Consider the following 71,719-nt stretch of genomic DNA (forward strand, 5'->3'; position numbering starts at 1 on the left):
TCATCAAATGAAAGTGACAAACATTAACTTCCATATGATTCTGACTTATTCGCATATAATCTTTTGCCTTTAATATAATGTTACAGGTTAAATTCATCGCGTGGATTTCTGCAAGAAACCAGGAGTGTGACTGCAGTTCAACTTCCGCAATTATTTAACATCATGACAAGCCTTCTTACGTATTTTCTGTTATTTCCATGGAAATTAGTCATCCTTGTGAGTCGATGTCTGTAGTGACTGCCAATCAATTGTAAAAGTCGATTAAACCACCATATCTAACTGTGCCATTCTAGACATGCCATCTCCTTGCAAACCAAATCCTTTACACACCTGTTGTATGTCTGCTTTTGCAACCAAATTACATTCAAAAGACAGCCTTAACTGTGGTACATATAGTTCCAGACATTTAAGTGCAAACCTGAAACAAAATAACAAAATAACTGATTAAGCTGATTTCCCAGTGTTGAGACAGTAAAATGCCTCAACAGCAAGTGACTTTCTGGATTATTTTATCTTCTAGAATGCAAAAACACAAATCTTATCAAATATTTTCAGCTTAGTTCCTAGTGCAAGTATCTTAGTTCAGTAGAAATAAGACAAAACTAACTTACAAGTAACTTTTAAGCAAAATATAGGAGCTTGTGTATGCAAGTAATTCCTAAATATCGATAAAAAAATTACTACTTCCACTGGAAGATTATTTCACTTGTAATAAGAAAAATATCTAATTATAAGTAAATATACGTTTTAATGAATATGAAGTGATTGTTTCATAAACAAGCTCCTATATGTTCTTTAAAAGTTGTTAGTTTTGTCTTATTTCAAGTGTACTGTGATATTTGCACTAGAAAAGACCAAAAATACTTTGCGTTTTTGCAGTGTACCTCTTAAGAAACATCTTAAATTCAGTTAAAAAAGAAAAAAAAATGCAGATTCTCAGACAATAACAACATTACATAACACTACAAAACAACACAGATTTGTACTAGAAACCTGACCAAAAATACTTTGTAACATTTTGTGTTTTTGCAGTGTAGAAAAGTCTAAAATAATCTGAAAGCAAAAAAACAATCTGCTGGTAGTGTATCTGGAAACGATTGTAGAGGCTTACAGATGAAATATGAGCACTAAAATCTTTCACGTATCAGATAAACATTGAACTTTAAATCTTTTAACAGCGATATAAACACAAGCTGAATTCCTGAAATGCTTACATGACAAGCTGGTGATAAAAAACATGAGATATTAAGTTCAACACCCCAGGTAAACAGAATGTTATGAATGGTTTGGTGGTACAAAATGACTCCAATCGACACAAACAAATAAAAAAAATCATTTTCCAAAGTCAAATCAGCCAATTTCCCCCCCCATTTGCCAGGATTGGTACTTACAACTTGGCATGGAGTGATGTGTTGGGAAGGATGTGCGGCCACGGCCACACAGCTGGCCCACAGCGGGAAGAGCAGCTGGAAGGCGGCCATGGTCCTGCAGCAAAGAGAGCCCAGATCACACAAATCAGACACTCAGGAAGCATGCTGTAGGTGATACGGCTGAAAAAAAAAAAAAGGGGAAGGAAGCGGGCCTTGCGTAGATCGTGACATGCTGACCTTTGACAGTGCTATTTTTGCGCCTAAAAAACAGAAGGGGCTTTTCTCCTTTGTAGAAACACCGCGGCACTTCTCTTGCATTGCATTTCTGTGGTACTATGGAGAATGACGAAGCAATCAACGGGTTTCCATTGGTTCTCAGCATTTAGCTGAGGCTTATTGTTTTGAAACAAGCTATGAAGACTGTTTTGTCAGACTATGATGAGTCACGATTTCTGAACAAAACAAAACAACGTGTGACAGTGCAGAGCAGACAGACAATGTGGGAGTAATTAGCACTGAAGTCATGGTAAGTACCCATGGTAATGATACGCTGATAAGCACATGGAAATGTCAGTGAAACAAACGCCTTGTTGTGCTGAAAAAGAAGAACACAATTTCCTTGATTCACAGTAAGTTAAATTCATGTAAACCGGCAAGCCTAAAAGGAAGAGGAGCACAGAAACAGATTTTATTTAAAGCGAGAATAAAGCCACAGATCTTAAAGCTGGGCGGGTGGTTTTTAATGGAGAGGGGGTTCACAGTTTATGAATCTGATAAAGACCAAAAGTGTCTTCATCTCAAGCTGAGATTTTTCTTAAACCTTCTCAACAAGAGCAATCAGAAGAAATAAAGCACATTTAGAGCTTAAAGTCTTTGAATGAAACAACTTTTACTGCAACCGTGAATTCAGATCAATACACATCTACTTTATTTAAACTGCACACTGCAGACACACTAAATATTATGTAAACTTGAAATAAGACAAAACATATTCAATATGAAAGGAGCTAGTACCTTTCATGTTGATGGAAAGGTACTAGTTCTACTGGCAGGTTATTTTATTTAGAACACAAGACAAATGTCTTGTCCTGTTTCAAATGTACTAACATATTTGCCCTAGAAACTGGACAGAAATACTTAGTAAGATTGTGTTTTTGCAGGTTATTTTTTGCAAGTGCATGTTGTCTTGGCTCTCCAATTTTTCAAAGAGAGAAGGAAAAATAAACTAATTTTAAAATTTTAAATATTTGTTTTGCAGCAATTATTAGGAAAATAAATAATCACGCAAAGTTTCCTTTTGATTAAAACATAATTCTTAATGGGGTTTTTTTCCCTTTAAATCCAAATGTGCATTTCTCAAAAATGTTCAGTGTTAGTTTGTGTTGCTGTAATAAATATACAATAAACAAGAACAAACAAGGTGGATAGAGGCTGAAAAAGATTGGAGACTGGGTCAGAGGTTCACCTTCCAGTATGAAGACATATGACAATTAAGTGGATTTGTTTAAAGCATGTTCAAGTGTTAGAATGGCCTACTCAAAGTCTAGACCTGAAATCAACTGAGAGTCCCTGGCAAGATGTGAAAATTGATGTTTGCAGATGTTGTCCATCCAGTCTGACTCAGCTGAGGTAACTTTGCAAAGAAAACTAAACAAAGATTTGAAGACGTCTTTGTGTTGGTTCATCATATTTTCTGTTAAAACAAAGTCAGATTTTCAATCTGAAGACATAAAACTCCATCACAGAGCTAATTAAAAATCAATGTCTTTTAAAAGCAGGTTATTGTTTGAAAAACTCTCATATGAAGCCCTTGGTGGAAGATTTTGATAAAAGCAGAGGGCTGCAAGTCATTTTAGTAATTGATTATTCTAATGATGAGAAGATTAATCAGATTCACAATTCCTGTATTTTGAACATTTTTCATTTAACCATTTAAGCCTTTTTTGTACAGTGTTAAAAATACATAAAATTTTAAATAAATAATAATTCAATTCTTTTTTAAATAGGAAAATAAAAAATTTACTGTCTAAAATGCAATAACATAGCATTCCTTTAGAAGCAAAAGACTATACTTTTAAGCTGAGGCCTTATATATTTATGAACCAGGTGAAGCTAAATCTATGCCACTTGAGGAGTTCTAGGAATAAAACATATTTCCAGACAAATAAACTTTTGTAATCTTAAATGTAAAATGTTGTTCTTTCAGTATTTTTTTTTTGAGTCAGTAAACTCCAATTAACCATTAATCAATTACTAAATTATTCTTCAGACCCAACCTGTAATGTTCAGGGTGACATCAGAGGCCAGTCTGGAAATGATATGAAACCTCCAAATTAAGTTTTCTGAGATTGTAAACTCCAGATAGCAATTAATCAATTGCTAAATTAGCTTGTGGCTATTTCAAAAATCGATTCATCACGATTAATCGTTTCAGCGTGGGGGAAGAAAAAAAAAAATCAACATTTAACTATATTTTTTATTTTTGGCATCTGACGGAGTTTCTTGAAAAATCCAAGCGTTTCTCGCTCAAACTCTGAGTCTTGGTGCCCTGTGTGCCACTTTCTTAAAAACAAACATCCCACATTACCAGTTTTCTCTCTCTCCATTTACCTCAGCGGATGACTAATCTTCTTCTTTTCAGTGGCTCCTGACCACGCTGGTTTTACATCCTTACGCACCCACTCGCAGCTCGCTGCCGGCACCGCACACCAACGGCTCTCAGCTGACTGCTGCCTCTGCATCGGGGCGACCGCGTCTGCCGACCCGACCGGCCATCGTGTCCCTCTGAGAGCCGTGCCGCCCAGTTCCGCCCTCTCGCCACCCAGGAGGAAAACTGCCAAATAAGGGGCTGGGGAAGTCCAGGAACAAACCCCCTAAACTCCCACTTTTCCAGTTTCCCAGTGAGAAAAAACTATTCTCGAACCTCTGCAGTTGGAATTCGGGCATTTTAGCTGAAACTGAACCTTCCCAACCTTCTATGTATTTGCATTCTTTTAAAAAAAGGCGTCCTTATTTGGGGATGTTTTGGTGTCTCCACACAGAGAGAGATCGACTCCCTTTCAGGCCTGTGGGAGTCAGAGGGAGCCGTCATGTGGCTTTTTCTCTGCCAAAACCACACTATAAACAAACTATAAATGATCACTGTAATACTAATGGGTTACAGTACATAAAAAGAGTCTCAAAGGAGTGAAGGCATGTCTCATCCTGATGGGAAAATGTGATTAAAACTCCCATCATTCCCAGGAAAATCATTAAAATGTTTCTCCTAAAGCCTGAAGCAGCAGAAAGATGTTAAAATAAAAGTATCTTTTATCCCAAGTCAAACCTTTTCTGAGCATGTGGAGCTCTGAAACCAGACTTAGAAAAAGGCAGGAAACCCGGAGCTGCTGCCTCGGTGAAGCGGTTTGTGAATTTGTTTAGGATGCCTTTCAGGAGAGGTTTTAATCCAACATTCCAATGTGAAAAAAAACCAAGAGAAAAATCTGTGTGAGAACATTGAGGAAGGATGGAAGGATGGATGGATGGATGGATGGATGGATGGATGGATGGATGGATGGATGGATGGATGGATGGATGGATGGATGGATGGAGTGAAGCAGACAAACAGACATTCAGGTTGCTCCCATCCAATCACAGGTGCTTCATCATTTGAACTGCCTTGCTGCTGAGATGTGCAGTTCAAATAACATTTACTGAGAGATGTACTGACTGAGGTCCACCATGTTCACTCCTTCTAACCACACCAGCCCCATTCAGCTCAGCTGAACCCAGAGGAATCATCTGCTCTGGAAAAGCCCCTCTGCTTCCACCAGCAGCTTTAATCTAATTTGACATTCTTTAGTTTTTGTTTTGCTTTTACAGTTGGGCCGCCTGGACTTTAAGTCGTCTTTTACATTTCAATGACAAGCTCTCATTAAGGCTCTTATAGTTAACTAAAACTAACGAAATAACCAAAACTGAAATTGAGAAAACATTTCCGTTAACTGAAATAAATAAGAACTGAAATTAACGGGGAAAGTCTACAACTAACTGGAACTATAATGTGTGTTTATTGTGCGTTTGAAATGATAGATATAATGTCCTTAATTTGTGTGTTTATGAATCAATTTATTAACTTTTCAAACTGATGTGAAATGTATTTTTTCCCCACACCATCAGTTTTCATCAGCTGTTGGCAAATTACAGCGCTCCATAATCCTCCAGGCGGCATTTACGCTAATTCACAAAAATGGCAACAGCAACAGTTGGAATAAAATAGCAGAGTCAGCTGGTTGATCAATAATAACTGAATACATTTTTTCTGTTGAATATTCATTACCCATATATACATAATCACAAAACTTTGACCTTTATGAACTTAAAAATTTCCCGAAGTATGAAAAACAAACTACTACTGCAACTCATAAAAACTAAACTATAACTAAATATTTAACCAATAATAACACTAAAAACTAATTAAAACTAACTGAATTAGACAAACAGCAAGTCGAAATGAAATAAAATGAACTATAATAAAAAATCTAAAACTATTATAAGCCTGGCTCTCATGCTGTCACTTTATCAACAAGCAGCTTCTTCAGCGGTGACATCACGTGTCTGAGCCTACATGACTGTCAGCAATCTTCCTCATGATTGGCTAATATATTAATCAGTTATTCTTATTAACAATTGAAAAATATGCTGAGACTGTATTCAAGTTCCTCTTTTAGCTACTTTAAATAACATTTAAAATATGAACTAATATTGTGGTGCGGTCAAACCCCTCAACGCTGCATCAAGCTGAACTAAAAAAAGATCCATGGATGTGCTGACAATAAAACACAATGACTTAAAAAAATAAACTCAAAGTTAACATTTAATGCAACAAACCGAAACTGATTATTAAAAGTCTTTTCCTGATTGAAAAGTCAAAAGAAATATTCAAAATTTATTCTGATTGGTCTGCAGCTGTGATGTTCAGTGGTGCCCTGAAGGGGCCATGGCACGCTCTATAAAACAAACAAACAAAGACACTTATATACATTCAGAGTTGGGTAGTAACCAGTTAGATTTCCTCGAGTAAATTCTTGGGGGAAAAAAATTGACTTTTAGGAGTTTTTTTTTACTTGAGTAATTTCATTAGGAAGTATCCCTACTTTTACTTGAGTAAAATGTAAGAGTACATTTTACTCTTACATAAAGAGTAAAATGCATAACTTTGAATAACTTTATGGTTATTCAAAGTTATGCATACTTTGAATAACTTCACTGACTTACGAACAAACTTGTTTTAACCAAGAATTCACCAGAAATACAGAGAAAAAGCATCACTGCTGTGCTGACATTTCTGCTTCAGTTAAAAACCTCAGAATCCTGCTGCATCACTACGAGTTATTAATATTGGCCAGGTTTTAGTGATTGAAGCGACATGCTAAAAAAAAAAGCCTAACATTGGCCGATAGCAATGTTAAATGTTGATATATCATGCATCCTTGTGACAGTTTAAGTTATTCCATTATGGACTGCAGCAGATGAAACATTAAATAAACAAATATTTTTATGATTTTATGTAATAAATTAAAGTTAGATTCATTTAAACATTTAATAACTTTATTGTGTAAGAAATTATACATTTTTATTTACTGAATGTATTTATTGCAGATTTATTTTAATTCATCACACATTTAAAAATATATATTTGGGATGTCACCTTGGTTGGAGTCAGTGACTCCGCCTTTTCGGCGCGTCGCTAGACGCTCTGGCGGTTAAATGGTGCGGAGCCGTGCTGAAACATTTCTGAAACAAACTCATTCGCCGAGTAGACACCAGATACACTTCAAGTTTGGATATTTACCAGTTGCTTTCCGTCACAGTAACATTTCTAAAGTATAATGTCGTAATTTAATCAAGAAGAAATGAGGGGGAAAAAAGTATTTTTTCCCCGTTAGTGTCGGTGCAGGAAGTACTCGGGTTACATCCCACTCCCAACAAACACAACTTGAAAAAAAGTCTAAATAAAGCAACAAGAAGCTTCTTACCTGAACATGTTGTCTGCTGGCTCTCGCACAGTAACAGCTGGTTTGGTTTCATATTCACCCCCCTTTTCTCCATCACCGTTTATCTCCTTGCATCATATTACACCTGTACGTAAGGGGATTTATCCATCCCACCGGGAATCCCGGAGTTTTTTTTTGTTTGTTTGTTTCCTTTTCGCTTCAGGTGCAGCAGCTGTTCGCAGCGACAACTCGAATACAAGTTTAAGGTATTCCTTCATTTTCTGTATTTCCTAACATAAACACAAAGAGCTGAGGAGAAAGTTCGTAGCACATTTTATCAGTAACTTGAGGAGCAAACGAGGACGATGTGTTGCTCTCACCTTTTGGAGTCTTCTGCCACCTGCTGGTGATGTCCACGCACTGGAGCCTACTGCGCATTTTTAAAAGCACATATTCCAAACCCATTTAATAAATTATTTAAGTTACTTTAAATTAACCACAATATATAAACTAATTACACACAAACTGATGTTTTAAAGTCTTTATTTCTGAACAAATGCAGTGATTGGACCAACAAATAACTTCAAGTCAGTGGGACTAAAGTTTGTTAATACAATTTGTTCCCAATCAATTCATTGTAGAATTTAAAGGGATTTTTTTTTAAATCCGCATGTCAAAGTGAAGGTCCGTGGGCCAAATTCGGTCCGCCATAAGCATTTCTGTGGCGCTCTGGACTCTAAAAGGCTACAGAAATCAAACCCTCAAGATAACATTTGTGTGCTTATATTTTATTTGATCCATCAAATCAAAGTTAATTTTTGTAGACTGCCAAATTATATCAACGTGAAAACATGTTTATTATTTCATTTGTAGAGTCAGCAATTTATTAACATTTCAACAGTTTGTTAATGAGTACTTTTCTGAATAATTTCTGCCACTACTAGCCCGTTGGGTACATTCATGATCTTGATTTGACCAAAACTGAAAATGACTTTGGCACTCCTTTAATCCATCATTCACTGTTTCTGGCGCCCCCTGATGGAGAACGTCCACCTGCTTGTAAAACCATTTATTTCTTTAATCATTGTGGGAAAATGTTCCAAATAAGGACAGATTCAACTTTTCTATCTTTAACTGATTATTAAAAAACTTGTTACTGCATCTGATTGGATGTTAGGGCCCCGCCAATATGGCTTAAAATTAACAGAAAAAAAATTGTCTTAATGAGAAAAAAACTTGAATAGTGTTATAATCTGATATGACTAGCTCAGTCCATGTAGTTCTTCCTTCAAAATACACTGGTTTGGAGTTGACCTGTTTGCCAATGCCAAATACATACAAGCTGTAAAAAAAATGTTTGTCAAACAAGATGGCCGCCCTGGGCGACATCTCTCTAAACTATGGAAACCCAAGGAGTGCATTGGTGGGGAAAAAAACCCCTGTAGGTTTCAAAAATGAAACCTTCAAAAACCAAAAATCCAATTAATGGATAAAATTGATTTATATTTTAACTCAAAATGATCTTTAATAATTCAACTTAGAATGTGAAGCATTGAAAACACTCAACACTAGCTGCATTTCTATTAACACTGCGCAACTTGACATTTAGAAAATAAATTTGCTTAATGAGAAACATGCCGATTTTCTTAAAAAACAAAACACTCCATTAAAAAGTTTTGGAGATAGAATGAGGTGGTTTTTCTTGGCTGTATCAAAATTAGTTGACTTCACAAAGGTGCAATGAAAACACTTTTTTCCCCGCATCATACAAGTCACATCAACAACAACCGGATTTTGCCACAGGTGCAAACACTGAGAAGACAACAGGAAGTAGTTACAGGGATAGTCGGCACGGTCACAGGATTATGGAGAGGCATATTTTTTCATGTCTTATGTGAACAAACTTATTCACATGTGATTTTTATTGTGTTTATTTAATGGAAACGCAGCAATTGGGATGTAGCTATTTTGGACATTAGCAGAATGTTGACAAAGTTTTGCGCACGTTTGAAATGGAAACAGCTAGTGTTCAGGGTTTAACAAGAACCAAGGCAATGGATCAGAGAGCAAAAATAATGAGCAGAAACTTTGTTTTATTGACCGGGAGTAGGTTTTATATAAAATTTGAACAGTGGATACAGAGGCGATATTATGTGTATAAAAAAATACATACAATAAAAGGAAAATAAATGAATCTTATTTTCTATTTTTGAGCAGATGTTCAAGTTAGCTGATGAAATGTAAAAGGCACTAAATGTACAACATTCCAGTTTTAAAGACATTAAACAGAGGCCATGGTTATTTTGAGGAAAAAAACAAAACAAAACAATCACAGGGCATTCGTTGTCTTTGTTATGCAAGACATAGTGCAGATTTCACACAACATACCAAACAATTCGTAAATAACACACAACTATCTAACCATCGAAAAACACTGAGCACGCTCTGTAAGACTCGACGTGACTGAACCGTTCAGCCCTGCGTAAAACCCGAAACCCTGCCGGCCGTACACAAGCTCAGCCGGATCGGGAGTCTTTCATAATTTATAGTTTACATCACAATTTTTACAACATCACTAAACACTGCGACAAGTCACGATTAGAAGCCAAGTGACCAGCAGTAAAGGGTTTTGTCAGTATTTTTTTTACATGTTTGTTCCTTTTCCTGTCGGGTTAGTCGGTGACATGCATGGTGCCGAGCGGCAACGGAAAACAAAACAAGAACCGAACACTTCATGTTGGGTTCAGGACGACAAGACGGGTCAAGTGGAAGACAACACAGTGCCTGCATCGTTTGGAGTTAAAATGGACAAAATAAGGATTTCTTTTGTAATTTAGTCGTAAAGGATAGTAAGATGACAAAGGAGAGAAAATAAAATAAAATAAAAAAGAAATTACACAGCCCTTTTTTGGATCTCCACTATTCAGGCGTATATTACAGAAGAAACACCAACTAAAGTTCAAACATATCTAGGAAAGTTGGACTGAGTCACTCAATTTGCATTTGATACCTTTTATGGCTTTTATAAAGTCACAGTTCTGTTCTGGGGTTTTATTTTTTTAAGATTTTAGGACGGAATGTTCAGCTTAGTTTCAACCCTGAGAAAAATTCATTTTTTTTTTTTTTAATGTAAAAATTAAAGTTTTTTTCTCCGTTTTCACCCAATACATCTTTCACTGCTAAAGGTCTGATCTATTTTTGTTAAATTTCCCTGGAGTGCATGGCCCAAAATAAATTGTATTATATCTCTGGCACGTAAGGTTAATTTGAATTGTTTTGGTATCAAAAGTAAGACTCCAGAGAAAACTTAAGGGGTCTAAAAATCTACACTCATATTACTGAATAAAAGTAAATGAGTATGGCACACAGCGGTAATTTTGCCACAAAAAAAAGTACTTTGTGATGATAATATCCTGTTCAAAGTATGCAGTTGCAATCCAAAACATTTAGAAAACCACAGTATACAACCTGACCACTTAATGCACCAAACTCCAGTAAATAAAAACAGCTAAGCTTAGAAATTTTGGGGAAATATTAGTTGATAAAACTCAAGGTGAACTTTCCAAATGAGCAATTTTGGAACAATTTAGCACCGCCTGTGCCATTTGAAATCTCTCAGGTTATCTCCACACCACTTATATATCATCATGGTTTGTCATTCTCTCTAATAACTGCAATGAAACCAATAGTAAAAGAATACTTCTACAAGTATTCTGAGCTCAGCGGGTCAAAGCATTCAGTACTCCGGTCAGACATTGTAAACTACGGAGGGAAATTTCTGGAGTAGACTGGATGATTTGGATGATTGGCACGTCCATTGAACCGTCAATTATTCACAACGTCATTCACCAGTCAAAGTGAGAGAGGTGGATCTGCCACTGAAAAAGGTGAAACCAGTCAGAAATCACACAGAAATAAAAAACTACAGGAGCCGAGTGGAAATATTTACTCCACCATAAATTATTACCATAAAACAGCAAAGGTAAGACGCTATTTATGTTTTTGGCTTTGTGAAATAAGCATTATTTTCCTTTTCTTCAACTCGTGGTTCAGTGAGTATTAATGCTGTTGGACAGAGGAAAGTTTGAGGTTTAATTTTAAAGTCTGCTTGTGTGGACAGGAGTGTTCTTGCTAGGAGTTTTTAAAGTTTTTTTTTTCCATTTGACTGCTTTTTGTTGAGGTAGAAAATGTTGTTTCCATCATTTAGATGAGCCTGTATTGGTTAATATAAAGCACGTAGTTGGACTGTTCTTATTAATGCTGCTGATATGCTATTCTGGTTAGAGGACTAAAATGTTTACTAAACGAAGAAATCTTTAATTCTGACCATTATGAACCATTCACACCAATACTTTATGCAGGCACTGTGTACGTTTTAGTGTCTGGTTACAAAGAATTAAGACTTTAAGCGAAAACAACAAAGAAATCAGCATCTTTCTGGACCTCTTCAGCAAACCATCGTCCTTCCTCTGGAAAGACACCCACAGGCACACCACACTGGAATGACTTACAGTAAACGGCACGACATTTTCAACTGTTAAAAAAACAAACACACTTATGGGAACTTACTGCATTCGAGATCATGAGCTGATGGCTTGCAGACTGGTTGCACAACAAAAAGTCAACATAGTTAAAGCAAATTTGGCTTTAAAATGCTTTAAGACAACAGGAAATAAAAATAATTTGGAATGCATTTAAAGCTCAACACTATCTGTAAAATAAAACCGTTCATATTTGGCCCGTTAATGAGGAAAAACATGATACAGACAAAAAAAACAAAAAAAAAGACATTTGGGAAAAAAGAATGCTTGTTGTTAGTAAATTGCATGCAAACCGTGTATTTAGAAGTTGTTTTGTTATGCAAAATGACATCTCCCTGTTTTTATAAAAAGAGAAAAAGTCACCTCGGCGCAACATTTATTAACATGCCTAGTTTATTTAAAAAGCAAATAATTTAACATGACGCTGAATAACCAAAACTCCCCCAATAATTCAAATTAAATTAAACCCAAAATTCTTGATTTTCTTTAAGCTGCTGAGATGAAAATCCAAAAGGGGAGTTTACGTATTATTTTTTAATTATTTTTTTTTCAACGGGTACCACGACAACATGCCAGAACTTCACAGAAAGCTGAAGCATTCACAGCAACACGACGTCAGGCGGCTTCTTCTGCGCAAAAACTAGCTGAGTGAGCAGTACCAACTTCACTTCACTTCGTAGATGTTACTAGAACTGCATGCAATGTTCCTGTGGGCCAATATCTAACTTTACATTACTATACGCCTCTACAACACAAGATCACAATGGAGATGCCCATGATGGAGATCAACTGCGGCTTCTGCAGACTGTTGCACCCGAAAGGCTACTTTAGATTTATTTTACCAAGCTGTACTTTCACTACACTGAATCAAAATTGTCATCCAAATGTCATTGAGCACAAAATAACAACTACAAACAACAGAGGTATTTTGCTTCAAGTTTGACTAAATTTCGAGTCCCTACTGAAGCTCAAAATTATCCTGTGCAGCCAAATGCTTAAAAATATGTTTTTGTTTTTAGCTATCACATCTTATGAACTGTTGCTAAGTGTTTAAAATAGTATTCATAGTGTTTAAATTCCTGAAACTGTACTGCAAGCCAGAATTGAAAAATTTTGCAGATGTGTTAATCTTTTGGATAAAAACATAAAAACTTAATTTAGTGCAAGTGGCCATACGTTTGGACGGATCTTTTTCTTGCACCGTTTGGTTCTGTTTGTAAGGTGCACAGATGGAAATGCTCTACCTAACGACTGCATTCACTTCAGCCCTGTTTAGTCTGCTTTAACAAAACTGCAGTCGGTTCGTCTAGAAAGTTTGATTCGTTTTGGGAGGAGTTAATCAACCTCTGAAGCGGTCTGGATGTTTATGTGAATGCAAATTGGACCAAAGACTGCTCCAGAAGCAGGAAGCGGACTACAGCACAGGGCATTCTGGGTAAATAAAACCAAATTAAATTGCACAAGTCTAACGGTAGCAGGCAAAGCCATAAGAGAAATCCTACAACCGCTAAAATCTGATGCAACTACATTTTTGTTTACATTTTGTTAAGAAGGAAGTTGTTTTTAGTGTCTTCTTCAGAGGTTTTTGTGACATTTCCTTCAATGGTTCTTGGTGCAGCGCCACCACAGGCGAGGAGGGAAACAGGTTTTTCAAAGACTGGTTTATTTGAGACAGTGCATTGTTGTTAAAGAGAACTGCAGCAGCTGAAAATATAGCAAAAGCTGCAATTTTGGTTCCTAACTGAACTGAGTCTACTGGACTATCAGGTATGGAAAAAAACGCTAAGCCACCGTCAGATAAAGAAAACTGACATAAAATAATTGAAAAGCAGCTTCATTTTTACCATCTCATCTTTCTAAAGTCTACATTTTTTCTCTGTAGTTTAGACTCCTCTCACATTTCATCACCAGAGAAAGCACAGATGGTGTTGTGTATTTACAGCGCACCTTTAACTTCTGTACCTTTGCCTTTTTTTTTGCGTTTTTTTTTAAGTTTGACATTGCCTGCATTTCATCAGGGTAAACATTGTCGACTCAAAGCACCATGATGTCAGGATCTTAAATGAGGAGCAGAACCTGACTTTTAGGAAACAATCTGAGCTCGTTTGGCTGAATCCCATCATCCTCACCTCCCTGATGTCCCAGCATGTAATTCAAACAGTATGTAAAACATAACTGGGGCACTCTTTTAATGGGTTAATACAGCACAAAGATTTTAATGAATTACAGAAATAATCTAAACATCTACCTTGTAATTCAATCCATACTTTTTTTTTGTGGAAGATTTTCATCTATTTTGGGTGAGACTGACTGAGTGACCTCGGATTTATTGGTAAACATGTTCTTACAGTAAATTATCAGTATAAAATACTCAATTTGTAGTTGAAGTGGGTATGAAACGTCTCCAAGGTAAGCAAGCTGACATCTAGCTGGTATGGAACATCTTAAATGCCAAACATCAGGTATGACGTGATCAAAACGACAAATCAAAAAGCAGCTAAATATGATTTCCTGTGTCTGAAATCAGGTAAAAACATATTTTATTTAATTGTAATAAATCACAAGGAGTTTCCTGTTTCCTTAGGGTGTATTTTACGCATTTATCATTGGAGGTTGAGTGTTAAACTTAATGGGATTCAGCCCTACTCTGTCAGCCGACATACAACTCTTTAACTTAAAAAAATGCATATAATTTTGTATGAAACAAAAATATTGTACTCCATGAAATTGAGATAAATAAGAGTCAAACTGATTTTCCATACAGCATGTTCAGGAGTTTTAGTTATGTAGTAAGCAATGCCGTTTTCTTTCACTGAAACTGATTGTTCATTTGATGAAACAGAAATCTCTGCATGACTTTAGCCTTCACTTGTTAAGACATGGAAGTCAGTAAATTTTAGCTGACTTGGTGCAACAGCCTGCAGATCTGTAATATGCTGGGCATGTCTGAGGCGACTAGGTGGTTAAGGGGGGGCACAACAATTTAAGGGTTAAAATAAAATAATTTACACTTGGAATGATGTCAATGAAGGCATTATTTTTACTTTGATCCCTGTGTTGGAGAAATTTTTAAAGGCTGATATGATGTAGTATCAACTGGAGTGTTTTCGTAGCTTTTTTTTTTTCCTTTAAGTCAACAACTAATACATTAGTTTATCATATAACATGCTTTCATAGGACAAAATATGGAGAAAGAAGAGAGTAGAGAGAGAAACTGCACCAGTTCTGTCCCTGTTAAAACCTTTCCCACCCTTCCCAAGAGCAGCTAAATGAGAGGTCTCATACTTTACTATGTTTTCTTTTGTTTTTTTTTTTTCTTTTCTTTTCTTTTAGTTTTTTTGTTTTGGTCCCCATCTTCAGTTTTTACGGATGTCAGCGTAGACCACGGGCTCCATCTTATGGAACGAGTTTTTACTGCCTGAGTGATCCAACTGGACGTATATCACCGGGCCCTGAAGCACAAAACAAAACGCACACAACAGAGGAAAACCGGTGAGTAGAAATCAAAACATTCACATAATCAGAAGCAAATTAACAAACAGGTATGGGGCTAAATTGGGACCAGAAAGTTTGTCATACAAAAAAAAAAAAAACTTTCTTAGCTAAAAAATTATTTTAACCGAAACAAAAGAAAAGTTTGAAACAAAGAAAAAAAATATTTAACCTAAAAAAAGATGTGAAACTAAAAATATCTTGAAAACGGGAACGTTTGATTTTTTTTCCCAACCTTTTTTTCCCAGTTTGAAAATATGTTTAAAATATATATTTAAAAATTTATATTTCATTGATTACTACAACAGTGCATTCAAAGGTCTACCTAAAAAAAAAATCAATCCTGCGGCTGCAGTTGAACTGGAACGCTGCCGGTCATGTTCTCACTAAAACCAAGAAGATGGGGCACTTCATCCCAGTTCTAACGTCCTTACACTGGCTCCCTGTAGCTCAGACAATAGACTTTAAAATAAATCTGTTAGTTTATAAATCACTGAACAGCACAGTACCAAAATAACTTAAAACCTGTTATTGTATCAACCTAAATCGGTCATTTCAAGAACCAACCTGACGAAGCGGCACACCAGAACCAATCGTAAATCTGGGTCTTCACTTCTGACAGACCTGACAACATGCCTAAATTTACAGAAACATCATTAAAATGGACTAGAACCTTTGAAAGAGTGGCACCCGGTGGATTTCTTCGTCCTGGAGCTCCTACCTGCAGCGGACCCGAGGGGCTGGTCGACCTGGTGCCCTCCCGGCTGGACTCCGCCTTCTTTAGCGGCCGCGGAGCTTCAGAGCTCGCGCCTTCCAGGGACGTACATCTAGTTTAGGGTTACGATTTGCAGTGGTGTCGAGCAACCAGCAGTGCACAGTCAAAGTAACATAAACACACATGACGGGACACAAGACAAAAATAAAAGCAATGAGTGATGGGCACATGAAACAAAGCAGCTGTGAGAAGGTCAGAGCTGAACTAATGGGATTTGGATGGTATTATGGCCCCCCCAAATTAAATTGGGGGGCCACGCTGCACTATATTATGCGACTTGCTGCAGCTTAACATTTAATTTATTCCTTGTTAGTTCTAGGCAAATTTATGGCAGATATTATGCATGTTCTGAAAAAATAAGTTATGTCTAAGTAAACATTACATTCGATAGCAGTTACAGAAAGTAATGTTTAAATTCTGGGAAACCAAAATTCAGAAAATGTAATAGTTCTGGAAAGTAAAAGTTCTAAGAGTAACCTGTAGGATCTAGAACCTACAGGTTCTAGATCCTACAAAATAGGATCTACAAAATAATGTAGGTTCTACAAAATAATGTGAAAGTTCTACATGATAACCTGTAATTCTAGAAAATAATTTAAAAGTTCCATAAAGTAACCTGTAAGTTATATAAAGTAATGCCAAAGTTCTAGAAGGCAACCAAGAAGTTCTATAAAGTAACCCAAAAGTTTTAAGAGTAACCTATGGGTTTTAGAAAATAACTGCCAAGTTCTAGAAAGTAATGTGCATGTTTATTAAAGAAACATAAATGTTCTAGAAAGTATGTTTTTTTTGTGTTATCAAAATTTTATACATGTTAGTCCTCAATCTAAAAGTGACTTCTTTGATTGAAAGAAAATTAACTTTCTATGTATCATTTCTAAAATGTTACAATGAAAACAAGGCTTAATAACCTGAGGATGCAGCGAAATGTCTCAAGTCTGAGACATTTTCTTCACTTTTTTTTAAATCATGAGAACAAATTTCTTGAGCTTAAATTTTGTGAATACAATAGATAGTTTATATGACAAAAGATAGGTTGCTAAGGTATCTCCATCAGGGCAGGACCTTCTGCTAACATTTTCTAAGTAAACATGAGTAGATAGAGATGTAATAGTCACATAATCCACACAGGCAGTGATTAAGCATGTTTCTGTGAATGAAAGATGCATAAACATTTATACTCTGACTCCATCAAATTTGGTTCTGATCCACTCTTAGCCTTTGATTTCTGTTATTTTGTAAATGCTCCTTGGCTCAAGACAACACAAACCTTGAATGTATGAAGACTAAATATGGAGGCACGCAAGATATTAGTGGTGAGCAATATGGACTTATTTATCACTTTAAGTCAATATTTTGCGGTACTATTGTGATAACGATAAAAGTGATAAAGACTAGTTATGACATTATTTTTAGGTATCTATATGGCAACGACTGTGTGTCACAGAACGTATAGCCCCACAAACACAAATACTGCTCTTAAAAAACATTCCCATTTGTAATCCACTTCTTTAGGACATCAGTAACATAAAGAAGTGTGATTTGTATCATAGAACTGCTCACAATAACTTTATTTTCAAATGTATTTAGATTTATTGACACTTTTATTGAGCCAACAGTGGGGGGGGAAAATTGTTCCTTAAGGAGAATAGCTGACAGGTTACATCAGGTTACACGACTGCATGTAAGCGAATGAATGACGAGACAATGTGCAGCTTTGCTCACAGCAGGTTTGCTAGTGATGTTAAATGAAAATGTTAGAATGGCGTTAGTTGTTAGGACACAGAGATGGAGAACAATGACTGACACCAGAGCAAACAGCAACCCCAAAGATCGCCAATCAAAGCAGCCACTGCTTCAAACAAGAGACCTTCCCCTCTCTGCACAGGTTTAACACTGTCTATCAAGTGTGAGGTTAAAATCTACATTCAGTGTTGACATGCAAGACATGATCAAGCTACCTCAGACAGTACAAAGTGTAGTTTAATATTTAACAATCAAGTTAAAGCATCCAAAGTTTTGTTCATTATTCTTTCTTAGCAAGTGGAGAGAAGATGCAGCTCCCATGCAGAAGGAGTTAAAATCAAGAAGAAGACAACTGTCTTCGGAAAAGCCCACAAAAGTACCCAAACCATGCAGCCAATACCAATACAATCAACCAGGCGATTAAAGGCCAATAAATATCTGGATTTACAATTAGAATCAACAACAGTGACAATAACTGGAACTTAAAAACTAGATGAAAGAGTAAAATATTAAATATTCCTACTTTTTCCAAACAATTTGATGAACATGGCTGAAAAAGAAACGTTTCTTTTCTGCACTTTTACAAACCGTTTGCATAGAATAGAGCATCAAGTTGTGTTGGGATCAGGCAGAGCAGCGTTACTCACCCTTCGTAATCGTGCCGGTTTTGAATCACCCGTACGGCGAAGCAGGCAGCTATAGCGACGGCGATGAGCAGAATTAAAGCACCACACACTGCTAAGATTACAATCTTAGTGTTGGTCTGAGGGAGAGACTCTGCTGGAACAGCAAACACAGCAAAGCAAAATTTCATATAAATCTCAAGAAATTTGTTTTGTCTTTACAGCGACTTATAAAAATATTCGTGCCCTTTTTCATATTTTCCTCATGTTCCAACCTAAACTTTTTGTGTATTTTTTTGTGATTTAATGTGTTGCACATGAAACACACACAGCAGTTCATTATAGTGAAGGGGAAAGGAAAAAATATAAGTTTACAAAATGATTCAATACAAATCTGAACAGTGAATCAGCTTTAAGGTTTTATCAGATATTCTCAACTTGAGTGGTCTGTGCTTTGACTAGGCTGATGGTCAGCAAACTTTTCAATTCAAAGAGCTACTTTTGTCGCCAGTTCCTGCAAAACATGTTGCCTAGAATTCAACAAATGAGTTTCATAAATAAAAGTCTTACTTTTGAAATGAACTAAAGTAAACAAAAAGCATTATGTAAATAAAAAAAAAAAATAAAGAAAAATATGAATATTTTGTACTGAGATCTCACGCCCTCTTTCTCTGGAAAACTTTTTTTCTGGAACTTATTTGGTGATTTGAAAATTATTTGTGCCTTCTTCAAATGAAGCAGGTTCTGAAATCGTACAATATCTCTGACAAAGCAATCACTATGTTCACACTACTGTTATTAAGTAGACATTTCTAAATGTAACAGTTTGATCATTTCAAAGTAACATACCTAACACCAAACAACACAAAACAGAAGAAATTTCAACCCTCCAGATGGGTCTCCAGATGGTGTTTTGTTTTGACTGAACTGTAACTGTGCATTAACTCGGCTGCAAATTGTGAAAGGTTTTGCCATATTGTGTTTTTCCATCATGTTTCCAAAGTCTTTATTATGCGTAAAAAAATGGAGAAAGACTTTTGGGATACAAAAACAAAACACTTAATAATATCTATCCCCTAGCATAAATAGCCATCAAAGATAGATTTCAGTCACTAAAGATGCAACAAACAGGATTAAAATAACTCTGAAAATTATATATATCGCTTATGTTTTTAGTGGCTCGAGTTAATAACAGCATTCATAAAAGTAAACTTGAACTATTTATTATTAATTATTCTATGTTATATGCAGAAAGGTTGAACAATTTATTTAAAAACAAAATCTGCATCAGGATATTGTCATTTTTTAAAAGCCCAGGCTTGGATAAATCACGCTGTAAATAAAAAAATAAATAATTTCATTTATTTATTTTTCTTTAACAAAAATAAAAAAAACTGTTGCTAAAGCTGGTTGGTAAAAATTCAAAGATAAAAATATTTCTGCTATGCTTGTAGAGCACTGAAGTTAATTATGGCATAAAATGGTGACCCCAGAGGGTTGAACTGATGTGAGAATGATAACAAAATGCAGACGTTAACACATTATAAGAATGGTAGTCAGCGGCGTCGCCAGTTATCTTGAGGACCATGACAAAAAATTTTATCCCCCCACACTGCTAATACTAGCACAACGTTCACTGCTAGTGAATTTTACATGCAACAGTCCACATACTGTATGCAAATAGGTTGCCTATTTTTTTATATTAGTTTTAAATTAATAAAATGTCTCTCCCCACCAGCAACAGTCACATCACAGGCGACGTCCAAAATATACATAAAGCAATTCAGACTTCTCAATAAAATGCTATGTTGTTGCATTTTGTTCAAGTTGCAGTATAAAATGTCAATAAAAAATATGTTTTGTCCATATTTATTAAAGCTGTCACCATGTCGTGACAGTTTGTTATGAGACAGATAATCTGTGAAAAGATCAATCTCCTCCACCCCCTCCCTGAGCTAATATTACTGCCTAAAGTGATGTACTGTTCTGACCAAAAACAGCCAATCAGAACCAGGAGGGTCTCAGAGCTCTCATCCAACCTCATTCACTCACTGCTAAATGTGCTAATGGCTGAGAAACAACTTATTGTTACAGGAAAACTGTTTATCTGCTGACAGTGGTAGCTATGCTAACTAGACTGAGCATTTACAACAGACTATGCTAGCTGGGGGGAGGAAGAATGAGCAGCCACGAGATTGTGATTGACAGCGCTAAAACCCGCCTCCTGCCTCTGATTGGTTGCTTCTAGATAGCACTGGGAGAAGGCAGAGGAAATAAATTTTTCACAGATTATATCTCATACCAAACTGTCACAACATAGTGATGTTGGGGTTAGAGCTGCTGCTGACTGACTCATCTGTTGTTAAGTGTAGTAAAAGGTACAGGGACAAGTTAAATATATGAATAAGTTGATTAATTTTTTCCTTCATTAAATGCTAGAGAAATGGAGGTAAAAAGTAGTTTGTAGCTAAGCTAACTATGCTAAATGGTTGATAATCTCACACAGTCTACCCACCTCTCTTGGAGAAAAACTGGGTTACACATTGACACTCGTTTATTTTTCTCTCTCTCTCTTTGAAACCTGACTATTATTTTTCTTGGCAGCGTAGTAGCTGCCGTAGACTTCTTGTCTTCTACTAACTGCTGCTAAACACCGTCACCAGCAGGAACAAACCATTTCATGCAGATCCAGGAGGGTGTTCAGTGCAAATGTGTATGTGTGCTTTTTGGTACGGTAGGGGCAACATTTAATTTTTACTGTTAAAAGCAACTGTAAACAAACACAATATGATTAATTTAGCTCTTGATAGGGCCCCAAATTTGTTTATGTTTCTTAAAAAACAAACACAAAAACAAACTAAAACATATTTTGTGGGGGACCCCTGTCGGTCAGGGTCCCCTGGAATGGTCCTCACTTTCTCCCCCTGGTGGTAGAATTGCAGTTTTCCACCTCCCACCTATTTCTGGTTAGTGCACAGGAAGTCCAGTTCACAAGATTATTTTATGTAGAAAAAAGCCTACTCAATTTAATTTCTATAGGCTATTCAGACATAATTATGGTACAGAAATCAAAAAGTTAACTTTAATCATCAGTATTGGAAAGGCGAGCCAAAGCAGACGCTGTGACTGAAAGAGAAAAGAGGAAGAGAGGCGTGTTTGCCTCCAGCTATCGTTCTATTTTAGCATGCTGAACCAACTCCCACCAGAGTGGATCTGAAACGCCGCTGAGCCAAATAGATGACAAGTCATCACATGCACTTGTTCGCTTCATGTAGCTGGATACAAACAACAAGCAGACACATCTGGGCCTGCTTGTTCCTTCCTACTGCATTCCCCCTGAAACAACACGTTAAGTGTTCAAACACAAAAAGGAGCATAACTGAACAAAAAGTTGATGCTCCGTCATGCAGTTCAGTTGAATGAGCACCATTAAGGTGATAAATTAAGGAGCTTTTTGAGTGCTTATATTTCAAAACAGAGTCACATAAAGTGCATTTTGTTTCCCACGCTGGACTCTATACCGTTTGAATTTGCAGTTCTGATATTGGCCCTGCTGCCATCTTTGTTTCTGTACCACAGACTGCAGTTAACCAGCAGCGCCCTCTGCTTGATGGAGGCTGAACTACAACACTAGAAGAAGGTCTAAGTGCCCATCTTTAGTTAATCAATTGGAGCTAATTTTGATCTAAACAGACTCGTAAGCTGATTAATTTTTCTTCAAACTTTTTTTACTCTGACAACCCTAAAAAACATCTGTAAAAATCCAGAGCAAATTCCAGTTAATGTCACAACTGCAAGAATTCTGCAAGTCAGGCCGTTACAAAAGGGTGTCAGAAAGACCCATAAGTCGTCCGGTTCTGGGTCATTATAAGGATTACGTTGTTAATATGCTGCTCTGCTCGGACAACAACTTTAAAATCATAAGCTATGCTCCAACGTTAGCATCCATGTTTACTTCCGCAAACACTGAGCACTACTTCTTTTTTATGGTGGTTGGCAAAACACTGTGCACGCTCTCCATGTGTGACGTTGTTGTGCCCTCTACTGTGCATGCGGGACACTTTCAGGTCGTTTGCCATTCACACTGGAGAACACATACAGGTCACATTTGGAAGTGTGAACAATAACGCCAAAAAAATCAGATGACAAAAAAATTGGAATTGGGTCACTTCAGGCTGCAGTGTGAATGTAGCCTAAATCTGTTTAGCCTGCAAATACAGAGAAGCTAGTCCTAAATGTACAGATAGACATAAATAAAATTAAGCAAGACCTAAAAAAAAACTTTAATCTGCAATATCACAAATACCACTTTTCCCGCACTAAAATTCAAGCACTTTTTAAGCATTTTTAAGGTAAATTCTCCAATACCAAAACAATACAACTGAACTAAAAGTTTTAATTCTCTGTTATTGTCCCTGTCCATTCTAAAGAGCCATTCTTGCAGTTAATTCACCCACATTATGGTTTTATGATTTAGAGCCATAAAACTATTTGTTTTTATAAATATCTACAAAAGAAAACTTTATTTACAAAAACACACCTTATTACTTTTACATTTTAAGATAAAGAAAAACAAACTTTTGGGAAAAAAAGAGGATGATATAATTTATTCTCTGTTTAGATAAATATAAAATATTTTGTACTTTTTCTATCATTCTACTGTTGCAATTCAATGCAATTAATTCAGGAAAAAATTGAAAAAAGAAACACACACATACATACATAAGTACATATATGCATATATATGGCATTTATCGTATTATCATTTGACGCAATAAATTTCTTATTATATTTTTATTTACCACTCATAACAAATTCCAGTTAATGTTTAAAACCCCGAAAACTGCCTGTATTGTTAGTTTTATATATCTAATGAAACCATCAATAAATATCAGTAAATTTTAAAATATGATTAAATGCAGTTACAATTCGTAGTTTTATTATATAAATCACACTTCGTCTTTCTGGCGTCCTACAGAAACAAATTACAAATGGGAATGAATTTCAAGAGCAGTATTCATTTTACTGAACGCTTTTTGGCTGTATTTTCTTTCAGCTTAACATTTATAGTATGTATTTATTTGCAATAAATCAATAATGGTAAATTGAAATGAGCAAAATAAATCTCATTTGGATGACAATCATCAAAAAGATGCCCCCCTTTAATAATATCGCTGAAAAGCCGCCATTTTGAGAAATGCTGTAAGCATTTGACAGCCAGGATGAAGTAGTCAGTCTGCACTACTTGCCACTTTTGCCTGTTTTCCCCATCTAAGCTGAATAATTATTTTTTTTAAAATACAACTTTGGTTACACAGACTTCATAATCCATTTTAATTACAGGGATTCCCCCCCATGTATCATAAACCTGGCAGGCCACCAGGCTTTACTTGGGTCCCCAACATGCTAAGCATAGCTTATTTATTTTAGTTCTTTTTATGTCAAATTTTTAAGACTTTATAGTCAGAACTCAAGTATTAATCTCCTAATAACACATAATTATCAGGTGATATTTTCAAATTTCCTGTCAACTTTAAAAATTTAACTCAAAAACATGACAGGCTACTGAATGAATGACTGCACAAGCGGCCCAACCACAGGGCTTAGCAAGTTTTTTTGGGGAAACCCTGAATTATTATTGTTTCATTTGCTTTGTTTTATTTTGGAAGTTTAAAATGTTTTCTGGTTTCAGTGTTAAATGTTGTTTAAAAATTAAAGTTATTCATATCTGAGTGGGTATTCTCACATTATTATGTCACTGTTATATTAGTTGAAAATAGTACTGTCACGTTAAGAACATCTACATAGACGAATACATCTTTAAATCTACCTTTCTGAACGACCCTGAGCTCCGTTCGGCCCTGAGTTCCCGACACGTCGGGCGGGTTCTTCACGTCGCAGAAGAAGGTCCCGTTGTCGCTGAACTGAGCCGGACTCAGCTGTATCGAGGCGTCCTTCTTGTTGATGTCTCCGACAAACTGAACCCTGTGTTTGAATTCTTCTTGTCCTGGATATGCTTTTCCGTCAGAAAAGTATAAAATCTAGAAAAAAGGAAAGAATATTAAATCTGAGACTAAAAACAGAAAATGGAAAACGTCAGATGCAGAAATACCAGAGGGGTGTAGCGCCTGTGAAAAACAAAAAAACCAAAATAATTCTGACTTTAATCTTCTGAAATCAAATGTCAGAAATCTTAGGTTAAAGTCAGAATTATTTTTTTGTTGTAGTTTTCCTAGTGGCTCTAATTGTCTTCTTTACCGAAGCAGGACCTGAATTGACACAGTCAGAACGAATTGTCCAGAGTGGCAGACGGCTACTTTTCATATCTGACAAAGACAAGTGCGAAGCAGCTAAAAAAATTACAAATTTCTTTTTAAACCTGTCACTCCTCTACTTATTCTCTACTTGTTCAAGTTCCTAATTCGTCTCACACAAAAACCGCACATTATGCAGGATTTGTCTGGGACAGAAAATGATTCAAAAAGTCAAAAGAAAAAGATAAACGTTTCTTTTGAGATGTTCAAACATCTCCGATTCATGGAGTTCTTAGTTTAGAGGATTTTGTTAAACAGGAAAGTGTTGAAACTTCAGGAAAAAAAAAAATAGATGCTTTTAGCTCAGCTGATTGTGCAACACACATTCTCCAGATGCTGACGGCATACATCTGTTCTGGCAAGACTGCCCCTCAAATTAAAGACCCCCAGGCTGTGTCATTACATTTTGCAGGAGATCAGAGCAGAAAGGGAGGCTCCCGACCAGACTTGTCTGTAAACAAAAACGGGCTGCTAAAAAAAAACAAAAAAAAACAGGTTGAGAGTCAGGTTTTCCATTAACTAGACACTTTTTGGGTTCATTTAGGTTTGCTTTCCTTTCAGACAACAGATTCCTGAAGGATATTAGTATTGCTCCAGGTGCTTTAATATTTTTAAATAATGAGCCTAGCTTTAGGGCTGAAACAATTAATTGCACTAATTGTGATCATTGAAATGGTTGTCAACTAATTTAGTAATATAGTAATCACTAACTGGAATGTTCAGACACTAAAAAAGCCAATTTGCCAAAAGCCTAACACAGAGCAGCAATTAAAACAAATCTGTACAAAAAATATGAACATTGAATTTAAGACAAAAAAAAAACACTTTGTAAATATGTTCTTGCTAAAAATGATCAAATGTACACTAAAGGAGTGCTATGTTACTACATTTCAAGCAATATATTGTAAAAAAGAAATCAAATTATTTATTTGCTTCTTAGTGTTTTCCTAATGTTGTACAAAAAAGCTTAACTGCTTAAATGAAAAAGACTGCAGAATGTACCTTTTTTTATCTGATTAAATGATTAATCATATCATAATATACATTTTATAAAAGGTGTAGACCTTTTTAAAATCATGTCATGAATTACTTTCCACTAATTTTTACAACTCATATTTAGCAATATGCTGCTATTTGTATGTTTTCTATTTTTTTAGCTGCACCAGAAACACTTGTATGAATGTATGTATCTGTATATGCCTGTACATATATGCATAATCACACGTTTTAGACCTTTTCTTGCCAAATTCACTGTTGTGTCTTTATGTAATGACAATAAACCTATTTTACTGTCCCTTCCGACAATAAATTGTCTGAAAAATTGTATTTTTCTTTTAAATCAGTGTCATAAAGCAATTTAACTTGCTTGCTGTGACCCGAATATAAACACCACAAGCAGCTTCAGTTTACATGCAGCTTTATGATGTAAACATGCTACAAAAAAATCTGAAAAAAGCATGCAAAACCAAAGCCTGACACCAAATCATCACATTCATCCCTGAGGAACAGTTGAAGCCTTTATTAACAGATCGCAGTGGCAGGACAGATCGCAGTGGCAGGAAAACATCTTGGGATTGTGGGAAATGTTCCAGAAAGGACACGAGCAGCAGCAGCTGGGACTCACCACGTATGGAGCTGAGTAGTACTGACTGTCGGGCTGATTGGACTGGAAGGTCCAGCTCACACTGGTGGCTTTGGTCACCACTTCACTGGAGTCAAAGGTGCATCGCAGGACCGCCGTTGTGCCGTTCTGCACAATCACTTCAGAGTCGGCGTATATGGTGATTGCACATGCAGGTCCTGTGACTGTTTGGTGGGAGAAAAGAAAAGAAAGAATGGTGTCAGGGAATGCGTTAGTAACAGGATGTCAACAGCGGGTCGGTTGCAGAGCTGAAACAACAACAGCACAGAGCTCAGCAGGTGGTCACTGGGGAGACAATGAGCTGCAGGGAGATTAGGTTGAATTCATAACAGAAAAGAAAAGTTTTTATCTGGTTGGTGTGTGGAAAGGTATCGGCCATGTTTACACCCACTTTGATAACCGAAGGTTTATTTTCTTATCATCTAATCACAGCTTCCAGGACCTTATCTGGTTGCAAGAAACATGTATCAACAAGCAGCTGGACTGCAAAAACAAAATATCTTATCAGATGTTTTTAGTCTAGTTTCTAGTACAGGTAGCTTAGTTCACTAGAAATAAGACAAAACTCACTTAAAGTAACTTCTCAGCAAGATATGGGAGACTGTTTTAAGAAAAGAATTCCTTATTTTTTCTTATACAATGGACTAAAGACAGTATTCTCAGAATTATGACTTCAACCCCAGAATTATGACTTATAAACTCAGAAAATTAAAGTCAGAATTCTGAAATTAAAGTTAGAATTGTGAGATTAAAGTCAGATCGTTTGTAGCAATGGATGCATCTGCAGCTAAAAACATACTGCTAACATGTTAGCGATTTCTGCTCGACTTAATACAGCGTAGAGCTGGTTTGTTGATTATTTTTGAATTAACTTATTAGCAATCGCATAATAGTAATTAATAACTTGCCTTAAGTAAGGTTCAATATTTCTAAAGTAAAAATTTATAAAAACAAATCACTTGACATATTCAAACATGTGACTTTCACAGCTTTGGCTGCAAGCAAAGGATCTAAAAAGGTCGATTATTGAGGCTGCAGGGAATCCAGAGCATCAGAAAGACAAACAACTCTAACATCATTAAAGCTTCAGTTGGAGACGATTTCACACAAAAAAAAAACAGAAGGAAGTGTTCGTCATTCATTTCCTCCATATCAACTGACATCGGAGTAAGATTGAGAGCAAACCGGTTCTTATTGCATGCACGCTAGACTTTTGAAGATAAGAGTTTGTAAATAAAAAAAAGACTGCAAGTTTCAGTTTGTTAAGCTGCTGCCTGAGGACTAAAGATCTATTTTCAAACTGCTAAGTATGTGTGGATATGCTGCATAAAATATTCCCAAATGACTCAAGAGGAAAATGCAAGGCGCTGATGTTCCATATTCTGCAAAAAAGACTGAACGTCTCGTTACCATTAAAGCTTCTAGTAAGAAAGGTTTTCAGGCTGTTTTGGATTTGACAAACATGCAGGCAGCAGTTTTGTGTTTACATGTGAGCAGATATTTTTAAAGCTCCTTATTGTGGCTTTGATGCTCAATTTCATTTGATCTTATGCACTTTTATACTTGTGAATATGTTGAGCTGCTCTTTGCAATTCGTGTCAACTCAAAACTACTTTATTTATCCCAAAGGGAAGTTGAATGTTATTAGAACTCTTAATCATCCCAGTGTCTTCAAAGAGTTGTTGTGGATGGTAATACTGTGGGCAGAAAGGATAACCAGTAGCAGTCAGTTTGTAACATATTTCAAGAGGCCTCTGACACCATTAGTTGTTGGCAAGCACTGCTAATCCACATCCTTTGCTTTTGACACTCCTCTTTAAATCATTGTTAGAAAGTCAGGCAGAGAGATGCTTGAGTAGGGGAAACAATAAATTATTAATTGATGGAGGAGTTCGGGTGTTATTTTAGCTTTCAGATGCTAATCAGCTGTTCCCAGAAGTAAAAACAATATCTAGTTGCCAAGGTTACGCATCATGATATGCGAATACCAAGCAGACCGGCGACCGCTCCAAAAGCAGGAAGTGGACTATAGAACATTGCATTCTGGGTACAACCAAAACAAACACGCTAGCTAGAGAAATTCTACAACAGCTAATATCTGACACCTCTCCGTTTTTGTTTACATTTTGTGAAGAAGGAAGTTGCGCTCATTGTCTTCTTCAGAGGTTTTTGTGTCATTTCCTTCAGTGGTTCTTGGTGCGGCGCCACCACAGACCAGGAGGGGAACTAGTTTTTCAAAGGAAAACGAACCGCAACAGCTGAAAATGTAAAAAATGTTGCAACTTTGGACTCCAATCAAACCGAGTCTATTGGACCATCAGGTTGGAAAAACACCCTAAAACAGTGGTCCCCAAACTTTTTCCTGTGAGGGCCACATAACTTTTCCCTTCTCTGGTGGGGGGCCGGAAATTGTTGACGGGGTGGGGGGGCTTCGTTTCTCAATTTATTTTTACCCAGAAAGCACATGGGCAAAAACCATGAGTGAAACGTCACTGGGACTAACTAGTATACATTCCATTGACGGAATGTAACTATAATATATTAATTTCTCATATGTTAACATAAAGGCTCGTTTTGAAGTATAAGTTGCTACTTACAGGCATCGCTTCGAAGAATTCAACCTGGAATGCGGCGTTCATAACAGACACGTGCTACACATCTGCTCTACAGCTAGCAAACAACCTTACTGATTAAATAACATATAAGTCAAGCAGTTCCCTAAAAGTCCAACAGATGGCAGCAATGTGCCATGCAAAACAAAACACCCACAGTTTACAGGACACACTTCCTGCTAAAGAGCCCCCTGGTGGTTGAAGAAAAATCCACATATAAACCGGAAAATACAATAAATGAAAAAAAAATCTGAACGCTCTCTGGTATTGTTCAGGGGGCTGGACCAAATGTGGAGGCGGGCCGGATCCGGCCCGCGGGCGTAGTTTGGGGACCCCTGCCCTAAAACATTGTCCCATATCTTGCTGAAAATCCTAACTGTGCTTTTGAAATAATTTTACCTGAAGATATCCATAACATCCCCTTGAACAAAATCTATACATCCTCCTTTTGCAAAGATTTTATGTTTTTCTTTATTTTAAAACCCAAGAATGTGAACTAAATAGTTAATTTTTTTAAAGAATGCCAACACATTTCCTGTACTAGAATTCAATCAAAATAAGTTGTATTTTTTCAATACATCATGTAACATTATTGGGTATAAACAAATTTTATTTATCTGGAGTGGAGGCAAAAATTGATTAAAAAAAAGTCCAGGCCACCACTTGATTGAAATGCAGAAAAATCTTCAATAAACTGAAGCAACGTTGGAAAAAAGAGCGACCTACACTCACTCCACATCAGATGTTACTGCTAACGATGGGTTTACAAGTTAAATCGTGGGAGGTACTTAGTTGTTCACAGAGTGTTGGTGTCATAGCAGCATGTTGAGTTACATGAATTTAGGACCTGCTAATGACTAATAGGATTAATTGATTATTCAAATAATCGTGAATTAGTCAGGTAATTGATTAATCCCTAACTGGAGAATAGACTAAAAAGGCTACTTACTGAAAGAACAACACACCCAGAGCAGAACAAAATATACATGTATTTTGCATTTAAGATAAATAAAAAAATGTTATCTAAATACGCAGATTAAATTCTGTTTAAAAAATCTGTTAATCTCAAATAATCAACAGATGAGTGTAGATAATCACATCTTTTTCATGTTAAGTCCAACAGTGAGAGCTGAGTTTTTCACAGGTTGTTGTTGGAAGTATGTTTTAGCTGCTACAAATGATCAAGCATTCATTATCTAATTAATTGATTAATTGTCAGGGGAAAAAAACATCAATGAAATAATTATTTTCTAAATTAATCTTCATCCAAACTCTCTAACTGACATCAGGTGCTGGTATTTCAACTTTTAACTTCCTCAGTTTTTCACTCTTCATTGAAGCTAATTAGATAACTAGGATGAAGTGGAATAACCTTAAGATTAAATTAAATTCACTATTTTTTGTAAAGTGTCTTGAGATGGAATGTTGTGTGATGTAAACTGAATAAGTAGTGCAAACATTACGCTTAATCTAACTACATCTGTTTTCCGTTTTGCAAACAAATACTTTTATAACATTTTATAAAGTTGTATAAATTTGCAATTACTGTGCAACAATATTTCAACCGATTATGCTCCCGATCTTCAGATGTGTTGATAATGACGACATTATAACACCTCAACATGTGTGAGTCTCAGTGAAAGGACAAAAATCTATTTTATCTTGTAGATTTGCACCAACACGGCTGATGTGGTGCTGCAGTAAAAACAACAAGCAGCTTCTGTGAGTGAAGCATAACAAAATAGTTTATTTAAAATACTGTAAATAAAAGCATCCTCGCTGAAATTAACATTAAAGGGTTTTTTCCCCCCACTGGGTGACACGTAGGTAAACACGGCTAACATAAAGCCCCTGTTTAATTATAAAATTGCTTATATTAACAGGTATTTTATTAGTTAGAAGAGATTCGAAAACATGTAAACTACCGAACCAGTCAGTGATGTAAACTACCGAACCAGTCAGTGATTGTATCCGACCTGAATCGTTCTTTATCGTTCAGAGCAAGCCGCGAACAGGGCGGCAGCCATCGTCTGCCACCGAACTCTATTCAAATTTCAGTCAATTTAAAGTTTGTCATCTATAACGTCAAGGCGACCAGCATGTGATAGTTAAATAGGGATAAATAGGCAACAAATCCAGCTCCGGGGTGTTTAACTAACATCGGCTGTTACAGTAAGACTAAACAAAGTCGTTTTAATGCGAAGGTCTGGGGCTGGGGGAGCAACCATGATAACATCGCAGGGCTAGCGAGCGTGATTTATCACAGAAAAAAAACAGTTAACGCTGATTCAGGCGTCACGGAACGGGATTTTAAATCAATTTTAAGGTTTAACACTCACCAAATATAACGCTTAGCAAACACCCAGACCATAAAACGCCCATGCAAACGTTCTTCGACCATCTGGGCTCCATTATGTTGTTGTAAATAGGAGTAGCTCTTCGGCCACGACGATGAAGTTAGCTTCCGACTGATAGCTTCCGAGCAGGCAGTTTGTTAAAGGGATAGTTCAACACTTTCAAAGCAACGCTTAGGTTAAAGGTTTTCCTTTTTCTTTTTAGCATGTGAACCACAAAATAAAAATTAAAGAGATTTTTAACGCCATATCTTGGCTGAGTCTACAGGCATTTTTACCGGGTCAATATATTGGTCAGCTATTTATTTTCAATTCCTGTTTTTGTTTAAATCTCATAAGCGCTTATACCATACATATGTATTCTCGTTCATTTCTGGAGAGAACTGCAGGAGCACAGACTATATGTGACTTATATGCTATAAGAACAACTGCCTTAAATCACCTTCAGTCCAAAATAAATCCAAACATTTGTCAGATCTGACAAATGTTTGGTTTTTGTAAAAGTGCAGATTAATTTAGACACAGCTTGTTCAACCTTTACACTATCTGCTAAAAATAAAATATAATATATTTTGGGAACCTTTGGGCTACCATAGTATTTACTAAAGCTAGGAAACAAGTAGCATAGTTTGTTTATTATTATGGGCTCGATTTGAGAAAACTGAAAAATATGTCTGTCTCATCAATAAAACAGAATCTGTTAAACTTCACTTTAAAACACTTGATGTGTGTATCAAGGTTTTAATGCAGCAATTAAATGCAGATTTTACTGCACCAACATGTACTTTTATTTACAAGTCAATAGATATTGTTCTATTTACCATGAAAATAGAAGGAAACCAGAAACCTTGGAAAAAACGATCCCTTTGTGTTGCATCTAACATTTTTCTGAGTACATTTTAAGTTAAAATTTGTAGTTTGTCCTTAGACATCCAAGGTCCCACTTTGAACACCCTTCTTCTAGCATATGGGGTCAACTTGACCTTTAAATTACATATTTAAAGTGGATCTGTGCACCACAGATTCTATTGAGCTAGACGACAAGACAATTTTGCAATATCTCGTTCCTCAACAAGGAATCAGAGGCCAACTTCACAGTCATGTTCATCCCTTTTTTTGTTCCCCCACCTTCTTCGTAGAGCAGATTTATCCTTCTGACTGTTTGTCGCCCCTTGCAGGTTTCCCCAGAAAGATGCATCTAATCTATAGCCACACTGCTGAATCAGACAAGAAAAAGTGAGAATAGGAACTTTACGAGCCAATAAATGACACTGGGCTCTTCAAAATAAAGGAATTATAAACTATTCATCCATCCATCCATCCATTTTCTGTACACCCTCATCCCTTAGTGGGGTCGGGAGGTGCTGGTGCCTCTCCAGCTAACGTTCCGGCCGAGAGGTGGGTAGTTTTTGCCTAACTGTACAGTCTTATGTGTTACGTTTTTTGTTTTTAATATTTTTAACTATCTGCTTCCATTCACCTTTACCTCGCTGCTTGTACACCTTAATTTTCCCACTGAGAGATAGTAACGCACATTTCTATTCTATTACACCAAAACCACAAGCAGAACAACCTACCAATTCAAAATAAATAAATAAAATGACAATAACTTTTACATTATTAATCTTGCGTTTCAGTGTCTTTCTCTTTCTCAATGTCACATGCTGTTTTTTATTTTTATTTTATTTTAATTATGTAAAGCACTTTGAAATGCCTTGCTGCTGAAATGTGCTACACAAATAAAATTTGATTTGATTGATTGATTGATTGATTCAGTTGTAGCCGTAACTGGGAAATCTCGACTTACTATTCAGAAAAATCAACTGGAACGCCTTCCGAAGTTAGATTTTCCACTGGGAGAGTGGGCTCAACTCCAACGAAAGCCGACTTCGCATTTCAATATGGCGGCTCACAGTAGTAAGCTCTGGTGGAAACATGTTTATTTCACAAGATACACATGTAACACGTGCGTCTAAAATCAATGCTACATGTTTGTTCAAGGAAAGTAAAGTTTAAAACAAGAGGTATGTCTATGGGTGTCGCTATATTGAAATCCAACTTTTTTTCAGTTAAATTTATTTTGTTCTTTATGTTACAAGATACTTGTTTGCAACATTCCGAACATGTAATAACAATGAATTCACAATGTCAAATACTGTGAAATTTTAATTACTGTTATCAAACAGCCAAAAATACCCTCCGAAATATAAAGGGCCAACCACGAGAATGAACGTATTTAAAGTTAAAACTCAGTTTCACGTAAATAAAAAGACGGCAACATAAATGTTTGACTTTGAAACTGAAGCGTTCAAGATTGCTATCAAGCTAATTTTCTATTAGCCACTAATCTTTTTGATAAACACTGTATTACCAAGACACATGAAAACAAACCTTTATCTTGTCCTTTCTATATTCTTCCTCTTGCTTTTCTGTGTCACTGCAACATTTTTGAAGCATTGTTTTGCTTACCAGTGATTCTTGAAAATAGGGACAAAATGGGTTTTAATTTTCCCATAATTTTTTAAAATTATTTCTCAACCTTATTCAGCAAACACAAGAAAAATATACATTGTTGTGCTCACATGACCCAGGTTAGCTTAGTTAGATATTTGAAAAAAATATATTTTGTGTATATTTTATTCAAATTTGATGCTTTATCCATAGGACCTGTTTTGTCCCTATTCTCAAGAATCAGTTACTTTATGCACCGCAGCGCACATTACCGGTGAAGCATGACCAATCGCGGCCACAAGGGGGCACCCAAGATAATGTTTTCTTTTTGCCCATATAAAAAATGATTTCTACATGATCAAATTTATATTGTTGTAAAACAAATTAACAACTTTATCTGGAAATTGTGTGTGTGTGGAGGGTGGGGAGTGGGAGGGGGGTGACAACAAAGAAATCATCACAAAAAAAAAGAAAAGAAAAAAAAAATCAGTTCCACTTAGGGGGGCCCCTAGTGGGCCTGGGACCCTGAGCAACTGCTTAGTTGCTCATGCTTTAGAAAACATACTAATAAATAGTTAAAATAATAAAATAATAGTTTTGTATATAGGAGTAGTTCCTCGGCCACGACGATGAAGTTAGCTTCCGACTGCTAGTTTCCGAGCAGGCAGTTTGTCAACACTTTCAAAAGCAACGCTTAGGTTAAAGGTTTTCCTTTTCTTTTTAGCATCTGACATGCAAAATAAATAATGTAAAAGATTTTTAACGCCAACTCTTGGCTGAGTCTACAGGCATTTTTACTGGGCTAAAAAGTGGTACAATGACAACACTAACAGTTATCAACTTATTTATTTTCAATTCCTGTTTTTGTTTAAATCTCACTACTCGCTTATATCATACATGTATTCTCATTGTTAATTATGGAGAGGACTGCAAGAGCACAGACTGTACAGGGTGAGCCATAAGTTTCCATACATAGGAGAATGTAAAAATGTATTTTTTTAAATATATTTCAGATACCCAAGAATATGCGATTGACAAAAAAAGCAAAGATTTGAAATTATACTGATGGCTGGATCGGGAAGCAGTCACAAGATTGCACGAAACTTTAACAGAAAACATGGAACGAGCATCACACATGACACTGTGGCATAATTTATTTGCAAGTTTCAGAAAACTAGAAATGTTGCGGATCAATCACGAAGTGGTCCAAGACGTGCAGCGATTACAGGGAGTCCCACAAAAATAAAAACGGTTGTCCAATATAAAATGTTTATCTTTTTCTATGTATGGAAACTTATGGCTCACTGTATATTTGTGACCCCAACTTTAAGATCATCTTCAGACCAAAATACATCTGAATATTTGTCACATAGACACAGCTTGTTCAATCTTTATTCTGCTAAAAACAAAATGTAAAATACTTTTAGAACCTTTGGGCTATCATGTTAATATTTACTAAAGCTAGAAAATAAATAGCATAGTTTGGTTATTATTGGAGCCTCTATTGAAGAAAACAAAAATATGTCTGTTCTCATCAATAAAAATAGAATCTGTTAGTCTTCACTTTAAAACACTTGATGTGTTTATCAAAGCTTGAATGCAGCAATTAAAAGCAGATTTTACTGCATCAACATATTATTCTATTTACCATGAAAATATTATGAAACCACAGGGCTTTGAAAAAGATTATCACTTTGAGTTTCATCTAACATTTTTCTAAGTACATTTTAATGTAAATGTCATAGGTTTGTCCTATTTCTGTGGGAAGCACAAAGTCAATTCAGGGGCCACAAATGGCCCTGGGCCCTACTTTCAACAGCTTTTGGTGTCAACTGGAAGTTTAAATTACATATTAAAGGGGATCTGTGCATCACAGATTCTCTTGGGCTAAATGACTAAACTGTAATATCTCTTTCCTCAACAAAGAATCAGAGGCCAACTTCACAGTCATGCTCCTCCCCTCAGAGCATCTAATCTGTATCCACACTACTGAATCAGACAAGAAAATGGGAAAATTAAGATTTCTACAGGCCAATAAATGACATTGGGCTCTTCATAACAAAGGAATTATAAACGAATAAGATCTACATAATACCCGTTTTTCTTCCTTCTTTTCAAAGTGTAAAAAACAACTAAATACCAAACTTATAAAAGAAAAAAAAGCCCATTTACCAATTATTTCATAAAGTGACACACTCAACATACCATCAATCCAAATGGTTGAACCTCCTATGAAGACAGGTTATTAAATCAATGAGGCCTACTTTGGTAATTGGTGAAGTATGGTATGGAGGATGGAAACTGACATAATAAAAGATAAAAGCAGAAATATATAAATGGCCCATTGAATATGTCAATACACTTAAAATGTACCAAATGATTTTAAAAAGGGGGAATCTTACCTGATGCTTTAATACATAATTGACCTTCATATTTATTAATTTTTCTTAATAATAACTTCTTCATTATTAATCCTGCGTTCCAGTTGTAGTCGTAACTGGGAAATTGCAATTTACCAGTCAAAAAAAAAAAAAAAAGCAACTGGAAAGCCTTCCGAAGCTGGACTTTCCACTGGGAAAGTGGGCTCAACTCCGACTTTGCGTTTCAGTATGGCGGCTTGTCAACAGCAGCAAGCTCTGGTGGAAACATGTTTATTTCACAAAACACACGTGTAACACTGTGTCTAAAATCAATATTACAAGCTTGTTTATGGAAAGTAAAATTTTAAACGAAGAGTTACTGTGAACAATGTTGCTCTGGTGTGATGTTGAACCATGCTATGGAAGGTGATATCAGTCAAGCTGGGAGAAAACTAGGAACAAAATGAAAGGAAATCCACCTTTACAAACCCCTCGCCGTCATACTCACCTTTAAATGTGTCTGAATAAACCCTTCAAAAGCAAAGGTGTGAGGGGTTGGGATGAGCAGAGGACCAATGACGGGTGGTCCTCTGCACCTATATCAGGTCCACCAATCACAAAGAATCACCGGCACACTCTAATTACATATTGAAAATAAAAATGCCTCTTCAATAGTAGTCATAGACAATGGTGACTCAATTAAGATTTTTAATCCATTCAGACATCCATCGCTGTTGTCTACGGATGCTGCTTGTGGGTCAGATTTACGGGCGTACCAGAAACACAACAGACGTTTCCAACTGGGGACAAAAACCTGTAATTAATTAACGTGTTCACTTCCCGTTTCTGATTATAACACTTTTACTTGTAAGTTTGCTGCAGTGTAAGCTGGTAAGCAGGTGAGTATTGAGTTAATTTTATGAAAACAAAACCAACACGCTGAAAGTTCTCACCTCTATTATCATAAATAAGATGGTTGATGTTAAGGAACGTTAAATTTGTATTTTTCTGTTTTTTTCTAAATGTATAGAAACTCATTATTCCACATAGGAATGAACTACGAAACTTTTGAGGTCATTTAATTCAAATCAGTTCACAGACAACAGAAGTTCTTGTAGTGACAGACGAACCATTTCATGACAGTTTAGTGAAGACAAGCAGCCAGAGGAGGGAGGGAGAGAAAACAGCTCATTAAGAATCCACTTCTTCTGCCCACTAACATTTAAGATCTTCAAAAAGACGTTAAGATCATCAGGTCAAGAAATACCTGAAAAAAGGAAACCATAACAGAAGCAAATTAAAATCCATTCCATCCTATTACGATGTCTCATTGTCTTTTTTTTTCCTTCTCTAAGTGTTCCTGGAGTTAAATAGTGTTTTCTGACTGTCAGGGAAAAACTAAAGCCCACAAATTGAGATGTGAAAATGTTCCACACAAGCTCTTAATGATGAAACATTTTTGTTGGACAATATGAGCACCAAAAACAGGAAATCCTTAAAGAAATAGAAAGTATTGGTTGCATTATGATCCTTTTATCCCAGTTAAAGTTTGTGCAAGTATTTCATCCTTCATTATTTCAGGGGGCAGAGAAAAAGACAAAAGAATGACAAGCAAGTGGATTAAAGAAGCGATTATCAAACGCCTTGAGCACAGAGGGAGATGGAGAGATGAAAAGTGCATTAGAGGACAACAAACCTTTGTTTTTGGTTGAGCTAATACAGACAGTCGTATCTACAGTAGAAACATGACACAGGCAGACCCCTCCCATCACACAGAGAGGGGCTTCCAGCCTCTCAATCCACAGTCACACATCAAGTTATTTACATGTTTTAGTAGTGTTCTTCATTATTCCATCAGAGGCTTGAAATGTACACAGCCAGCCAGGATTTCCTGTCATTCCAAACTCTTCCAGTGTGGTTATGGGTCGGATAATAACGTTAGCAGGTCGGTGGGAGGGGCGGAGAGGGAAACCAAACTGAAACCAGTCTCCGGTCTGAGGCCATCATGTCTCTGGAAGCTGGTTGATGTCGGTCAGGTTGGTGTCATTCAGGATTACTTTGATCCGATCCAGGGACTCAGCCTGTCGTATTCGCTCCAGCTGGACCTGCGGATAGAAAACAAACGCTGATTCTGATTTCATTATTTCTATCTGGATCACGGTTCCTAGGCGCTTCTAGAAAACGGTGTGAGATTCCCCCTGCCGGGTTGTGCAAAAGTATTCACACATTGTCCACATTTTCTCACATCTTATTAATCGGTCACTAGGCCTGTCACAATATTAAATTTTGCTGGATGATAAATTGTCCCAGAAGTTACTTCAATAAATGATAAAATGGCTGTTTTGAGACTATTTTCAAGTAACATATAATAATGCAAGAACACATTCTCAAAGATCAGTAAACTTTAAATTCCAATGAACATTTAACACTGGAACTGGAAGACATTCTAAATACCCCAAATAAATAAAACAACAGGAACAACATATAAAATTAATTATGAGGTTTTCAAAAATGACCAAAGCACCAGACTGAAAATTTTATTCATCCAGTTTTTGGTAGAAATAGAAAAACATGCAAATGGAAATTATGGTGCTCATTATAATTTATCATGTGATTAATTAATTTATTGCTTATTGCAACAGACCTTTTAATTGGATAAAAAAAAGGCATAATTTTCATTTGCACCTTTTTTATATATTAGAAATATGTTGAAAGATGGAAATAAAGAAATAACACAATTATTTTCTTAATTAAGAAAATAAATATTAATGTAATAACATTCCTTCATCCTAGCTTATTTGTTGCAGAGGATGAATCTGCAACTAAAAAAATACTTCAAACATGTGAAAAGTTCAACCCTTTCAATTTGACTCAACATCGGTACAGTTTAGGGCTGATCTGGTGATTATTTGTTGGATACATGGATTCATAATTTGAAAGCGAAAGGTGAATTTGCATCAGGTGAAGCCGAAGCTGCCACTTGAGGAGTTCAGTGTAGAAGTGGGGGGGGTGAGTAGAGATCTGAAAATTCACTAACAGGCAAACTGTTGCATATGTCAGGACCAAAGCAAGAACTAAACAGCCTCTGGTTACCTGAAGCGTCTGAGAAAGCTTGACAAAGTCCTTCTGGACCTGCTCACTAACGTCCAGCTCAGTCTGCAGCCGCTGGGCTTTGTCTCTCTCGTCCAGAACTTGACTTTCTAACGCACTCTATGGTAGGCACACACAGAATAAATGGAAAAAAGACACAAAAGATTTCACATTTCACCAGTTTCATTGAGAATATTCAGTTTATTCAATTACTTACAGATTTTTTTCCCCAACATGTCATGAGTTGGATATAACAGCAGCACAAACCTTTGCAGTGGCGACTTCTCTGAACTGCTGCTCCAGGCTCATCTTCACGGCCTGGAGGCTGTCCAGCATCTCCGTCTTCTCAGCTAAACAGCTCTGCAGCTGCAAAAACAAACACGATGACATCAGAGGGTCAGGAGGACACAGCTGGCCCAATCACAGCCTTACTGCAGATTTAGAACATCAATATTTCAAACTTGGATGGATGAATAGAGGTGGGTGGGTGGATAGATGGATGGATGGATGGATGGATGGATGGAGGATATGTTCAGATGTACAGATGGATAGATGGATGTACACATGAACACATTAACACAGAGAGGCTGAGGGAACCTCACCTTGTCCTTCTCTGCTTTAACCCTCTCTAGCTCCATCTTCAGGCTGGAGAATGACGCTGCAGAGAAAACAGAGGCATCATTAGAGACAGAGACGCTCATCCTCAAAGGAGTTCTGATTCATGAATTATTTAACCAAGCGGCTGCAGTTTGAGCTCTGCTTGTTAGAAACACACCAACAGACCAAACACAACGAGCTGCTAAACACTACCAGACCGACCGGACCTCCAGAACCGGATGGGCTGGAAAAACAACATCAACACAATCTGGGGTTTAAAGTTGATGGACCCTCAGAAAACAGGCAATTAGTTTAAAAACATGTAAACTCACTTATTTATTTTAGCAAAAAAGTTCAGACATCAGATTTTTCCAGAAAAATATTTTCATAGAGGAAAAATTATTTAATTAGTTTTTAATAATTTGTTATGTTTTGGATCATTTACACTGCTAAGCTGGGAATTCAATCAATCAATCAATCAATCCATCAATCCATCAATCCATCCATCCATCCATCCATACTTGCATAGATATAAATACATTCATGTATTTATTTTAAAATAATTAATGAAATCTAATAGTATAAACCATAAGAAAAAACATGAAAAAACAGATGAAGTCATTTTCCTGAATTTAAGGATCTTTGTTGTTGATCAATGTAACATATAATACCATATCATAAAAACATATAATACCCTGAAATACTGTTAAATCCCACTTTTGGACATGCACATTTGCTTCTCAACATTGAATATAAAATCACATCTAAAGCTACAGTTCTGTGCAAAAGTCTTAAATCATCCCTCGCTTATTTAATTAATTATTATCATAAAACTAAAGAAAAAGAGCAGAAAAAAACAGAAAATTTTCCAGAAAGCCTGCAGAACTCCTGATCAAATTTGTTTTAGTAATTCTGTCTTAATATGAAAATACCAAGAAATGAGGGGAGGGTTTAAGACATCTGCATTGTACCGTAAAACAAACCGGTACAAATGTCAAACACACAGTGAGGTGAATTTTCTCACAGCAGAGGACACAAAAGGCCCATCCCTTTGAAGCCTGCTATGCTCAATCTGATAATTACAGTGCCTTGCAAAAAGTTTTCACACCCATTGAACTTTCTCACTTTCTGTCGTCACATTGAAACTGCAAACTTCATGTGAGAAACCCAGACAAGAGTGCATGAATGTATCATGAAATTAAATAATTTATTGCTTAAATATTTAAAAATCAAAAAGTATTGTATGCATTTGTATTCAACCTGACTTCACTTGAAGTAATCCCTAATTATAGAGGTCAACTGCAGTAAATTGAGTCTATTATGTCAGCTTTATTCTAAACTTTCATATAAAATACACAAAATGTGAAAAAGTACAAAGGCTGTGAATAATTTTGCAAGAAACTGTGTGCTGCTAACACACACAAGCTGTTAAGTTTAGCCTTTTCATACCTTCCAAGATGTCTGTAATACAATGATCAGTGGAGGTAAAACAAAAGCAGAAACAGAGGAGAGTTTTTTAAAATAAATGCCCAGCAACAGCAGGATGCCTGACGTTTATGCTACAGATTCTCACCTATCTCCTCCTTGCAGCCCTCGATCTCCAGCTGCAGGGTGTCTTCCAGGTTCTCCTTCAGACACTGCTCCGCCTGGATCTGCTCTTTCAAGAACAGGATCTCAGCTTTTAGCTTCTCCTCCACGTGATCAGCTGCCGTCCGCAGCGCCACAACGTCGTCCCGCAACTGCAGCACCAGGCCCTGCAGATCCTGCAGAACAATCCAGTTGAGAACTTTTTAACTTCTTCTCATCTCAAGATGAGAAGTTTGGGTTGAACTAGTTGCTTCACATTTATTTTTCACATGTTTTAACAATGCAGTTGTTGTATCTTTTTATATTTCCTATATTTGTATTTGTTAAATCATTTATCTGAGAGATTTCCAGGACATGAGCAGAAAATCTGACTGGAACATTTACGCCTTTCCACCTCTGTTCTTCTTTTATATTGCAGGAGAAACAGCTGAAACAATTAATTGGATTATTCGTGATTAATCAATTGATGAAATAATTGTCAACTAATTTAGTAATCAATTAAACGTTAACTGTATTGAGAGTTCAGACTCAAAAAGGCCATTTGCTAAAACCCTCCCCCCCAACATATTAGCAACCAAAAAATATGAATTTTGCATATAAGATAAAAAAAAGCCTTCTTTGTCTGTAAATATATCCTTTCCAAAACTACTCAAGTGGAATAGTTTTAGCTTCATCTGGTTCAAATTCTGTAAAAAAAAAATCTATTAATCACCTTTTGCTATCCAATTATTAATCAGTTTATAAAAAATAATCATCAGATCAACCCCACACTGTATTGATAAGTCAAGCAGAAAGGTTTGATGTTAAAAGTATTTTTTAGCTGCAGATCCATCCGTTGCTACAAATGATCAAGTGTTCACTAAAGGATTGCAGTCGTTTCATTTTAGGCAATAAAATGTTTATTTTCCTATTTAAAAGTGAATTTGTTTATTTGCATCTTTTAATGTACTTCTAATATTCTAATAGCTTAAACTGTTAAATGAAAAATCTGCAGAATGTGCAAATTATACTATCCGATTAATCCATTAATTGTCAGAATAATCAATTACTCAAACAATTGTTAGTTGCAGGACTACACCAGTCCAATTAGATAATTATTTTTTAAGTAAATTAACTGAATTAGATTTAGTCTGTGAGGTGCACTGAAGGCGTACCTGCACAGTGTTGGGCATCTGGAAGTCTTCTTGCTGCTGCAGCTCTAGGTGCAGTCGGTGTTTCCCCTGCAGGCTCTCGTTGTCTCTCTGTAGTCGGCTTAGCTCATCTGCCACCTGCTCCCTCGACTTCAACAAAACCACCTATAAAGAAAAAAAAAAGAAAAGAAAAAAAAATATTCTTCACATCTGCTTGGATCATCATTTCCTCCAGGGTGTTGCTTTTCATTTATGGTGTGATTTAAACTCATCTTTCGGCTTAAGCATCATGAACAGCAACAGATTTTCCAACTATTGAGCAGGAATGATTTTTGCTCTTACTTAATTTTATTTCTGTAACCGTGGCAACAAAGTTGGGTTGTTGTTTTTTTTTTGTTTTTTTACAACCTGGAGCAGCTGAATAGTCTCTCTAAAGCTCACCAATCCCAGAAGAGATTAAAAGCCAGAGAAAGGAGGAGGAAGTTCAAACCATCTTCCGATGATCATAGTGGGTAAGGATCACATCCTCTACTCCAACATCTTTCTATTTACAGTTAAAAACAGATAGAACTGTTATTGTCTAATTGAGCTGTTAGCATGTTATGACACCAATGAGACTGCCATACAACAACAGTCTTCAGTCAGAAGCTTCAATTTGTTGCAAGACTGACTGCTAGTGGAGATCCTGCCTGCCCATAGCTTCATCATTCACAGCGACTCTTTGAAGATACTACAATTCATAAAATACTTTTAATGTCACAAAAGAAAACTAAATGTTTCTGTGACTCATATCAATCAAGTATCTTCTGAGTTTTTTGTTGTTGTGGAAAGTGTTTTTCTTCGTCACTCCCAGTTTATATAGTATTAATAAATATAATTTTCCATTTTACTCTCCAATAGGCCCTCCTTCTATTGTTTGAAAACTTTTTGAAAAAAAGAAAAGTAAATTCTTAATAATAAAGTCCAATCAGTAATAGGTATAAAGGCGTGTAGCGCATCCTAAACCCATTAACCTCGTCTTCTTATCAGTTGGTTGTGAAAAGCAGTGATTAAGTGGAGTAATAAAACCAGCAGACAGGAGCCACAAGCTGCCGCTTAGCTTGGCTGCAAATGATCAACAAAGACAAACTGATGAAGCTTTTCAGGCCGGCTGTCATCTTTTATATGCTGACAATAAAGCCATCAGGCGGGGACAGGCGGTGTGGCGTTAACAGCTGAACATGCTGCTCACCATCTGCTCCTGTGTGCTCCTCTTAGCCTCACTGAAGGCCTGCTGTAGTGTGCTGAGCAGCGCTTCTGATTCCTGGACTCTCTGCATGAGGGCAGACACCTGTGAGGAGAAATCAAAACACGAGAGACTGCTAATTTACACTCATAAAACCTATAAATAGAGACGTTATGAAACATAAATAAAGAATAGCTGGCATGTTTTTGGCAATAAAAAAAGGCTCTGTAGTTACATCTCACTTCAGAACAAGAAGCTAGTACCATAGCTACAAGATAATGGACAATGTGGGTCACAGTGTTGGTGGATTATTGTTGTAAAATGAACGCAAACTGTTTTCCTGGAGAAATCTGTCAATAGGACAACTCTTAGCAGGCACTCTTCACCACAGGTGTAGTTCACCTGCACTGAAAAACAGGCTGAATGAGTTGGCAAAAAGAACTTTTTAAGTACATGGGTAGGGTGCCAGATCACTCAGTCTCCAAATTAGTGCCTTCAGGCAGGATTTCACCTCACTTCCTGCTGCTCTCCAGACAAACCACCACATAAATCTTTGCCATCAGTACTTTTGTCTTGGATATGCACCGAGGCACAACTCTTTGACAACTTTCAGATGTCATGTTTGCATTGTTACATATTTATCCATTATGAAAATGAACACACCTATCATCAGCTATAACCCTGAACACAACTGATGTAAAAATGTAAAAATGAACAGAAATTCCTTTGAAATTAATGCTTCTTCATAAACTGCAGTCATCAGATTGTGATCTTTGCAGAGCAGAAACCTGCAGAATATGACCCAGAGGTTTGTGGCTGGCCACAGCTCCATCACCCATCTTAAAGTAACTTCTCACTTACAAACTGACAAAACACACATGCTATTCTAAAGTATTTGGTTTGATTATTTTTTGCAGTACAATGTTGCAATGCAGATACGTCTGCAGATTCTTATCTCTCTGATTTCCTTTTCCACATCAGAGAGCAGCAACAGAATGTTTTTGGTGTTGGAGATTAACTCGAAACAAAGCAGAATCTGTAAAATCCTTCATCACAAAATCGGTCGGCATGTTGGTGGTTCTCAGGGGTTATTAGCAAGAAATGCAGATAATATCAGCTGCTGCTCTCATCTTGTTTTAAAGCTGCTTTCTTCCCACTGTGACACCTACAGCTATCTGATGTGAGAAAAGTTATTCAAGATGTCTTGTATTTTCTTCAGAGATAATGCTGTGAAGTGTTTTGTCACATTCTCATTACTAATAACTTTTTGTCCTTTTTTGCTTATTTGCCAACTCAGGCTTTAACTAAATGATTTCATCGTAGAAATTTAAGGACAATTCCTACAAGGTCTGTTGGACTAATTAATAGCATTTTTTTCATCTTTCACATTCAACAGATTTGTTTTCAGTTGAATTCTACATAGGTGAGATTATTATTCATTACAATTAATCATTTCATTAGATTAATCGTTTCATTAGATTTATAGGACACATACCTTAGCATCAGTTTCCTCATTTCCTACTTTTACCGATTCTTCTAGACTTTGTTTCTCCGTCATTGTCCTCTCCAGCTGATCGTTAGCCTGACGCAGCATGGCCTGCAGCTTCTTCACCTGCATGAAAAAGAAAAACAGTCAAACTATGGAGACTTCTCCAACACGAAGCATCACAGTTGAATTACACCAATGCTTCTTCAAAATAAACAATAAATTAGGTCACAAAATATGATGGTTTCATAAAAAGAAAGAAATCTGGATTTTCTTTGTGAAAGCAGAGAAGAGTACCTGATCTCGTGTTTCGGCCTCCTGTCCTTGAATGGCCTGCAGCTGCTTCTCATAGTTGGAGCACATGTCGCAGCGTCGGCCGAGCTTCCTGCCAGCGTTTTTTACCTGGTTCAACAAAAACGTTCATGAATGATCATCAGTCCACATCAGCACTCAGTACATCTGGAGTTCCTCAAGGCTACATTCTGAGCCTTCTCATGTTTTATTTAACAAAAGCATCTTTTCTTTTACAATGTGACCCTCCCCTTCAGCATAAATATTTAGTAACTTTATAGCTTCTTTTGGACTAAATAAACTACATGAAATCACTGATTACATCCAGATGAAGTTGATGTCACTGAAATGAAACGTAAAATTGTGGACACCCCGAGGTAGCCGTTGTCAGAAATCACAAAAATTGGAGACCTTTTTTAAAGAAGTTTATAACTACCTATATAGTTCAAACACCAAACAGTCCCTCCTGCATTCAGCAATTCCACATGGAAATTCACAAAAGAAAATCAGTAGATTGCCGCATTTTTTCACAAATACGTAATTGTGAGCTTAATGCAAATCTTTTGCAAAAATTGCCAAAAATTATTGGGTTTAATGACTGTAGACTCCCAACTGCAGTTGGCAGTATTTCCTACTTCTACAGCACTTCTGCCTCAGCCTAAGTCAATGTCAAGTTAAGTTATTGTACGTAAAGTCACATTTACTGTCATATGTAAACACAAAAATAGCAAAATATCTAAGGGAGCAACACAAGACCTGTGTTGACTCTGTTTGGTCAAATCCTCTGTTTGCTCAGCATACTTGATATGCATTAATGCACAGAGTGGAAAGCGAAACTCAAGTCCAACATCTTCCTTATTTCTGCTCTTGGGGGAACAGCCAATCACCACAAAGGAAAATGGCTTCCTTGCAAACACAACTAGCATTAAGAGGTATTTCAGCTTCCCAAGATGCATTTTTTTTTTAGATATTTTCGACATGCTTTACAAAAAAACTAACAAAAAAAGGCAAATAGATGAATTTCCAGCAATAATTTGGAACATTATGACACCAAAAAGTCTCAAGAGCTATTAGTCTATTTTTTAATCACTCCTAATATTTTTTCTGAGAAAACAAAAAAACTGAATATTTATCTCTTTTGAAGTTCATATTGGGAAAAATACATAAAACTCAACAAAACTACTTTTGTTGAGTATCAAAGGTTTAGTTATCATCCCATATAATTTGGGATTATGTTCCAAACTGGAATGGATACGGAGTAGTAAATAGGTGGGGGTTCACTGTATTGGTAGAAAGTAAACAGGGAGCTTAAAGCACAGAAAACCAATCTGTGCACCTCTTGCTGCAGCAGGTTCCACTCGGTGTCGCTGACGAGCCGGTAGCCGGACGGCGGTAAGTAGGCAGTGTCCGGAGCGTGGGAGATGCTGGACAGCAGCGATGCCGTCTCCTCCTGTTCTGGGGTCATGGCTTTTATCGCTTTCTCCTGGTCCTTAGTCAGCAGGAAGTGACCAGCCGTCAGCTTGATAGAGCCGATGGACGAGGTCTCACCAAAACTACTGTCTGTCACGCCGCAGTCGGCCCCCACCAGGGGCCCAAAGTCCGATTCGTCCAGGTTGCTAGCCGACTTGGCCTTGTGGTTGTGTCCGCCGAGTCCCTGCTGCGAAGACAGAGAGGACCCGAGGCTGTCAGTTGACTGGACTCTGCGCAGGTTGTCCTTGTAGGGGTCCAAAGGGCTGCCGGCAACAATGTCGGTGTCTAAGGAGTGTATGGATCCATGAGCGCTGTGGTTGGTCGGAGGCTAACAGAAAAAACAAAGAAATAAGAGTTTAGAGGAAAGAAAAATTTGTGGTTCCAATAAAAAAAAAAAAAAAACGAGATTTTAAAGCAAAGCTAGAGAAAATATTTTTTCAGGAAACCTTTTTAAGTGCTACTGAAGTTAAATAGGAACAATGTGACACCAAGAATGAGCACTTTAAATCCAACTAAACTGCTGCTAGCAATGCCCCCCAAGTCAACGTTTACACTTGCAGGTGGAAATGGCTGCAAACAGATGCGCAATTATACAACCGTCTTCAATCCGTCTACAATCTTTGAAAAGCAGACATGTCGCCTTCTGCACAACCAACAACAATGCAGCAAGTGGTTTCTGGATGGTAAGTCAACAACATGTACACTGTATCCGCTGTAGATCAGCCATTGTACAGTGGATACAGCGGTAAAACCCGCTGACCAAATGTGCTGGAGCTCAGCTTGGATTGATGGATAACACACAGTGCCCTCAATTATGACTTAATAATCTGGAGGTTTTTGAAATGGCTCATCTTCCAAAGACCACAAAAAAATAAACTTATGGCCAAAAAACAGTGTTTAGCATTTGGGATGTTTTTAGCCACCGTAGAAACTCAAATGGACGAATAATGCAAAAATGAGTTTTGCATAATTTCTGTCAGCAGATTAACCATAAAATAATTTTGTATTTAAATTAATTTATTTAGACATGAAATTTATTTATTTAATTTTGTCCCTTTTAACACTCCATAAACATTTTAAATCAGACTTAAGTAGCATTTCCCACTGTGATACAGTGTAAATTTAAAAGTTACCTAGAACTGTAAATTATAGCCCCAAATAAATCTGAGGAAACAAATGCAGCTTTAGTAAGAAGTAGTTATTTACAGCATAGGTTCATTGTTGCATGCAGCAGCTGCTGAAACATAATTCAACTTATTTTGCAGTGCTGTTGCCCTTTTTCAAACTGCACAGCAACAAACTCTCTGGGAGTCACAATGACTTTCAGTTCCTACAGAACCATTACTGAGACCAATTTTCTTTCTTGGTTTGTGTACATCCTACCAGAGGAACGCTGTGGTTGCTCGACAGTTGCTGCAGAGTCACCTTTTATGCTGAGAAATTAGGCAGAAGTGACCACAGTTGCAACAAAATTGATACAAGTGTTGCGACTGATCACAGTGAGATTGGGTTAAAAGGTTTTCTAGACTTTGAGGACTTCAAACAACTTTTTGAAACCAAAGTATTAAACCGCTGACCTAGAGCCAGAGGTTAACCATTAAAAAGAAAGTTTTATAGTTTTAAACCAATCAAAGTTTCAGCTTATTAAAGCAATGACGACAGAAAACTAAGTATTAAAGACCTGTAAAATTTCCCAGATGTCTTATATATTTAAAATCTGAACGTAAATCACAGTGTTTATTCTCTTTTGTGTTTGTGTATATAAAAACATCCCAATTTTCTCCTTTGCTCCTCTCATTTGTTCCACTTTTGATGCATAAAACCAGTAATGGAGACAAAGAACGATAAAAAGACGTTTTCAGTTCGAAGCCGTGAGGAACAAAACACGTGAGGTCAGAGCGTGAAGGTGAAGAAGCTCACGTTTCCACCAGGGAAAAGAACATGCAGCAACACCAAGACGAGCTGCTGTGTGTCTCGGGGGGGATGGATCGGATGACATGACATACCTCCTCAATGCTCAGCCCCAGGAAGTCCTCCAGAGGCTCAGTGTTGTCTCCTCCATCATCCTCCTGCAGGTCCTTCACCAGGCTCAGCCTCTCCTTCTCATCCTCCTCCTGGGAAAAAAGACAGATCTTAATCAGAATTTGTCCCATTTTCCTGCCCCTCCCAGCAATAATATCACTAAGTGGTGACTTTATTAGATAAACTAGTATAATCTCATATAATCTAGTCATCAGCTTGGACAAATTCTGCCATCAAAGATAACAACATTAAGAGACGCTGAGGGGGTTTTATGTTACTAGATAATGCATATATTGTTCTCGCAATCCTCCTCTTTTCATTGGATAAAAGATTTACAGAGTGCATTTCATTTTTAAAGAGTTGATGGAACTAGGTGTTTTTATTTATTATCTGTACACTCCAGTTAGCGATTGATCGATTACTAAACTAGTCGACGATTGTTGTAATCGATTAATCACAATTAATATGATTAATAAATTAAGTCCTAAAATGTTTTTGATTAATTGTGATTAATTAATTACAGACCCTATAATTAACTTGACAAAAAATTAATGCAACAGTAATAAAAATTCAAATTCAAAAATACTTTATTGATCCCAAAGGAAAATTAAATGTTGTTGTAACTTATATCAATTCAAATTCTTCAAAGAGTTTTTGTAGACAGTGACGGCTATCAAAAAACATCAAATTTGTATTTAGAAAAAATACAATATTATTGAAAGATGACCAAATATCCCTTAAATGACCTCAAACTGAGAATCAAAACAGCAAGTAAATGAACAGAAAGACCTTGACTTCTACACAAAACAGCCTCATGGCCTCGTGTGTTTAGCATGGAGGTCCTGGCCTCCTGCGTGTTCCCAAAAGCAGCACCATGTCTGCAGGGAAATGAGCTCCATTAAACCCCGCAAGGTGCCCTGTGGTATCAGAGCATTAGAAGAAAATCCTTTTAGACTCGGAAGCTGTAGATTAGATGGATCCAGTTCATCCCTCCACTCACAGTGCAGCTGGTTTATGATTCATCGCTACTCGGATTACAGTGACCGTAAAGCTTTCCTTACGGAAAAACACACAAACTCAAGGTTCCCTCAACATTTTTCATGTCAAGATTCCCTGAATTTTCCTGAGTCAGTTTCCGGCAGTGGTAGTTCTAACGTAATTAGCGACCAGAGTGTCCAAACAGTTTGCAATGCAGGCCAAAATACTCAGACTGAAAGCACTTAATAAACAAAAACTCAAACATTTCATGTGACATTTTTCTTAAGCTTCTCAATAATAAAAAGAACATCCAAGATTTTAATTAAAGGGAAAAGTTGCTATTTTTTTTTGCAGAAAAGGAACTGAAAATGGTGGCATCATGTTGGAGCAGCTCTGTTAGTTCTGATTTGTTCTTTTCCAGACATTTCTTCATCATTTTTTTTGTTTGTTTGTTTGAATTGTTAAATATTTGGAAAACTGTTCCCTCTAGTAGTAGATGCTGTGCAGCTGGAAGGATTTCTGCACTTACTTTTTCACTTCCAGATGGTTTATATTATGTGTAACCATGGCAACAAGATGACAATTAACTGGGAGCAGCTGATTAGCATTTCAAAAACTCACATAACACCTGAACTATGACCCCAAAATCCCCAGAGGAGTTAAAAAAAAGGAGGCTTTATGAACCATGGATAGAGATTCAAAGAAGAGTGGCAAAAGTAAATGAGGTGGATTAGCAGAGCTTGCCAGCAACTGGTGGTTTCATCCAGCATGTGTTAATGTTAAATATCATCTCTGCTGCCCGAATATTGAGCTGTTAACATGTCAGATCGTCCCAGCCATCCCTTATGGTGTGTAGCACTGGGTAGCAGTGGGAAGGCTGGGATGGTGTTTAACAGATAGCCATGTTCTCTAAAATGTAATGTATATTGATGGTTTCATAAAGATGTTTTTATGATGTAAAGCACTTTGAAAGCACTTGCTGCTGAAATATGCTATACAAAAAAACTTGACTTGACTTAAAGTTGGCGTAAAAAGTAAACTTTTTAAAAATTCAAATATCTTTCTTAATACTTTGACAAATTTCTGACTTTTCCAAACTACAGAGACATTCCATGTCATTGTTTACATGTCATTGTTTTCACTCATCTGTGAAATGGGATACTCTTGGACCTTGTTATCTAGTTGTCATAATGCTGACAATTAGTAGCAAAGCACTGTGTCCCTTTTTCTTTTATATATCATGAGTACATTTAAGGGTAACACTTTATTTGAAGGGGGTTGAATAAGACTGACATGACACTGTCATAAAAACCTGTCATGAACATGAATAAGTCTTCATGAATATTTATGACTGTTGTCATAAAGCGTCATTCGGTAAATTATGACACTTTTATTATTAATTACTTTTATTATTCAAAATGTCTTTGTTATGAAAACTTGACATTAACCAAGAAATCATTACTGATATAATTTTTTTTATAAAAGTATTACTGATTGCACTTTAAAAATGAGGTAACTTTATGTTATTAAAGGTAAAGTTTAAACAGTAATGATTTATTGGTTAATGTAAAGTTGTCATAACAAAGACATTTTGAATAATGTCAACTTTGTATTAAAAGTGTCATAATTTACCGAATGACGCTTTATGACAACAGTCATAAATATTCATGAAGGCTTATTCATGTTCATGACAGGTGTTATGTCATGTTTATGATAGTGTCATGACAGTCTTATTCACCCCCCTTCAAATGACAGTTGCCAACATAGGCAACTACTGACTACCATTGCTCGCTGACCAATGGTAGTCAGCGAGCAGCTTGTTAACCTTCAGCATGGAGCTTGTGCGTGTGACGTCATGTTTCGACGTGTTTATCGTGGAACCCTGCTAACAGCCTCAAGCATATTTAGCCAAGAGATTATTGAGCTCATGCATTTTTTCATCATTTACCACTTCCAACCTCATTTGCGAAAACAAAAGTAAACCATCCATCAAACCGAGCTCAAGGGAAAGCTGAAACTTCTACAGCAAAGTGATGAGTGACCGCTGCTGTACCTGGTCCTTCTTCTTCATCTCCTCCACCTGGCGGAGCTGTTCGGAGGACAGCACGCTCTCTATCCTCTGCATGTCCCTCATGAGGAGGCGCTGGGACTCCAGGAACTGGTCGTTGGCCCGCTGCCACGTCTGCTTCAGCTGGTTGTGCTGCTGCCGCTCCAACTCCAATTTGTGACACACTGTGAGACACAGAGGAGATTACCATCAGCTGCACCTTCAACCTCAACCACATTTCTAGAGTTTCGCATGTTAAAGAGGAGCAACATCATTCATGAGAAATGTATCTGCCTATGTTGCTACATATATATAACCTGGTCTACAGAGACTTTTCCAGCCACAAAATTCTAAAAAAAAAAATCTCCAAAATACAAAAGGGAATGAGCCAAAATGTAGGCAGGCATACTCTTCAGTCTCAAATTTTCCATGTAACGAATCTGCTACACACGTTTTCTACTTCTAAGCTTTCTTTTAGTCAAAAAGCTTCCACTGGAAGCCCTGAAACGAACCATCATGGAGCTCTTTGCGTAGTTTTTCTGCATCTTCCTGCAGCACAGACTTCTGCGTGTTCAGCACAGCCACATACATCTCCAGGTCCGTACGACACGACTTCTCAGCCTCCAGAACGTGATTCAGCTCCTTCACCTGCCAAAAAAAAAAACATACATATAAAAAAAAATAATCAAACCAACCACAGCTTCTAATCTGGAAAATAAAACAAATGTTGTGTTTAATGGTGAAAGCTTTCCAGAATAGAAGCCAAAACTCTTTTAAAGTGATTTCAGTCTATCATTATCAAGGTTTTCTGAAGGTCTTGGGGTTAAAAAACTATAATATTAGGCTCTTTGATACCAGCAGCCTCTTAAAAAGACGTATTGTTCCAGTTTGCTTAGTTGAATCACTAAAAATTACAAAAATACTCACCACTAATTGAGACTCTTACTGTCCGCAGCAATAAGCATCTACAACAACTCTTTGATAAAACTTGGATGATGTGATTGCCAACAATATTTTATTTTTCTTGGGATTAATAAAGTATTTTTAATTGTACTGAGTTGAACTGAAATGAATAGTCCTTCTCTTAAAGAAAGGACTATCGTAAGCTAAATCTAAAGAAATGATAGGAAACATTGTAGCAGCATGATACAGATCACAGAAGTTGAGATAATATATAATTTCTAAAATTAATCAAATACATTTCTTACAGGCACAAACTAAAAAAAACTGCCATCATTTAAAAACCAAATATTCCTGACTGACCTTGGACGCCTCCAGCTCCTTCACCCGGTCCTCGGCGCTGCTCAACTTGGCCTTCAGCGCTGCGATCTCCTGCTCCATGGGCATCACCACGGAGCGCAGCTTCTCTGCATCCTCCTGAGCCTGAAACATCGACGCATTTTCAAACTCAAACCACTAACAAATACATAGTGTTGGGGCCATTGCAGATAGAAAAAACAAAAACAAAAAGGAGGAGTAAATTTCTGCCATAAAACTCAGAAATTTTCTAGAAAACATATGGAAATTTTTTAGCTCCAGAAGTCAAAGATTTGCAAGAAAAACTCAAGTTACTAAGTTTTTTTTTCTAGAAAGTCTCTCATTTATCTCAAAATTTGAGCTTAATGAGTTTTTCAACTTTTTTATCCATTTATGTATTCTGTTTTAGATTTTAAAATAAATCTCTAGTCACAGTTCTTAGGAGCCAAGGTTCTCAGAGTGAGATCTTGTTATCTACCTTCTTCATTTCGTCCTCCAGGTTCTCCTCCTCCTGTCCCTCCGTGAGGCGCCGCCTTAAGTCGCCCATCTCCCGCTCCATTGCCTCTCGGTACTGGTTCCACTGGGCTCGCTCCTGCTCCAGGCGCTGGTGGAACTGGACCTCATATTCACACACTGTATCTGGAGACAGAGAACAAAAAGAAACATGTAGTTTAGGCATAAACAGAAACATTAACAGTTCTGTTATTAGGTTTTAATTGCAGACTTCACCTTTATTTTCTTAACTAATGATAAAATAGAATTATAATAAGAAAAATACGTTGTAACCACAGTTGACTTTTTTGGTCCGCATCAGAGTTTGATTGCAAAAATCACACCTTCCCAATACGAGCACTTTTAGTGTCTGTATTTAAANAGCTCCAGAAGTCAAAGATTTGCAAGAAAAACTCAAGTTACTAAGTTTTTTTTTCTAGAAAGTCTCTCATTTATCTCAAAATTTGAGCTTAATGAGTTTTTCAACTTTTTTATCCATTTATGTATTCTGTTTTAGATTTTAAAATAAATCTCTAGTCACAGTTCTTAGGAGCCAAGGTTCTCAGAGTGAGATCTTGTTATCTACCTTCTTCATTTCGTCCTCCAGGTTCTCCTCCTCCTGTCCCTCCGTGAGGCGCCGCCTTAAGTCGCCCATCTCCCGCTCCATTGCCTCTCGGTACTGGTTCCACTGGGCTCGCTCCTGCTCCAGGCGCTGGTGGAACTGGACCTCGTATTCACACACTGTATCTGGAGACAGAGAACAAAAAGAAACATGTAGTTTAGGCATAAACAGAAACATTAACAGTTCTGTTATTAGGTTTTAATTGCAGACTTCACCTTTATTTTCTTAACTAATGATAAAATAGAATTATAATAAGAAAAATACGTTGTAACCACAGTTGACTTTTTTGGTCCGCATCAGAGTTTGATTGCAAAAATCACACCTTCCCAATACGAGCACTTTTAGTGTCTGTATTTAAAACTGTATCACAAATCCTAAATAATCAACAAGCTCAATTCATCAAACAATTAAAGGGACTGCCGTTATATTTGTTCAACAGAGGCTGAGTTTACCTTTCATTATGGCCTGCAGCGAGGTCACCTCCTCCTGCCATTGGCTGCGGACCTGGTCGATGGCTTCCTGCTTGGTGTTTTCCGACACAGTGGCCACGGCTTTGATGGTTTCGATCTCGGCCTGAGCCTGAGACAGCTGGGTCTGTACGGCGCTCAGCTCGCTTTGGGAGTTCTCCAGGGCCTCGGTTTGTCTTTTAAGTTCCTCTGGGGGAGCAAGACGAATCAGACACGAATGAGCAAAAATCCAAGACAAATGGGATTAAACAGACAGAACAAGAATAAAAATATTTTTATTCCCCTTCACATGCATCTTTAGGAAACTATGGAAGAGGGTTACGGTCACTGAAGAAAAGGAATTGTGACCTTTGATTTCAGAAGATAAAAAAAAAAAGATTCAGAATTGCAAGATTTTTTTTTTATTGGCCCTAATCCTCTTCCATTGGAAACCCTTATTCAGCACAGACAAATGTACTTCTACCGTCTTTAAGTTCCTGACCCTTGGTGCTTCATTGTCAATGATTTATGAAGTAAAACTAGTTTCACTATCTTGGGATACCTACGTTCCTTGGTCAGGTACAGCTCTTTGAATTTGGCTCGCTTCTGGTTGAACTCGGCCTCCAGCTGCTGCTTGAGCCGGATGAACTCGGCCCTCTCCTGCTCCAGAGCCGCCACACGCTGCTGAAGCACCTCTGGAAGACAAGAGAAGGAAACAAACACACAAACGTTCGTCAGCTGCTGATTGCATGCAACCACAGAGGATGCAGCAAAACAGAGGAAAGCAGTATACTGTTTAATTATAAGAGTTTTAGACAGCATAATCAACATAACAAATCAAAAAATTGTGAAAATATGGTTGTTTAACTAGAAAAACAAATCAATTATTTTTATAAGGTAGCGAACTCTCTTTCAGTTGCTAAACAAATTGGAGCTCTGTAAGCAAAAACTGGTCAATTAAATTTTAAGTAAAAAAAAAAGTCACATAATATTTTCCATTAATTTCAAAATGAAGATAATGGCTGTCTTTGTTGCCATCCTGATTTCATATTACACCAAAAAAAAACAACAAAAAAAAAAACATAATTTACAGAATCTAAAACCTCAGCAGAGAAAACCACTGAAAATATTCATCACACTTTAAAGCCTGAATTTATATACAGTTGAACAAAAAAAGCATTATTGGGGTCTCTTTGCTGTCAATCTGATGTTAAATCTGATTGACAGCAAATCAGATTTTATTTTAAATAGACGAACTTAAATAACTTCCTATGCTTATTAGATTAAAATTAGTTCCAATCGATTAACTAATAACGCCTGCTCAGATCTTCTTTAGTGTTGCAGTTTGGCCGCCATCCAGCAGTGGGCGCCACTGGTCATCCATACATAAGCGGACCCAACTGACACAGAATTAAAGATGGGTATCCCACAACAGGAAAGTGAAGTCGTCCACAAAGTGTCCGTTGTGGGATTCAAAATACCTTTTTATCCAATTCTGTATTTAAATACAGACACTCGACGAATTTAAGTTTCACCGTAGAGATATATCACATTTTCACGTAGTGGACAGAAGAGTCTGCAGTCCTCGTATCCATAAGTGTTTCACATATTTTATTTTTTTCATCTTTCATTTTTTTAATTCAGGTTTCTGTTGTGCTGTATTTTACAAATATGTCTAAATTTAACAATTGTCTGTTTATTCGGTCAGTAGCTAACAAAGTAAACTCAAAATATGCTAAAATACAACAATGTACTTTTTTTTAGTTCAGCATACTATGGCAAATTTAGCCATTTGTGTTAAAGAAAGACCTTGATACAACATAAGACTAGGGTTTTGGAGAAAATGGCTGCTTATCAATTAATCTTTAGTTGATCAATAATATTAATTGATCATTTGCCTGAAAGAAACAAAGACATTCAATAAAGAGTCACACTAGAGCTCCATTAGGGAAAACATGCAGGAAGTCCTTCGATTGTATAGCCATGATATAAATATAATATAATATCATCATGACTTTTCACTCCTGAGGTCTTCCTAACTGGACTCACATCTGCAAATCAAACAATAATAAATATTTATCTTCCAATTAATCAAAATGAGAGGTTAAAACATTTTTTTAAAAGAGGCATGTTTTAGCTTCATTGCTAAACTAGAGCAGAGACTGTGTCCTCTCCTAACCAGCCTGACAATACAATCAGTCACAGGTTTTTCCTACAGCAAGAGCGGCTCATACCTGATTTAATTCCTGTCACTTAAAATCAGCAGGACGAGCAGGGAGACGCCAACATTCTCACATGCAGACAGACAAATGGAAACATTTACGAGCCACAAGCAGCAGATAGGTGCAGAGTGACTCTGTTGGTCATGTGATAGCTGAGCAAACTCCAACATGGGATTTTCACATCGATTCCTTGTGTTTTCAAGCCCAAACTTAAATTCTGTTGCCCCAAAGAGTAACAACTGTACATAACTGTACTGTAAAGTACATAAAAAAATGACCAATATAAACAAAAACCTTAACTAGCCAACACCACAAAGTACAGCAGTCTTCAGTGTACTCAACAGAAGTAGATCAGAGTGACTAAAACCAAAAGTTGGTTAAAGTTTTTTAATCCAGCGAAATATTGTTAGTATAAAAAAACAACACAATATTTAGTCATGCGTTTAAGTTTAAAAGGTCAATACCAGTGTTGACATTTCTCCTTCCTCACCCTATTTAGAAATGATCAGCTGACTTTAAAATGCAGAATGAAGGTTGTGGGTTCAAATCTGAGGTCTTTTTGTGTGGAGTTTGCATGTTGTTTTTCCTGTGGATTCGCACCGGGTACTCTAGCTTCCTCCCACAATTCAAAAACATATCTGTTAGTTTGAATGATGTATCTGAATTATCTTTAGCTATGAGTGCCCTATGATTTTCTGTCTTGGCCTGTGATGAACTGGCAATCCTTTCAGATTAGTAGCATATACATTTTCACATAGGACCAGCTTTATCCCTTAATGAACTACATTATAACATGAAAACTTCTTTTTTGTATTCAAAAATAGCTGGATGGTTGGAAACATTGAAATGTGGAACCAAAAAATTGTAACAGGGGCAAATAAAGATAAAAATGGCATTAAGGTCAATCTGATAATTGTTTCAGTCAGAGATTACTTTTTGATTTTGGAAAAAAAAAAATAAGGAAATTACGAATCACAAAGAGAAATACCAGAAATCATTACAAGTAAACACTGAGTTTTACGCTAAAGGAAAGTATCTAAGACTGGCACATTTATAACAGAATCAGCTTTCTTGGCCAGGTTTCTGTGCACAAACAAAGAATTTGACCTTGCAATACTAATGTCAAATATTGAAAATCTATATCAGATATGGGCACACAGCACAGGGAAATTCGAAACAAGCGACCAAATGTAATATTTGCAATCAGACTTTTTATGTAAGGCATGTGAAATTCTGCAAAGCTTTCCAGCTTCTGACCCACAAAACAAAAAATGTAAGAAGCTCATGACCCTGTCTCCTTGTTGTGGAAACAAGCAGTTCAAAAGAGGTATAACAGCAACACAATCATCATCAACAGCCAATAAATTAACCAGTTTTATAAATTCCAGACCTATTTTTCTATGTCTTTGTTTTTTGTTTTTTTCTTTGTTTTACCATTTTTAAAATGCATATGCTTTTCTGTTGCTATTTTTGGTTTTTATTTTCTCAACTGGATCTTAAGCTCTCTCACACCTGCATACAGGCAACCACATCTTTGGGAACTGCTTCTCTAGCCTACTTACTACACTTAGCATATATACAGTCCATTCTTGATGCAATGTTGATATTGCAATGATATTCTACTGATTATGCAGCTCTATTTATTGACTGTCTCCTTTTCGTTATCTAGATGAGCTCAGCACACATTTCTAAGGGTATGTTTAGCAACATTAGCAGTTTGGAAGCAAAATGTTGTTCATCCCTGCAACAAAATTGAGAAAGAATGTCTGCAGATCCCAATCGAAGAGGATTGGATGCTTTTATGAAATTTAGTTTGGCTAAACAAAGCCTGAAAATTATGAAAAACTCAATGATTAACTTTACTATTAGTAACATCGATAACATAAACACAGCTTACTCAAATGTAGAAGAGTTGGCTGGCTTGCAAAACAAATACAATATGCAGGTGAATCAGTCAGCCTCAAATGCAAGTCCAACCCTACATACTCAGAATTTTACATTTGGCTGATATGACCCACAAGAACTGCATGACAGGCTTAAATTTCAGGACCAGAACCGACATTTAAATCAAATTGGTATAAGTAGATAAAGCTCACATCTAAACAGCAGCTAGAAAGAGTGGTGGTACAGAGAAACTAATGTTATTTTGTTGGGTTTATAGGTAGGTAAATTTGGCAGTAAAACACCTGTTGTGTCACTTAAATCTTTAGTAAAACTGAAATTGATAATGTGATGTTCGTAAGAGCACATAGTGGGTGGTAGTAAATGTTCAATAAGAGCCAGTGACACGTCGCACTGATGATGCTAACTGGCTAATGTTGTCAAGGATGCAGAGGCCGCTGCCTTCGGGTCTGTCAACCGTCAACACTCCCCCCTACACCCGCCACCAGAGAAGGGCGTCAAACACAGGACAGTTACCGTCATGTTGGGACGACAGAGGGGAACCCTCGGCCTCCTCGGCCATGGTTTCCTGAGGGAAGCTTCAGGCAGTTAACAGAGAGGTGGGAAACAGCTAGGAGCGCCCACGAAAACAAGCTAACATCACAACCCGCTGTGAAGCTAGTCATGAAGGAAGGGAAGAGTTTCTGGTTAGAGTTTCAAAATAAAACCAATCTATTTTGCTTTGAGGACACTTAATAAAAACTTTAGCATGTTTACGTTTAAGAAAAGACCGATCAACAGAAATAAATTTAGCCAATTTTTTAAATGTCTGTAATAATCGCAAGATAGGCATCTTTAGAATATTTACAGCGTCAGTGCTTTGTTTTGAAGGAAACAGGAGCATTTCCTGTGAATCATGCTGTTTTTACTTTCCATAGACCGAGAAGTACGCACCCCGCGGGCTCCGTAGAAAAGCGCAGACTATCGTATAATTTCTACGCAGTAGAAATGATACGTCATCTCGTCTGTCATGTTGTGAGTGGCATGTTGCCTTTGGAAATGTGTCCAAAATCAAAATATATTCTAATAAAGCACAACATTTTAATTTCAAAATAATTTTGCAAATGTTTGTGTCAAAATTAACAATATTTGGAAATCAAAATAGGTCAGTACAATCAATGAGGATCAAAAATTATATAAAATTTCACCTCTCAAATAAACCATAAAAACACATAATTACATTTAGTTGTAAAATCTAAGCAATTTTTTGTCCAACTACTTTGTCCTCACGCTGATCTCAATAATAATAATAATAATAATAATAATAATAATAATAATAATGTTTATGATGTGTGAATTATTATTAATATTATTATTATTATTATAATTATTATTATTGTTGTTGTTGTTGCTGCTGCTGTTGTTGTAATGGGTTATTGCAGCATTTTTTGTAATTTTATTTTCTAAGATTAGTTTTGCCCTCAATTCAATGCTGAAAACCAATGTGTCAAAAGTTTTTTACATTTCTTATTGTGTGACTCTCTACATGTGAAAAAATAATAAATGTCCATGATATTTATGACATATTCTGCTTTTACATCTTCTGCATATTTTTATATTTGTGTAAATCTACATGGTTCAATGGGGCCTGTCACTCCTCTTCCTGGTATCTTGATTTCTTTTAACTTTCCCATTGTTTTAAACCAGAAAGCAGTGAACTCCAGGTGTGATATTAAAATACATTTACAGGTGTGACTCTTTTTTAAATGTGTCAGTTACTCTTTCAGACATTTGTGGGAGGAAACCCAAGATATATGACCCAGATATCCCAGATATTGACAAATTTATGTAAACTTCTGAATTTGAAGTTACAAATTTGTGGTGTCCAAAGTGTGGCCTGCAGACCATTTGTTTTGTGGCTGCTAACCACAATACTGGAAGGCAACAAATCTGGCCTGCAAGCAGAGGTGTTTGAAAATTTTGATGGAAATTTTCCTAAAATAAAAAACTGTATATTAGACCCACAACTCAAATTATTGCTCATTAATTAACATTCCACCCATCAAAAAAAAAACAAAAAAACAACAACAACAACAACAAAAAACTAAAACAACAACAACAAAAAAAACAAATAAAACTTTCCCAAAAATAAGGAACTCATTGGTCTCTGTTAAAATAATTGGCTCCTTTCAACAAAAATCTGGCCAATTTGTTAGTTTCAATAAGGCAAGTTTAGTTTAGTATTAAAAAGTTATAAATAAAAAAGAGAGGCACTGAAAGTTATTTTTAACTTTGTATTGAAAAAACAACAACAAAAAAAACAAAACAAAAAATACAATTTGTGCCTCCAAGTGCTTTCCACATAACAATTTTGGCACCTTATGGCAAAAAGTTTGGATACTAGTAGTTTACAGTTTTCAACTAAACAAAGCTGGTTGCAGAGCTTTTTGCATGTGTCTCAATAATAATGCGACTTATAATATGTCACTGATAGTGACATATGAGCTGGCTGCTCACCTTGAATAAAAATCAGGTTTATTCATCAAAAATACATGCAACTGTGTGATAATCTGAAATGTGATTTATAGTAAATATGTGCATAATACTGTTTAATCTGATCCTGATAAAGTGGTGTTACATGGGCCACAGATAAATGTGTTACCAGAGGAACTGAAACTTCAAATGGCTCAGATGTGCATGACTTTTTCCTCCCTGGTTTAAACATTTCGGCTCTCTTAGTTGGAAACATATCCATGCATATATTTGGAAATTTTTATGTTTAAGTACAAAGATGCTTGAAGCCCTCTGTACAGATATTTTGCACTTCTGTGACTCTGTCACATGCAACCCCCACAAGCTGGGGTCAGCGGAGCATGGAAGAGTCTCAACCTGCAGGTTTCTTCACTGTAACGGAGAAAATGAGAAGCTGCTATGCAAAATTTCTGCACATGATGACTGTTGCCGTAATATGCCACCCACTTTCATCTTCAGTTGTCTGAACCTGACGCCTGGTTCTGACCCAGCCTCGGATCTATCAGCTATTTGCTCAAAAGGTAGGACACATTATTGTATTTTGGGGGGATTTTTCAGCTAAAACTTTAACATGTTATGTCAGCCTAATAGTAGACTTGCCTAAGTTCTATTTGAGAAAAATAACAGTTGTTTTCACAAAAGGCTGGAGCTGATATAGAGAAGTCTAAATATGTCTCCTTATTTGTGAACAAGCAGTATGTGTTCTTGGAAGCGAACAGGAAGTTGTTGAGAACAGAAAATGTGGGGAGGAAAGATAAATGAGGAAAAAAAATAGCATTTTCATGGAAACATTAAGCGGAAACATGTTTCCAGATGGAATCAACCGTTAAATTAAAAACTGCCTCCTGTTTTCATGTTAAAATACAAACTCTTACAGCTCAACCAGCTAAAAAAATATGTTAACACTTTTCTTTCTTTTTTGCTGGCAGTGCATGAGGCGGACTTCCTCACAAAAACAGTCCCTAGAGGCTGTCAGGAGGCTTGTTTGAGACTCTCAATTCAGATGCTGACACCAAAATAACTTTAACACTTAGTCAACGCTGAAAAAGAGGAAGTGGTGAATGGTTGTCTTTCCGATCCACAGCCTTGTATACTGAAAAGCAACAGATGAAAACCAGTTGAACTAAGAGTGTCGTTTGTATAATTTTTTATTGTTTTTGATGGTTTGTGGTGTTCGACAGAAATTCCATGGCTCTTTTACGCAAATACATCTGGGTGCTGGTGATACTGGGGATGGTTTTTGTGTCGCTGGTGATCAGCCTCATCTTCATCCTCATCAACAAGTGTATTTCCAGAAAAGGTAAGCTGAGATATATTATTTTTATCTATTTTCTGTCATTCCCTCAAAATATTAGAATTTTTCAGACAAAAGTGTTTGAAACACTTTTGGCTTTCTGACATATATGGTGTCATTGTATCCAGAATATCAACAGAAAAATAGAACAAACATCTCAGCAATGTGTATCTTTTTTTAATCCAGCCAAATAAAAAAAGGTGGTTGTTTCTTGCACGACAATTGGAAATATTGACTAGTAATCACATTTTAATCCTAGATAATGCCATCTTAATCCTATATAATTCCTTAATTGTCCCAAAAAGGGAAAATGCAATCCCAGCAGCAGCAAGGTGACAGGTAATCAAAGCCCGAAGTTGCAAAAAAGAATATAAGATACATAAAAACAGAATAAAAAATAAATACTGTACATTAAGGGCAAAATGATGTGCTACTGAAACGTTATTTAAAATGAGTAAAAACAGCATAAATACAAGCAGGGCATTCCAGTTATAAAGTCTTACTAGAGGAATTAAATTTTCTATTGCTGTCCTATATCCACTTATCAAAGATACATTCAGTAATTAAACTCCTCTCTGTGTTCTGGTTTTATGTTAAAAACCACAAAACATAACAAGTAGTGGCAACAAACAATATCTGTGATAAAAGCTCGTTGTGTTTCTTCCGAATTTACATAAATTCTGTTTTAGACGCACAAACTCTGACTTCAGAAAATAAATGTTCCAGATTAGTTGCTCAGCTTTATGTGGGTCCCATATGAATGTTACCTGGACTGGACATTTCTTACCCATTGTCTTGATTTGTGGTTATGGAGGTGGTGAGGCAGACACAGTGAAACCAGAATGATGATTTAATAATGAATAAACCAAACAATCCAGGCAGCACAGAGGAGTAACAGCAACAGCTCTGACTCTGGTACACAGTAAAAATGCCAGTGTTGAATTAACACCCAAAAGTGTCTATGTGTGTCCAAGTCAGCTGGTGTTAAATTGAACAATACAGAGTGTCACATTAGCATATACAACAGTGCTGGTGTTAAAATATATTAAAAGTAACACCAGTGTAGTGTTGATCACAAAACATAATGTAGTGTTAAAAAAGTAAATAATTGACCCACAAGGTGTCGATATCAATCAAATCCAGTAGAAAATATTCAAAACAATACACAGAAATGGAAAGTTTAGCTTTTCTTAAACCCATTTCAGTATTATAGACCAAAGTTAATTTAACAAAAAAATGGGTGTCAATCTTTTAACACTTTCAAAAGTGTTACTTTAACACCTGCTGACTTGGACACATATAGACACTTTTGGGTGTTAATTCAACATTGGCATTTTTACTGGTACTTAATCCAGGCAGCACAGGCGAGCAACATACTGGTAGCAACCGGTATGACAATAGACAGGAGACAGACTAGATGGTGGACAAAATGAGGACCCAACAAAGAACAAGGAACACAGGTGGGTTTAAATACACAGGGAGACAATCAGGGAAAACAAGGAACAGGAAGACTCAGTCAAGGGGCAGACAGGACAACACAGAGACTCAACAGAACACAGAAACCTAAATAAACACACAGAAAAAAAACAAATCCTCACACCCATGTGGGCCTCATATGTAAACGTCAACTGTGATCAGTCTGATTTATGGATCTAAAACTCAGTTCTGCAACTTTTTCAATCCAAAGAGACGTTTTTGTTCTCACGCCGCCAAATTTAAACTCCTTTAGATCTTTTTCCCTCTTTGTTAATGTCCATGGTGCAACAACCAATTATTACATAATTGTTACAAAATATTTCAGTGGTTTCATTCTTGTTTAGTTTTTGTTACATCTTATTATGAAGCAAGTTTGGAGTTTTGGGTTTACTGAGTAACTCTAACTTGACTTCACTCATGGTCTGACCTCCGTTGTTCTGCTTCTTTAATGGTGAGCTTAATTTATAAGGAACAGTTTTGGTTTCAGTTGTTGCAGTTTTGCAAAGCAAAATTTCACACATTGCAAACTAAAAGTAAATCCAGAGTTCAACAGATATGCATCTTTATATGACCGGGTTTGACCAGAGCTCAGGCTCTGTTCTCACTCTTCTACTTCAGTCGTATTTTAAAAAATATATCACTTTTCTGCTTATGGGAGCTGCAGATAGTTTTATCTATGTTATTTACCAGACAGAGTGTGTTTCTGTGACCAAAATGTGCAAAAATAGGGATTAAAATAGTAAAAAAGTACATTTAGAAAAAATATTGAAAGAAGTAACCTGCATAATGTGAAGATCTAAATAGTAAAAATAACACATTGTAATCAAATAAGTGCATGGATTTAGCAGTAAACAGTGTTGCGGATATAGTTTTTCATAATATTTAGATCTGTTTGCAGTGATCAGATGAAAATTATATTTTTAGCTTATAATTTGAAATATTTCCTTTGTCAATAAAACACTAAAGTTTTACTATATTCATCATGATCAAAATGATCCTTTATCCTAATTTTAGAGCATTAATTTAATCAGAACTGGTGATACCAATGGTCCCCCCCAAAAAACAGGGAAGAATTAACAGTTTGTATCAAAAGTTGGCCTGAAATTTAAAGGAAAACAGAGGTTCAGTAGAAAGAGCCACCATCAGGTAGCATTGGTCCAGAACTTGATACCTGGCATATCAGATTTGGGTTTTTCAATAAAATATCACGTGTTTGCAAATAAAATTCTTAAAACATTGTGTCATCATAACCTCTTATCATTACTGTCACATCCGCTTGCAAAATCAACTTCATGTCAAAAAGCTGCAGGATGGACAGCAAAAATCATCATTCTGCTTTATAACTTCCTCACAAAGTTATTATAATATCAGATAAGATCATTAAATATATTAAATTGTCCAGCTGAACCTCGATCTGCCTTCAGCAGTTTAAACTTCTTTTTATTTCTTGTGCAAATAGACAAAATAGAGAATAAAAATATGATCCATCCTCATTTCCCTACATTCTTTCCCTACAAGTCTTTAAAAGAATAATAATAATAAAAAAAATAAAAATAAGGCTTTCTTGAATGTTTCTGTGTTTGTGTTGACACTTCTGCTTCTATTTTCATTTTGATGCTTTTGGCTTATAAACTCTGTGATGTTTATTTCAGATAAAAATTAAGCCATCTAATAATGCAGCCACAGTTTTCTTCCCGATGCTCTTATTAAGGCTAAAAGCACTGATTAGAAGAATGCTTCTTTTTATTTGCTTTGATATCAGCTTTAATAAGCAATGAGTTCATTGAGTCATTTTTTTTGTTTAAATTGACTTTATGTCTAAATTGAAAGCCCTTGACTCTTGATTGATAATTTTTACACATTCTTTTTTTTTACTTTTTGCTTACAAATCTGAATGTGTTGTACAAGTAAAATTAGAAATAGTGCATCCAAATATTTTTTTTATGATCCCAGAAAACAAGTTGATGTTATGAGACAAGCTGAAAAAACATCAAAAGCCTACCATAAATTGTTTTTCACTACTAAACCGTTTTAGCAAACAATTATATTATTTTTTTTAGCAAAAATCAGCTTCTGTGGAACCTGGTTCTAGTGATAATGAACTTAAATAATAATAAACGAGGAAATGAAACACAGAGAGAAATAAAAAGAGATCTAAATTATTAAATAGAAAGGATTAAAACAAGAGAAACAGATGGAAGTCCAAACACCTACATTGTTTCTCCTTTATGTTCTTGACTTTTAATAAATATTCCAATATAAATATTCTTTCTCTATGTTTGACTTTTTCCAATCAACAAATCATAAAAGAGGATGAACATGGTGTCTAAAGTATGGTGGAGGACGTGTGGGGATATGGGCCTGTTTCTCTTTCCACACAAACCTCATGAGAAGAATGTTAACATTTCAGAATAGGAGGATATTTTAAAAGACAATTTGAAGGCATCTGCTAGAAAACTAAAAAATGATCTCAAACTGATATTTTATTTTGATAAAGCAATTTATTGCTAATCTGGATACAAAATCTTACCAAGTATTTTTGTCCAGATTCTACTGCAAATATCGTAGTTCACTTCAAATAACTTATAATTTAGTTTATAAAACTACATTTTTGTTTTAATTATTTCATTTACAACATGGGAAAAATGTCTTATTAGTGAAATAATCTGACAATTTTGTTAGAACTTTTTAATCAATATTAAAGGATTATTGACTTAAAACAAGCTCTTACATCTCGATGAAAAGTTACTTCTAAGTTAGTTTTGGTCTTATTTGAAGTGTATGAAGATATAGTAGAAACTAGACCAAAAGTTCTTCAGTAAGATTTTGTGTTTTTGCTGTAAAGTGCGACTACAATAAAAGATGAATTTCTTAAATTAGCTCTAAACATTCTTACCAGAATTTCCAACAAATTTGTTTCCATCTGTAACATAAGCATGTTTCTTCTGAGACCAATCACAGATGAGAAAACCTGAACATTTTTTAGCATGTTAGAATGTTATAAACTGTTTCCATGACTTTGACAAGGCTGGTAGTAAAGCCGTAAAATCCGCTTCAGAAAAAAATCAGGAAGAAGTGAACAAAGTCTGGTGGCTCAGTTGGTTGGAGCCAGTTCTCTCTCCTCCTGGTTTCCTGTCCATTTACTGGTAAATAAAGGCCTTAAAATAAGAAGTGGGCAAAGTTTCCTCTTTACTCAAAACAGCCTCTGGGTGTTTAGTTAACCTGAAAACCCAGAACTTGCTCTTTTTCTGTCACACATGAGAGTCCTGAACAGGAAAAGGAAAACCAAACATCATTACTACTGTCACAAATACTTCTGAGGTCTTCAACTCCATAGAGAACCTATTATAATTGTATGAAATGCTATTATTAGAGCACCCTGTGGATTTGATCGGCTCAGATGAAACTTTAATGATCCCTGTGGCGTTGCTGCAGCAGCAGCAAAGCCAGGCTTTGCTCCGCTTTGGAGAAATGAACCCAGAGCAAACAAATGCAACAGAAGACTCTGCTTTATGAATAATATTAGTACATTTTGAGAAAAAATATGAAATGTTTCATGAATAAAAAAAGAAAACAGGAAAACCTTTCAGTTTGTTTAAACAACGCTTATTATTCCAGTGTAACATTTAATTTGTGTTTATTGTGTTTTTGTCCCTTTTAAGCTCTTTAACACACATTGAGGCTTTTGCACTTACTTCGGTTATAGTGTTTTATTGTTTCTATTGTCGACTTTTGTCCTTTCCATATTTTGAATGTTTATTTATGTATTGCTACAGCATTTTGTTGCAGATGTTGTTTAAAAGTGCTTTATAACTGAAATAGTAGTGGTTGTACTAATCTGTATTTTGATGATTAATGTTTGGACTTTTGAGAAGATAACACATATCAGCCTCTTCCAGTCTGCTACCATGATATGAATTGTATTAATGTTATTTGTTTACATTTGTACAGCATCAAATAACTTGAAATAATTTTTCCTTCTTTCTTCCAGGAGGCAAACACCGAATTTTACAGCTCCAGGAAAGACCTAACGTCAAAATCGAGTAATGTCTTCTCATACGTGTGATCTTAGTTTCTCTGAATAGCAAAATCACATCCTGATTTGAGGCATCCTAAAAACAGGAACAGCTTTTTTAAAGTATCAGTGTAAGGATCAGACAGGATCAGAACAAGACAAAACTAAAAGTTTTCCATAAGCAGAAACTGAAACAAACACTTAAACACGTTGATCTACAATATTTTTCCAATGAAAATGCTAAAAAATTATCTTCCTGTCTTGATAATGTGGGTTATTTGGATCCAGTAAAATATTTATTTACTGCTGAAAATTTACAATTTTTTCAGGCAGGTGACAAATCTCAACATGATTCTGTATTAGGTGGAATGATGTGTGTGAGGCTCTGACGCAACAGAGTTTTATTCTCCTCTGAAGTAAACCATTGAACCAGCAGCTTAAGCAACACAACATGTCTGTAGGAGGTGATGGGAAACTTGAGGCTATTTTAGCAAAGCGCAACAACAAATAAACAGTAACCAAGCCACAAGATGAGTTATGACCCCATTCAGAATTTTTAGTTTTTCGATGTTTGTTCATGACCTCTAGTTTATTTTAATTACTAGAGAGAACTCATTTATATTCACATTTTGTTCATTCTTGTTAATTTAGGAACTAATATTAAGGGGAGTTGAAAGCGTATGTATGGCACATTTTCCAGACTTTTATTTGTAAACATTTTTGAAACAATGTGGATTATTTTTTCTTCTAGTTATAAACTAGTTGAAGTTGGCTTATCATATAAAATCCCAATAAACACATTGAAGTTAGAAAACATTACAAAACTGGAAAGTCTTATGTGCCATGAATTCAAATGGAAGTTTTTGCACACCAAGTACAAACTGAAAAAGCACAAGGACTGGTCAATGGATGAGACCATGTTAACTACACTTAGCATTGCAAGAAGTTAAAGATGGGTCTCTAAATGTTATGCATCTAAATACGGAAGAAACATCTTTACAAATAGATTTTAATGAGGCACCCTACAAAACACTGGAAGCTCGAGCTTTTCACTGCAGCTGCCATAAATATCTAGTTGTGCAAATGCTACATTGTTTTTGTGGTTTGCGTTGGCAACGAGGCTACTTCTCCAACTTATCAAAGAGAGTTCTACTTTAGTTCTTAAGCAAAACTACTCAAACTTCTAATGCAAATACAACATACTTATTGTTCATGATTATTTCATCAGCTTTTCTGATAAAGCCCATGGATATTGACTGTATTTTCATGCTTTCCACTCATCTAATGCACCATTCTTTCAGAATGTTGGTTCAAAGAAATTAACTTGAATATTTCTTTGTTCTCAAAACTTTTCAGGAGCAACAAATATCAGCTGACACAACCTGTCACTGACACACCTCCTCTTCCCCCTCGGACACAGTTTCTCACAGCAGGTAAAGCTCATTTTCCTACCAGTACATTTTACGGACAGAAATTGGACGGTGGCACAAACTGTTTGCAGGAACTGAAAAAAGAAAGTGGCGCTATATGACAGGTGACCTATTTGACAATAAACTTTGAATCCCATGCAGAAGGAGAAAGCCACATATTCGCTTTCAGTCAAGCCTTCTGAAGCCAAGTTCCTTTTAATTCAAGCCACACGGCCATGTCAGTTATTTGAAAATCCCAAATGTGAGTGACATTATAAATCAGAGTTTTGTGCTTATTTTCTGGGCTTCAGTGAGGTTGACTAAAATGAACAGAACAAAGTGAATTAAAAGATGTTGAATTGAACACTGCAGATACTTTCAGAGTAATTCTTATATGAATATGTTTGCTAATTTAAAACCTAGAAAAAAAAAACTTTAATGTAATCTGTAATAAATTAACTTTCAATTTATGTTCTCAACTCTCCTGGAAGCTTGAATGTGACATAAAGACTCAAATGAGATTATGAGACATGTAGAGTTTATTTACATTCCTGGATTCTCTGAGTTTAAAGAATGAGAAGAACTTATAAACACTATGATTTGTTATTGCTTACAGCGACACATTTGTCTCTAATATATTAATAAAAATATATAATCTAGCAGCCCAAGCTGAGCTCCAGCATGTTTATTCAGCTGGTTTTACCGCTATAGGCGCTGTACAATGGCTGCTGGAAAAGATAAGTGTTTTGTTGTTGACTTACCATCCAGAAGCCACTTGCCGCATTCTTGTTGGATGTGCAGGAGGCAACACTTCTGTTTTTCAAAGATGTATGGTTGTACAATTGCACATCTGTTTTCAGTCATTTTCTCTTGCAAGTGTAGACATTGAGTTGAGGAGGCAGCAGGTCAAAGTAGGCAGAACTGAGCAGATTAAAATCTCATCATCTAAGAATGATTTTGTGCAACAAATGTAATGAACATGTTTTGTTTAACCCATAGATCGATCCAAACCTGTTCAAGGAAGCATTATAAGTCACTATTAAAACAATCTGCTGGCCACCTTTAGATAACACATCAACTAACCAAGTTGATTTGTGTTCTGTAATTCTCCACATGTAATAAGAAACTACCTAACAAGAAAGTTTATTGTTTCAGACGCCCAAAGCTATGAGAACCTGGCCGAGGAATGTGAGCATGATGACCAGAGTGACCACGACTACGAGGAGGCCCTGGACCCAAAGCTCAACTGCGTGAAGGTGCAGGAAAATCTTCTCTGCAATCATCCAAACACAAACTCTGGAGTTTCAATCGCTCAGAGCTACGAGAACCTGGCTGAGGAGAATGACTACGAGGAGAGCGTGGATCCACTGCCGGACTATGTCAAAGTGGAGGATGAAACCGAGATTCTTCCCCCTCCTCTTTGCGTTTTGGATCCAAATATAAAATGTAATCTTTCTTTAGGTCAGAGCTATGAAAATCTGGCCGATGAGGATGAGTACGAGGAGAGCATGGAGCAGCAGTCGGACTATGTGAAGGTGGAGGATGAGGAGGAGTTCCCTCCTCATCAGAGCAATGAGGCGAGGGACAACGCCTCCACTGCTTCCACCGAGGACTATGACGATATTGGAGAAGATGAGGAAGACTATGATGATGTTGCATAAGATCAAGATAAAGAAAAAGGACAAAGACTTTTTCCCTCCAACCTTCCTGCTGATAAGAGCTTTCACAGATTTATTTTGTTTCCCATCTTTAATTATTTTTCACATGTTTTAAAAAGCAGAACAGCTGGAGATAACAGTTCGCTTTTGGACACTCAGTTTTACTTTTTGATTCCTACACAACTTATTTACTGATCATTTCTAGATTTGTTTATAGCCGTTTTTCAACCATTTTGG

General features: G+C 36.4%; 4 protein-coding genes across 12 annotated transcripts in view; 1 reads left to right on the plus strand and 3 right to left on the minus strand.

The window, feature by feature from the left end:
* The window catches only part of lrrc32 (leucine rich repeat containing 32), a 16,541-nt gene extending 8,792 nt beyond the window's left edge, over positions 1-7,749 (minus strand). The window contains exons 1-2 of one of the 2 annotated variants that reach the window (XM_007563890.2): positions 7,388-7,749; positions 1,392-1,485 (exon numbers count right to left, since the gene is read on the minus strand). In XM_007563890.2, coding sequence (XP_007563952.1) covers positions 1,392-1,485; positions 7,388-7,395 — 102 coding nt within the window. In that variant the 5' untranslated portion in view covers positions 7,396-7,749. Of the gene's footprint in view, positions 1-1,391; positions 1,486-3,980; positions 4,161-7,387 lie in introns of those variants that run through there. The other variant, XM_007563892.2, reaches the window with a different exon arrangement.
* Positions 7,750-13,847: 6,098 nt separating this feature from the next.
* On the minus strand, positions 13,848-31,605 carry mpzl1l (myelin protein zero-like 1 like). 5 transcript variants are annotated; one of them, XM_007563896.2, is made up of 6 exons: positions 31,430-31,605; positions 26,461-26,642; positions 24,353-24,563; positions 18,547-18,676; positions 16,100-16,205; positions 13,848-15,338 (listed from the first exon to the last, which is right to left on the minus strand). In XM_007563896.2, exons 1-6 carry the CDS (start codon positions 31,500-31,502, stop codon positions 15,243-15,245), a joined length of 798 nt encoding a protein of 265 aa, XP_007563958.1. In that variant the 5' UTR covers positions 31,503-31,605; the 3' UTR covers positions 13,848-15,242. The 5 variants fall into 5 exon arrangements, with proteins under 5 accessions (XP_007563958.1, XP_007563956.1, XP_007563957.1 ...); XM_007563894.2 differs by having other exon boundaries at positions 16,052-16,205; XM_007563895.2 differs by having other exon boundaries at positions 18,547-18,679.
* A 5,708-nt stretch (positions 31,606-37,313) lies between these two features.
* On the minus strand, positions 37,314-59,786 carry rabep1 (rabaptin, RAB GTPase binding effector protein 1). Of its 3 annotated transcripts, none has more exons than XM_007563899.2 (19): positions 59,636-59,786; positions 55,562-55,690; positions 55,002-55,205; positions 53,914-54,074; positions 53,442-53,561; positions 52,691-52,826; positions 52,185-52,363; positions 49,138-49,245; positions 46,998-47,459; positions 45,668-45,772; positions 45,380-45,496; positions 43,891-43,989; positions 42,684-42,824; positions 41,516-41,705; positions 41,392-41,403; positions 39,948-40,003; positions 39,613-39,711; positions 39,349-39,465; positions 37,314-38,360 (listed from the first exon to the last, which is right to left on the minus strand). In XM_007563899.2, the coding sequence occupies exons 1-19, from the start codon at positions 59,679-59,681 to the stop codon at positions 38,259-38,261; spliced, it is 2,583 nt and encodes an 860-aa protein (XP_007563961.1). In that variant the 5' UTR covers positions 59,682-59,786; the 3' UTR covers positions 37,314-38,258. The 3 variants fall into 3 exon arrangements, with proteins under 3 accessions (XP_007563961.1, XP_007563960.1, XP_007563962.1); XM_007563898.2 differs by lacking the exon at positions 53,914-54,074 and adding an exon at positions 54,514-54,674; XM_007563900.2 differs by lacking the exons at positions 41,392-41,403; positions 53,914-54,074 and adding an exon at positions 54,514-54,674 and having other exon boundaries at positions 38,259-38,360.
* A 2,044-nt stretch (positions 59,787-61,830) lies between these two features.
* scimp (SLP adaptor and CSK interacting membrane protein) overlaps positions 61,831-71,719 on the plus strand; it is a 10,054-nt gene continuing 165 nt past the window's right edge. Inside the window, exons 1-5 of one of the 2 annotated variants that reach the window (XM_007563901.2) lie at positions 61,831-62,151; positions 62,812-62,930; positions 68,392-68,443; positions 69,772-69,848; positions 70,980-71,719. The exon at positions 70,980-71,719 is cut by the window's right edge and continues 165 nt beyond it. In XM_007563901.2, the coding sequence (XP_007563963.1) occupies positions 62,819-62,930; positions 68,392-68,443; positions 69,772-69,848; positions 70,980-71,485 (747 nt within the window). In that variant the 5' untranslated portion in view covers positions 61,831-62,151; positions 62,812-62,818 and the 3' untranslated portion in view covers positions 71,486-71,719. Of the gene's footprint in view, positions 62,152-62,589; positions 62,931-68,391; positions 68,444-69,771; positions 69,849-70,979 lie in introns of those variants that run through there. The other variant, XM_016677290.1, reaches the window with a different exon arrangement.

This window comes from Poecilia formosa, unplaced genomic scaffold (assembly GCF_000485575.1).
Source record: "Poecilia formosa unplaced genomic scaffold, Poecilia_formosa-5.1.2 Scaffold152, whole genome shotgun sequence".
NCBI lineage: Eukaryota > Metazoa > Chordata > Actinopteri > Cyprinodontiformes > Poeciliidae > Poecilia > Poecilia formosa.

Coding starts and splice junctions, on each gene's coding strand:
- mpzl1l (XM_007563893.2), bottom strand. CDS start 31,502: ATGGAGCCCAGATGGTCGAAGAACGTTTGCATGGGCGTTTTATGGTCT. Junction 24,564..26,460: donor ACTACTCAGCTCCATACGTG/GTGAGTCCCAGC, acceptor CCTTTTTTCTAG/ATTTTATACTTTTCTGACGG. Junction 15,339..16,051: donor CGGGTGCCACTCTTTCAAAG/GTTCTAGTCCAT, acceptor TTTGTGCTTCAG/GGCCCGGTGATATACGTCCA.
- rabep1 (XM_007563899.2), bottom strand. CDS start 59,681: ATGGCCGAGGAGGCCGAGGGTTCCCCTCTGTCGTCCCAACATGACG. Junction 55,691..59,635: donor TCTGTCGTCCCAACATGACG/GTAACTGTCCTG, acceptor CTTGTCTTCCAG/AGGTGCTTCAGCAGCGTGTG. Junction 54,075..55,001: donor GCTGCAGGCCATAATGAAAG/GTAAACTCAGCC, acceptor CTCTGTCTCCAG/ATACAGTGTGTGAATATGAG.